Consider the following 60,948-nt stretch of genomic DNA (forward strand, 5'->3'; position numbering starts at 1 on the left):
ACAAACACACTTTCACATTTTATATTAAATATGGTTACTTGGTTACTGATTAATGATTATGATCACCGGATCGGTTTACAAAAGCTACATTTCCGGACGGGATTACATTTGTTTAATATTAGTTCGTAAACCATTATAACAGGTAGCAGATGTCGCGGCGGCGTGACGAGAAGAGTTCCATTATTGTGTAAGTTTGACGACGTGACGAGCTTCCCTCACGCGCTACCAAAAGCCTACTACTTCCTATCTATACTATCTAAAAACTCGATTTTTTACAAAGTCATTAGGAACGTGATGAACTAAGTACCTAACTTTTTCAATCTATTAAAAACTCATAATGAAACGTACAGAAATGCATCCTTGCAGGTAAATATCATTATTGATCAGTATATAAGTACTTTTTTTTCTTCTTGCATTTAACATATACTCGTAGTGTAGGTGATTGTAAATAAACAAAAAGTTGTGTATTTCGTGCCTTTGACTTCTTCATTTGCTAGGTATTCAAAACAGGTACACGTACCAAGATAACATCTTGCAGCCTTGTATAACACAAGTTGTTATCACAATATGTTAGTCGAGCCTTGTGTAGACGAGTAGGTATAAAGAAAACAATCAAGATGAAATACGAAATATTGAATAGTAGCGATGATAGGTATTGAGACGATAGAGCGTTGTATCAAACTGCCGCAACGAGCTCCCGGTCGGATTACGTCTGTCAACGCACCTGTATTCACAACAAACGGCCCTAATTAGTCACACTAAGCCATCGGGCCGCGGGCGAAAATATTTACTTGAATCGCAAGCGCTAAGTTATTGCTCTATAATCTGATAAACAGAGATCACTCGCTCGAAAATTGTATTATCGACGCTCTAAAGCGTTCACAAGTCGCCGCTTTACGAGGGCAGGCGCCAGGGGCCCTTGCATGCAAACATAAAAATTCTCTATCGGGACTAATAGGAGCGAAACAAATAAAAGGATACGTAAATAGAAGCGTTGGATAAATTCCACTGGGGCTCGAGTGCGCGTAAATCCGCGCGATTTGTATCTGTGACAGGGAGTGCGGGTTCCCTGGCACCCCGCCCTTCGCTGCCCCCATTTTAATAATTAATTTGACAGATAATATTTCTACCGCAAACACAATAAGTGGACCCGCCGCAGGTCTGGATTCTTTTCATGTCGTCTATTCTTTATACTATTATTGCGGGGATTTATTACAACCATAGCTAACTTATAAGCAAGGACAGAACAGATTAGTATGATAAAAATAATCATCATCAAGATTGAATACTACCGGCCCACTACTAGCACGAGTCTCCTCTAGGAATGAGAAAGGCTTAGGTCATAGTTCGCCACGCTGACCCGATGCGGATTGGCAGACTTCATACACTTTTGAGCACGTTATAGAGAACTCAGACATGCCGAAACCCATCACGATGTTTTCCAAAAAGTTAGAGGTTAGTACCCGACGTCGAACCTCTGACCTCCCCAATTCAAGACCTAGGTCTTACACACTAGTTTCATTGCATCACGCCAATACGTTTACACGAACGTAATCTGCAGGATAAACTCTAGAGATGCACTGATCCCAACGTGTTGTCATTCATCACAAAATTCTAACCGCTCGGCCGTGTATTAAGTATCAAGTATGCAAATGATATTAAATTAGAAACGCTTAATACCAACTGTGCCGCGCGGTTCCTGTAAAGAGGTGCAATTACACCAATCAAAATGAAATTTCGCCGCACTAATTGCGCCCGACGTGTTTTATGAGTACGATTCCTAATCCCAGGACAGGCTGACATTTGCGGGGGCAAACATCCGTTTTACCCCATCGCTGAACGAGTCTTGTGATATTGGGGTAGTGACAAATCATTTTGATAGAATGATGAGTGTTTCATTAGTTACTCACTGATGCCTGCACCTTCGTCCTCGTGGACTTGGGTTTTTAAAAATACCGTGGGATCTCTTCAATTTTCCGGGATAAAAAGTAGAGTATGCCAATTTCCGAGTCTTTAACTATAACCTTGCAAAAAACCATGCCGATCCGTTGGTCTGTTGTGGTGCGATTAAAGAAAAATCAACAAACCAATAAACCAACAAATCAACACACATCTTAAATGGGTAGTGCTCTAACAAAATTTATAAAAGGTGCTATTAAAACGAGTGGGGATAGCGTAGTGGTTAAGACGTCTGCCTTCTATTCGGGAGGTTGGGGGTTCGATTCCGGTCACGCACCTCTTAGTTTTCGTAGATATGTGCGTTGTAAGCAATTAAATGTCACTTGCTTTAACGATAAAGGAAAACATTGCGAGGAAACCTGCATGCCTCCATTGTTCTCCATCATGTTCTCAAAATTGTGTGAAATGTGTTAGCGTTGTAGGCTATAATGGCCTAAGCCCTTCTCAATATGATGGAAGACTCATACTCAGTAGTTGGCGATAGGTTACTGATGATGAATCCTTGGGTCACAGGCAAGGTAAGGTATGCAAACCTAAAAAGTACAAATTGTACTACAGTTTGTTAAGCAAATCTCCCAAACGCAATCAGGATCGTAAATCCACATAAGCAATGGGTATCAAACGTAGAGCTAAGTCGACCGCGCACCTGCGACCACATACCCCCACGGCCCACGCCACGCCAAACTAGTCGACACTGTCGAAGGGTAGTGTTACGTTTTATTTTGTTAAAATTTTGTACATCTATACTATCCATACTAATCCATATCCATACTTATATTATAAATGCGAAAGTGTGTCTGTCTTTCTGTCTGTCTATCTGTTTACTAACACGGCCCAACAGTTTAACCGATTTTGATGAAAGGTACAGAGTTAGCTTACATCCCGAGGAAGGACGATCGTCATACGTCACACTGTAGGTATGTATCAAAATCATGAATGTACCATATAATAAATCTTAGTTGTATTAGTACTTAAAAATTCTTTGGTCAAAATACGGCCGTAGACCCGTAGACCCTCTATTTATATACTGACATTTTGGATAAATCAGCCGATATGGGGCTGACCATTGATATCATAAGTTATGATTAAGGGTGGTTATGATTCATAACCACCCTTGCTCTATGGCGCTGAATAGCATATTGCCCATTTTTATTGGGCCGTACTGTAAAATTCATATCTGTTATAGCTCTGTATAGCCAACCGTATCCCACTCTCTAAAAATAGATATTTCAGAAAAGGCAAAATAGCCAGAATAAAAGACGAAAATTGCGATCCATTCGCAAAGCGAAGCAATTTAAAAACCAAAAGAGAATCGTATCATCGCGTTTTTCTTAAAGGAGTCTGCAACAAACTGCGTTAAAATGATTTAACTCCCCTTAGATAGCGCTACCGTAGGATCCTATTGAGAGCCACTGGCCCCGGGCCGCCGGCTAATAAACGCTTATCAACGCGCTCATTATCACACCCTTAACATCGCTTTAATGTCTTGCTCTTGAACAAAACATATTTAATCACATTTTTTCTCCGGCGAGAACTTTTTAAATTTCATAAATTCCTCGCGGACCGAGGGAAAGTGCCGCGCCGTCGTACGAGTGAGCGGATAACAACTTGATTATGATCGTGCACAAATTATAAAAGGGCGCTCTAACTTCACAGAGTTTTATTTTATTATTCTGTCATTTTTTTAAAGAAATTTCGTACATACATCCCAGGAACTAATCTGTCTGTGGTTCGATTAATTTATATTAAAATATTTAGTTTCCAATGAACACCAGTTGAAACTGTACAGTAACTGTACAGTCTTACAGAGTACTTTCAGTCGGATATACGTCGTATAAAATAAGGTGAGTCATTACCAGTTTCTTTACAATTTGGAATGCAGGCCTTCGTACGAGAGAGGGACATTTCAGTACACAACTCTGATCTTTTAAGCCAAACTTCACAAGCTCTCGACGCTAAATTATAATATAACACGTCGTAAATTTCACAAACTATCCGTGCTTGACGTGCGCTACTTAAAGGTCTTTTGAACATTGTGTTAATAAAGCTAAATTGCTTTTGGGTCTGCCCTTATATTTTCTATCATATTAGATAAAGAACGCAAAATCAAAATGTACTTGTACAACATAATACATCGCTATCCTACGTATAAATATGTCACAGTGTGTTTTATGTGTGGTTTGTCCTTCAATCAACCACAACGGAGCTATGGATCGACGTGATTTTTGCAGTTGAAGTTTGAAAGAGTGCAGTTTTTCTTTCTCCAAACTATACTCTCTGTTTCTAATGTTTCAATTTTCGCCTTACTAATATCTTTTGAAATAACTCTAGCTCTTTAAATGGTTTTACTGCTATAAATTATTTAAAATTTGATAAGAAAGTTTTGTATATACAATTACAATACCTAATGGAAGTGAAATAGTAAAATTATCAACTTACGAAGTCAACAAGGAAAGCTCGTCTGTAAAATCTCTCTATAACAGAATTTGTTAAAAGCAGAGCTACAAAAACGAATGCCCCAGGTGCTTACATGTGTTGATACTAGGATTTGTAAAGTATTCTTTTGAGCTCATCTCCCCCTATGTTTAAACTCAAAATTAAGAGGATGCCAGCAAACAGTATCGTTACTGCGGGGAAAAAAATAAAAGGGTGTCGGCGGCAAAGTATCTACTTGCTACCGTTACACTCGAAGCAACGGCGAAGTAACGGAATTGAATATTAAATGAAATAATTTATGCCATATTTATCATTTTGCAAATGAACAGGCTCACCTTAATGAAAACGTTTATCAAATAACTTTTTTGAACGCGAAGTCAAAAGATAAACTTGTATAAATTACAATACATTTTTTGTTATTTGGAAACGAGAGGGTTTAAATAAATTTAAGAACTGAAATACCCCTATAGGTATGCTTTTATATAGGTAAAAATATTTAAAGGAGTAGTGGGTTACCGGAACCTTTAGAAAAATGAAGTTTTCTAAGTTTTTCGCCGAAACCAACCTTTTAGCAACGAACCCACATATTAGCCTTATACACACGGATAATGAATTTTTCGCTAGTAGCTTAAACGTTAATATATTATGTTTGTCTGCTACGTAGAAACAGATTCAATCACTTATGCCTTCTGAAATACCCATCTTAGATTTCATCGCAACTAACCATGCGATGTAACCGTAGCCAAGCAATAACTTGTAACCTTGTAAAAACATATTAACAATCTGTCCGGTGTTGCAGTTTGAACGCAATTTGAAACAGGGTAGGCTCTGTACACCATAGAGAGCAAGATCCCAGGATCACCAGACGTTAATTATTTTCTGGGAAACAACATTGTGGGATAGTCATGTTAGCGTGTACTTTTAACGTACGCATATCTGCTAGCTTGTGTCTTTAGTCAATTTATAGATATCAGCTGCTAAAGGTACCTACTACATTTTTTATATGCATGTTTTACAGAATGTTGTTAATAAATAATAAATTAATATTCAATACTGCCAGACACTTCCCCTCAACGGAAATTTCCACCAGATGCTTCAAAACTCACAAAAAATATCATATATTATCTTATTTATAGTCGGAGACGACACAAAAATCAGCACGCAAAGTGTGCGATGTTTTTGCGTACCTTTAGCAACTGATATCTTTAAATTGGCTATTGGCACAAACTAGCAAATATAATACTAATAGTTCTCTATCCCACACATTGTTTCTCAGAAAATAAGTAACGTCTGGCAGTCTTGGGATCTTGGACCAATAGATGGATGATATGTGTTCACGTTACCACAGAGAAGTCGTAAATCAAGTAGGATCAAGAACGGGCTATCAGTGACGCAGACCTGCGTCAACAGCGTCCGATGACACGTCACCGCATAATGAATTGCCGTTTACATGCACCTAGTAGCTACCTATCTTACAATTATTTTTCCCCGACCCAAAAAGAGGGTTGTTATAAGTTTGACGTGTGTATCTGTGTATCTGTCTGTGGCATCATAGCTCCTAAACAAATGAACCGATTTTCATTTAGTTTTTTTTGTTTTAAAAGTGGCTTGATCGAGAGTGTTCTTAGCTATAATCCAAAAAAATCGGTTCAGCCGTTTGAAAGTTTTTTAAATGAAAACTTCACTCATATAACTTATTCTGATTCTTGTAGACTACATAATATCTATCAGTGGATAATTAATTGATTTTAACTTTGAACAAACAACGGAGCTTTTTTTGACCAATAAAATAAATAAACGCTAAATTTATAAGAGCTTGGGATATTCGTACAAAATTCGTAGAAAATGTCTACGCGGTTGCTACACGGCATTTTATACCCGACGAATCAGTGTCTAGGCGCAAACTTGATTCGATCGAACGACGGGAAAACAGCTGTCTAGACCGATTTTTGGGGAAAAAATATACCGGAACCGGAGTAGATGAAGCACGGTTAAAATTTTTATTTGAGTTCAATCTTTTATACAATAACTGACTACGATAATATTGTATAGTTTTAAGGAAATTGTAATAGGTTTTTAGACAGTTATATTCATCATTATCATTAACTGACAGGCATCCATTGTTGGACATAGGGACTTCCACACACCACGGTCTTATACTGCCTGAATCCAATGGCTCCCTGCGACTTGTTTGGACCTTGATGTCGTCTGACCACCTAATATTAATTTTTAACATCTTTTAACAGGGCTCTCTCCGTCACTCGTTTCATACAACCGTAGTTCCAATTTCATTTGAATATTGAGCAACCAAAGTCCATGAAATTTTGCAGACATATTCTAGAAACTAATATCCGTGTCTGTGGTGTTTTAGATTTTTCTAAAAATATGTAGTTTTAAAATTACACGGGCTCAAAGATTTGTATGAAAATTTTTAAGACCGCGTAACTTTGAAACCGAATATTTTACAGAAATCTGGAAAACCACAGACATAGATATTAGTTTCTAGAATATGTCTGCAAAATTTCATGGACTTTGGTTGCTTAGTATTCAAATGAAATTGGAACTACGATTGTATGAAACGAGTGACGGAGAGAGCCCTCTTAATTTTTGACATTGTTCTATTTGACTAGGTAGTTATTATATTAATTACTATATTTGCATGCCAGAAATGGTTGAAGACATTGGACTCATTGTATGCTCTTTGTGCCACCTTTTTTACCTGTACTCAGCAAATAAAGAATATGATTATGATTATGATCAACTAGCTGATGCCCGCGACTTCGTTCGCGTGGCCGTGGATGTAGGTTTTTTAAAATTCCCGTGAGAACTCTTTGATTTTCCGGGATAAAAAGTAGCCTATGTGCTAATCCAGGGTATAATCTATCTCCATTCTAAATTTCAGCCCAATCCGTCCAGTAGTTTTTGCCAGTCCGTCCAGTAGAAGGAGTAACAAACACACACACACACACACACACACACACACACACACACATACAAACTTTCTCCTTTATAATATAGTGTGATGAGGGTCTTCCAACAATGCGCTTTCTAGTGCGAGGTCGCCATTCAAGCACCTTGTGACCCAAACGTTAGTTTTTCGAACTAAGTATGTGCTTGCCCATTGCCACTTGAGCTTTACAACTCGTTGAGCTATATCGGGTTACGTTGGATCACCTCATTTCTGATTTGACCACGTAGAGAAACCCAAAACTCATAGCTCTCTCAATCCCCCGTGAGTGTCCCTGAGTTTTCTTATGAGGCCCAATAGTTAACTATCTAGTTAGCTAGTAGCTAACCCTGATACAATATGTATAGTAACGTAGTTTAATCAGCGTCTTGGACAAAGTCACAGGCATCATATAAGTAGTTCTTATATCTAGAAGAAAATTGTAATTAAATTAAGAGTTATGTCGTATTTTTTGTTTTAACATTTTATACTCTAGGTAGGAAGATCCTTGATGACGTTTTTAATAAAGGTCAAACTGAATGAAAAACATTATTTGGTCAAATATATTAGAAAATTAAATAAAACATCAGGCAGGTAAAAGTGCGGGCAGGGGGATCTTCGTTAAGGTTTAATTAAATCGTCCTCAACGGCCTCTCGCGTTTTAATTCCACCGTTATTAACGCTGTTAAAAAGTGAGCACCCGGGACATTGGCAGAAATGGAGAGGCGATTCTTTGTATAAAATTTTGTTTTACTACAGTAGGTAGGCATAATTATCATAATTAAAAGAAAAAGAAAACACAGAAAGTAGCATGTACTTACTCGTTGGAAAAGCTTGGTTGACTACTATCAACTTATTACGTATAAAAAAATTCAAAAAACCGACTTCAAAATCCACAAACACTAAAAATTAAAAAATAAATTTTGTTTAGCTACACGTATTACACGTGTATTACCTAGGTATGAAGTCGGGCGAGCCTTACTCTTGGATTTCTAATTTTCCTTCTCATTCTAAGAGAAGACCCGTGCTCAGTAACGAGCCTGCGATGGGTTGGTCAGGATGATGATGATGAATCATGTTTTTTATTTTTAGGGTTCCGTACCTCAAAAAGAAAAACGGAACCCTTACTTACCCTCACTTCGTTGTCTGTCTGCCTATCTGTCTATCCGTCTGTCGTGTCTGTCAAGAAAACCTATAGTGTATAGGGTACGTCCCGTTGACCTAGAATCATTAAATTTGGCAGGTAGGTAGTCCTTACAGCACAAGTAAAGGAAAAAATCCGAAAACCGTGAATTTGTAGTTAAAAAAAATTAAAATGTGTTCATTAAAAATAATTAGTATTTTCAATTTTCAAAGATAACTATACCAAATAGGGTTTCATATCAAAGGGCTTTACCTGTGAATTCTAAAACAGATTTTTATTTACTTTTAAGCATTATAATTTTTGCTTTATCGTGTAATATGTCGAAAAAAATACCCGAGTACGAAACCCTCGGTGCGCGAGTCAACTCGCACTTGACCGGGTTTTTTTTTTTAATTACGAATAATTAAAAAAAATTGAAGCGACTCCATGTATGTCTCTAGTGACAGCGTAGGCGAGTGGCCGCAGTGTTTCCGCAGAGGAACACTCGCGATAAGACGGCGCTCATCGTTCTCAACTCCCCTCGCCCCTCGTGAGCCGACTGCATCCCAACTGTTTGGATTTTAATATTATACTTAAGTGTTGTTTCTAAAGACGTCCCCGGTTAAGTACCTACTAATTTGTCCAAACTTGAAACGGCTCTACCATTTTGTACCTTTCCTTTAGACTTTACTTTCGGCAAATGATTTCATTACCGGTCTCAAACAGAAACTACGGGCTGTTGTTCGTAGTAATCAAAGTCTAAAAACAAAGACATTCAAAATAGGTACCCATGGAACTAGGAATAGGATGATATTATGCGGCTGGCGGGAAGTTGCTGGATGAGGAAGGCTGAGGACCGGGTGTGGTGGCGCTCTTTAGGGAAGGCCTATGTCCAGCTGTGGACATCCACAGGCTGATGATGATGATGAGGATTAGTTACCATAATGATTATGGGTAATTTTTGTACAAAAGTGAAAATCTCTAAAATGTCGATTACTGCTGGTAGAGTTACAGGGCAGAATAATTTAGACATACTTACTTGTTCTTTAGGTAGGTATATACATTTTGACTGTCAATAATAATTGACATTTTTAAATTTGATAAATATTATTACTTTATCAACAAGTGTAAATTAAAAATTTATAACACCCCCGACAAGTGAAGGTTACAGTAACTAGAAAAGACCGAAAAGACCTGATAACTTTCAAACGGCTGAACTGATTTTCTTGGACTATTCCGCGCCTATGATCTAAAGTATCTGAGTTTTCCAAAACATCATTTTCAAATAAATAATTATGTATTTAGGCAACGTCCATCTTGACAGCTTGACATTTGTCAATTGACATAATATTATGAACCTAACGGTTATCTAACCTTCTTTTCTACAAGAAAGCTAGAAAAGAGCTGATAACTCTTAAACGGCTGAACCAATTTTTTGGATTATAGCTAAGAACACTCTCGATCAAGCCACCTTTCAAACAAAAAAAAGTAAATTAAAATCGGTTCATTCGTTTAGGCGCTACGATGCCACAGACAGATACACAGATACACAGATACACAGATACACAGATACACAGACACACAGATACACAGATACACACGTCAAACTTATAACACCCCTCTTTTTGGGTCGGGGGTTACTAGGATAAAAAGAATGACGTACGCTGAAATAGTACATTATTGTAAAGGCCGACATAAAGGCAATTGCAGGTCAAGTATGACTTTGAAGGCCGAGCCTTTAGGCGAGGACTTCACTAAATAAGAGACAGGCAAATGCCATTTCCCACCGAGGCATATATAGTGATTTTCTCAAAAGAATAATATAAATAGAAAAAGAAAAAAGAGGATATAAAACACACTTTTTATATTATACATTGTATTCATATATTTGTATTCATATTAAATTATATTTACCTTTGTCGCTAAATACATATCATCTGGGGCTTTAATTAAAAATTCCTTTATGTTTTCGACAGTAAAAAATTTCGATTTCTTGCTTTTGAATCCGGCCGATTGTCGTTTAAGAAAAGTAGTTAAGTTCCCATAATTTTTCAAGTGCCGTTTTTAACATGAACTACATTTCAGCATGGAATAAATTGCTCATAATGTAGATGGCTTTTTAGTTTTAGCAATCTCATTAAAATACGCTAAAAATACTGTTTCAGAGAAAATGTTCACTTTTTTCTCTTTTTCCCAACTCATAAAATTTTCATATACTTTCATGTATTTTTCTTTTGACTTCGCTGAAAGCAGGTTTTGCATTGCCAATTTGGCTTCTTATTTTAAATTTGGTGGAGTATAATCAATCTCGATTTCACTCTCTGAACCGTTGGAACTCATTTTAATTATTATTAAATTTATATTTATTAAGTAGGTATGTAAATAACAAATCAAGACGAATTTTCAGCTTTGCCGCCAATTTTTTTTTATCATCTGTGCCGACATGCAAACGCATTTTTTATGGCTATACAGCCACGGAAACGCGATTTGTACTAAGAAAAGAGACTATGGTATGCTAAGAATGACAAAAGAGATCCGATCAAAGAGTATTTAATAACCCCAGCACGCCGTTTCATACAACGATACAACCTCGATTTGGAACATTACAAATTCAAAATGTTCCAAATTCAAAAAACGCTCCTGCAATGAATTTGATTTGCTTTGTCCGAAAATTCGATACTTCGCGTATTCTTTTTTCAAAATAATGATGATATTCCCATGCATGTTTGAAAAAAAAATATTAAAATCCAACAAAGATTTACAAAATTACAGGCATTTTAATTTTGGAGTGGGAGGGTTTTCTATCCCTTTCTCGCAAAACGAAATGTATGAAACCGCACGAAGCTACCATGGAATTAGCACGGTGTGACGTCAAAATGCTATATCGCTATCTTCGTCTAACCGAAGGAGTAACAAACATACACACACATATACACACAAACTTTTGTCTTTATAATATTAGTGTGACTTACTTAGATCAGATTCGTCAACATTGATTTTTTGAGGTTTATCCACACTTATAGACATCTGAGATGAACCTACACAGACTTCCTCAATAGGCACACCATAAGCTGCCCGATCTAGAACGACCAAAAGCATTTCAAAATTTCACATAAAAAATATTTGATAGTAAGTAACACTGTTTACTAGATAAATAGTACCATAAAGTTGAAATTTTGCCTGTCTAGCATAATGGCATATAATTTTACCGTCAATTAGGAATCTCCAATACAAATTACAATTAAACTTATCATATTATCTAAGAACTTACTGGCAGTAGTGTGTTGGATGTACAGAGAAGATTGTATTTCTTATTATTATTTTTATGGTAGAAGTTAGCCCTTGAGTGTAATATCACCTGGTGGTAAGTGATGATGCGGTCTAAGATATAAGCAGGCTAACCAGGAAGGGGTATTCAGGAAACACTTATTTATTAACCACTAGCTGATGCCCGCGAATTCATTCGCGTGGATGTAGGTGTTTTAAAATTCCCGTGTTAACTTTTTGATTTTCCGGGATAAAAAGTAGCCTATGTACTAATCCAGGGTATAATCTATCTCCATTCTAAATTTCAGCCCAATCCGTCCAGTAGTTTTTGCGTGAAGGAGTAACAAACACATACACACACACACACACACACACACACATACACATACATACAAACTTTCTCCTTTATAATATTAGTGTGATAGAGTGATTGATGCAGTCTTCTTTTAAATATCTTTAAAGGCAAATCTTTCAATTTATTAGGCAATTTATCATATATTTTAATAGACATGAAATAGAAATTTTTACTATAAGATGCAGTTCTACTGTATGGAATTATGAGTTTATTTGGATACCTTGTGTTGAAAACCTTCTGGCTTTTTTGTGTAGAAATCAGACTTATTTTTTTGAACAAATAGGCTTATCGCATAAATGTAGGTTTAGGCATGGCAATGTATTGTTGAATTAATTATAAGATTCATTGATTTTTAGAGCCTCTGAGTAATAATTTATGTAGGATGGTGATAATTATTACGTAAACCTAATTTTAAAAGGCCATGATTGCCTAATTTGTTAAGACATGGACAATATCTAGTCGGGGAGTCTGGGGTTCGATCCCGGTACGAATCTCTAACTTTTCGCTCTAACTTTTCGGAGTTAGGTGCAATTTTGCATAATAAGTATTATGATACTGAAAGCATTAGATAACTTGATTTAACGGTTAAGGAAATAATTGTGAGGAAACCTGCATATCTGAGTGTTTATAATAATGTTCTCAAAGGTGTGTGAAGTCAGCCAATCCGCACTTGGCCTAACATTTGGGTGTACTTTTAACTTTAGGGTGTAGGGTGTTTCCTACGGTTCGGAAACGTGGACACTGACAAAACAAATAACATACAAACTGCAAGTGGCACAGCTGGAGCGGGCCATGTCGAAATTTGAAAGTGTCTAGGTTGAAATGGAGATGGGCAGGGCATGTCTGTAGGACTACAGATGGCCGATGGACTCGTTTGCTGCTGGAATGGGGGCCGCGTAGCGGAAGGAGGAAGGCGTTGGAAGACAGCCCTCCCGTTGGTCAGACAACATTACTTGGAGGAGAGGAAAATTGCGTCACGCGACATAAAGCCTATGTCCAACAATGGATTAACAAACGCTAAGAAAGAAAGAACTGAAGTACTTACTCATATTTATAGCACAGCAACCAAACAGCAACAAATTTTAGCAAACTCAAAGCACCTCAAAGCAGTTTTCAAAGTGAAAGACCGCCTTTATTTTGCCGCGCTTTCGTTGTCATTTCCACAGATCATCATTTCGAATGTTCCATATCTATCTTGTCTATGACATTATATATATGGTTCCACTACACGCTGGCCAAAGCGCTCGCCAAGTGCATTCGGCCAAAATAAGTATACTTGGTACACTTTGTGCACTAAGTGTTGATCATTCGGCAAAAGTTCGGCAATAAATGATTAATGTTTTGATGAGGTCATATTGTGGAAACTGTTGTTTTTACCACTGCTTTAGCCCATGAAACGTGATACTTTTGTGGTAGAATAGGGATATTTTTCATTATTTTGCCGCCAATGGTTCATATAGTTAAAAATACCAAAGTACCGCTAGCGGCGCACTAATCGACACTATAAAATTAGCCAACGAACATTGTTTTCAGAGTTCAGCAAGTAAACCACGCACGAAAAATATTTGTGATATTAGGTTATTTATATGGCCGTGGGGTCAGCACAGATTAATAGAGGATAGCGTAGATTTTTGCCGCCTTGTGGTTTGTTATGGCATAATGTCGTTCGCGGTACTTTGGTACAATACTGGTGGTGTTAGGCTGAATTGTGATCCCAAGTAGCTTTATTGTGATTAATTCGTGTTATGTTATGAAAATAATGAGCATTAAGTGATAAGAGCTTGTTTGGTTACGTATTGGATATAAGGTTCCTTTGTTAATAAAAATTAAAGTCCATGTAAACTCTTTGGAGAAAACTCTTTCTTTGAACCAACTCGGATCTACTTAATAGTAGGTAGGCTTAGAATGTGAAAAAATTCTAAATCTATGGTCTTTACTCTATGTTTGAAAAGCTGCAGCAAACTGCTGTCAAAAAGCTGTGATTCGCAGCATGTTCGCAGCATTTCGCAGAGATTATAGCGAGATAGGATCGGCCAATCAGAGGAGATTGCGATGATTGCGATTGTCACACTGTAGCTGTCATTTTTACTCCCGCTGTTATAGTTTGACAGCTACAGTGTCAATTAGTATCCTCTATTAATCTGTGGTCAATAACCTTTGATTGGCTGGCACCAGCTAGCATGCGAGCAATCTCTCACTATTGACTAAAATGTTCTGTTGCAGAAAAAATAATGCAAATTCAGACCATTCAGACAATCTTAACAATTTTATCCAAATGATAACCACAACTTTCAATCCAAGGGAAATCTTTTTGTCGAGTCTGACGTCTGTACTTTGCTTCTGGAAAGTGGAATTTTGTACCAGCAAGTATCAGTGGATGTAGCGGTATTATGTCGATACAATATGCACTGTGTTATGCACAATATCAAAGTAATCTCTCTTGCAAGTGGACATGCAATCATCCGTGATATTTTCTACTTTAATAACCTAATTACGGACAAACACCGCTTGTACTTTGTGTGTGACGTGAACAAATGTGCAATGGGCTCGTAAATTTCTTAATTAAACAACGCAGTTTCTAAGACTCGGTATCAACAATGGCATTACCAGAAAGGGTAGCACAGATTTACTATACCTACGGCCTGTTCTGTTCGTCGTACCCCTATTTAGCTATAACATTAGCGCTTTCAGTTGTTTTACTATGCTGGTAAGTAGCTCTCATGAGACTATTTCACTTGTGATTATTTTTGTACTAAGTACGACATTTCATTAGGGTTATTATTTATAGTCGGCTCAGTGGGTTTTGGGCTAACCCTCACCTGTTATGATACTGATATCTAATGAAAAGTATTAATTTGTATTCAGTTTCATAGTACTGCTGCTCAGTTCAAATAGGGGGCAAAAATGCTGTTATAGCCATTTTTTTTTAAATGTATTAGGTTAAATGGTATTATTGCTATTTTCACTATAAAAACATAAATTACAGAATATAGTTAGAAAAACAAGAACATACTAAACTTAATTTATCATATTTAGATAGTACATAAAACATTAATTCTATGCTCAAAATACTGGCAAAAATGTTAAGCCTACATATAGCATGACTTACTTACTATGGCAATTGGATACTGATCTTGCAGCAAAACTCTAGCTTTGAACTTGTTCAACTTTACTCAATCTTATCAATAGCTATCCCTTTTTTGGTCAACCCTAGAGTACATTTTTGTCAGAAGTGACAGCATTACAAAAAAATCAACCAGATTAATTAGTTTGGTGCAAATGGGCCTTAATTTAAGGGTTATAGAATCTACACAGATAAAGATAAACAATTTTTTTTACAGCTTTCCACTGTTAAATGTGCCTCTGCCTGGAAACATACCGACTGTAGTAAACATGCATCTAAAGAATCCCCAAATAAATCCTGATTGTAATGCAAAAAACTGTCTGATACCAGGTATGGTTTTATTTCAACCACATCACCATCTCAACTCATTGCCGGCCCACTATTGAGTATGTGTCCTCACCCAGAATGAAAATAGACATAGCCGACCATACTGGCCAAGTGTAGATAATTCTCAGTTTCCTTATGATGTTTTTCTTCACTCGTAAAGCAAGTGATAACTCTGAGGTGCGGGTCTGGGATTGAAGTCTTAACTGCTACAAACTGATGCTATAAAAGTTCAATTTTTCATTTTAAAGTATGGAACCCTAAAAACATAGAATTAACTACAAAATTATATCACATTGTAATGTGTAAATATTATCAGTTTACGGCAAGAACTCATTAATTGCAAAAAGTCATCAAGAACAGTTTACAACAATCAACGATTTAGTAAGTGTATCATAGGAACTTAATTTTATAACAAAAACCTTGTTTACAGAAACACCATTTCAATTAGACTTATTGCACAATGAAACACAAAAACTTCCATATGTGTGGGTGAAAGACAAACCATTGCTTTACATTCATCAAATAATAATAAGAATTGGTAAGTTTAATTTATTTTATTTCTAGTTATTTCCTACAACTGAACTTCTCAAAATCCTTTCTTGGACTCTTATTAGGTTAGGAGTCTACAATATATTACAGAAAACCCACATCAAAACCAGAATCAATTCTTATAAATGATAATAAATCATTGATATATGAACAATAAATGATTTTTTTAATAGTAATTAGTTTTTAAGTTTGTTTCAAACACAGCTTTTTTTTTCAAGGTGTGTCTCCATGGAATAACAACCTTAAAATGTGGGATGCTTTTCGAGCACCTCTCCAAGAAGTCTTTAGATTATTGGAAACAATTCGGAATCATGAAGATACTGTAACGTAAGTTATAAACATTGTTATATAACTGCACAAGGACATGGTTTTTTTTTTTAATTATAGACTAGCACTTGGCTGCAATCAGACTCGCTAGCAAGTGATGATGCAGCCTAAGATGAAGCACGCTTGCCTAGAAGTTGCCTATTCACTCTTGACTTGAAGGTACCCATATTTTAGGTGGAAGGGAAAACTGATGCCTGAAGGGCGTTCCACATCCTGGCGGTTTGGATTAGAAAAGAGGAAGCAAATCGCTTCGTACGATTGATTGACTATAACCTCTCCTTATATTGAAATTTTATCATTGAAATGACAGTTTTTTTGGTAAAATAAAACAAAATATCAAATTTTATTACATACAATATGTAAGTATTGTATACGTAAGTGTGATATCTTAATGCTCATATTAAAAGCTAGATGATTTGTCCATGTACTGAACATTCCTCAGTAATTAAATTATTTATCTCTAAGTACCAACAAATTTGGTAGAATTTGGATATACATATGTAATAAAGTATATGCATTTATTTAAGAATGTTTGTAATGTTCGCTTTGCATTAATGAATGTTTTCCATTAAAATTGTGCACCGACAAATATACCTTATTATTTGAAACATTTTCCAAATGTTAACAAATGAATCTAAAATACCTTTGCAAATGCGAATATGCTTTTACATTATATTACGTTATATAAAAGTTATACTGCAATAGGAACCTGTTTAAAAATGTACTACAGGTTTTTCGTTTGTACCAATAACAAATATGAATTGCACTTGCAATCTTACATAATGGACTTGGAAAGTGATATTAAAGTCTGAACTTGAAATGTCTTAACCTGGAAGTGGTATTGCATTGGTATTTTAATATTAACAAAACATAACATGTTACCTATTTATTATAACCTACAATTAATATAGGGGAGTCTAATGGAAACCTTTTTCGGTGGAATCTAACTTGGTTGTTTTTTGATTGTTGGCAGAAAGAAAACCTTATTGCAACACTGTTATCAAATAGAGGGCATGAAGCGACGAGACAGCAAGGCGAGTGTGGAAAGAGTGTTGCCAGAATATAGCTGCCTCCTTCTGTCGCCAGCGAATCTCTGGCAACAGAATCTTCAATCATTTTCTTTAGATGCCAACATTGTCAATACCATTTTCAACTACCAGGTCAGTTTTTGCTCTGATAAGCCACACTTTATACAAATGTGGTGAGAGTCGGTGAGATTGTGGCTCCACATTTTCTCCATAGACATGTATTTATCATTCACAAGCGCCATGTTACTAGGAAACATCAACAAGTTACCTGCGTACCATGTTTCCACTACTGACCACATCTGTATAATAAATGATGCCTTAGGTAAAATTGAGAGAAAAACAATGTTATATACACAAGTAAATCTTACATGGACAATATTTGAGTATTTTCTTTGTATAGTATTATTATTCTAGTATAGTATTATTTGGATTTCTGTGTGTAATTGAGTATAGCTTCATTTCAGAAATATGATTCAATAATTTTATTGAATTTAATCCATACTAATATTATAAATGCGAAAGTGTGTCTGTCTGTCTGCTACGTTTTCACGGCCCAACCGCTGAACCGATTTTGATGAAATTTGGTACAGACATGGGCTACATCCCGGGGAAGGACATAGGCTACTTTTTATCCCGGAAAATCAAAGAGTTCCTGCGGGATTTAAAAAACCGAAATTCAGGCGGGCGAAGCCGCGGGCATCCTCTAGTAATTTATAATTTGCATATAATTATAACTATTTACTTACATACATGTAATATATTTTTGCAGAATCTCCAAAAAGGCAAAGTGTCTATAGCGGAAATGGCGTTCGGTATGCACCTGCGTGACACGGGAATAAAACGGTATCCATTGCGGGCTCGTCCAAGAGTCTTACAATACGCTGTCACTATATTTTACCGACATGCGGACCAAAGGTAACTATTTTTTAACCCCGACCCAAGAAGAGGGGTGTTATAAGTTTGACGTGTGTATCTGTTTATTTGTCTGTGGCATTGTAGCTCCTAAACTAATGAACCGAGTTTAGTTTAGTTTTTTTTTTTGTTTGAAAGGTGACTTGATTGAGAGTGTTCTTAGTTATAATCCAAAAAAGCGGTTCAGCCGTTTGAAAGTTATCAGCTTTTTTCTACGTACTGTAACCTTCACTTGTCGGGGGTGTTATAAATTTTAAATTTACACTTGTAAAAGTATCTTGACCATAGTTAACACTTTTAAAGTTCTTACGAGTATTTTTGTATATATTTATTCTAATTTTCATTTAATGGCCTGGTTTGATAATGAATTAATATTTTTATTCCAGATACATAAATTCACTTTCGAAAAAGTTAAGGGAGATTTACCCTCTGTATCAAGATTCACCGCAAGCGCACTCCGAAGAAGTGACACTCGTCTATTTTCCTGGTCAGTTCAATTACCATGAACTAGTACCTCTAATGATCGCCTTTGTTGGATTATTCCTCTATGTCTACTTCTCCGTGCGAAAAATAGAATTCATTAAATCCAAACTTGGACTCGCAGCATCCGCTGTGCTTACTGTAGCCGGGAGTCTATCTATGTCGATGGGGCTATGCTTTTACTTTGGATTCTCTTTAAGCTTACAAGGAAAAGAAATATTTCCTTATCTGGTGATCATCGTTGGACTAGAGAATGTCCTCGTATTGACGAAAAGCGTAACGTCCACCGATACCAGACTAGACGTCAAAATTCGACTCGCCCAAGGCCTAAGCAAAGAGGGCTGGTCGATTACCAAAAATTTGCTCACAGAGATCACTATTCTTACAGTCGGTCTCTTTACATTTGTTCCTTTTATTCAAGAGTCCTCAATATTTATGATCGTGAGTCTTATTTCTGACTTTTTCATTCAAATGACGTTTTTCGCAACAATATTAGGCATAGATGTGAGGCGAATGGAATTTTTTCCTGACCAAAACTCCAAATTACATTTGAAAGACTACTTTAACGCGAATAATGCGTTTAACTGGCAATTTAACACAGGATATATGGACGATACAAATATTTCACCTCAAAGAATGAAAAAGTCTAAATCGCATCCAAGATTGAATGGTTTGGCTCAGAATAGCCCCACAGATGTCATAGCCAAAAGAAACTCTAGTCCGGGAGGACAAGAGCAGCGAGTTCCGAAACGAATACGACTTGTTAATATGTGGGCAAGGACAAGGTTCTTTCAGAGAGCTTTCATGCTATGGAGACTTGTTTGGATATCTATGATAGTATATAACTCTGGTGTGGTGGATTACTTTATCACACCCGTGGAAAAATCAGACAGCAGTCCAGAGCATCGTTCCAATAACAACAAAACGAGTGAATGGAAGCAGTCAGTGAATATGAATTACAACAACAGTGCGCGACAACCATTAGTGTTTTCTCCCTTACTGGAAACTACAACAGATAAAACAGTTGTCGAGGCAAATGATACCATTCTCTTGAAACATTCGCCACATTACAGAACATCTTCAAGGTAAGCATGTCTATTATATTGATTTAAACACTGCTCATAATTTCATAAAAATATGGTGTGGTCGATCCTAAAGCTTTTTTATATTCAGAAACATAATAAAGTATTGCCTAAATTATCTATTACACTAGCTGATGCCCGCGATTTCGTCCGCGTGGATATAGGTTTTTTTTAAATCCCGTGGGAACTCATTGATTTTTCGGGATAAAAAGTAGCCTATGTCTTAATCCAAGGTATAATCTATCTCCATGCCAAATGTCATCCAAATCCGTTCGGCCGTTTTTGCGTGATTGAGTAACAAACATCCACACTTTCACATTTATAAAATTAGTAGGAATAATAATAATAATAAATTCTTTATTTGAATAATGTGTGTTAAAAAGATGGTTAAATTATTATAATAGTAGGATTAGGTTAGTAGGATTAACGTCTTATCTTATTGAAATCAGTTGTATGTTATCTATACATACGAAACTAGCTGATTCATCAATTCCCTGACTGAATTATCTATCTTCTTAGTATATTTGTGTAATAGTAGCTTAGCAACTTGATGAATATGTAACCTATTAACTGCTCACAAATGTACCATATAAACCGGCATTTCTAGTATGTATTAGTCTTTATCTTAATTATGTCATGTTTTTCATATCTGTTATGTATGTACGTCAGTCTGATTCATTGCTTTTCAACCGAGACTCACTAGAAAGTTTTTTCAACTTTTTTTCTTCTACTATTGCCAATTAAAAAGTGGCTGTTTATTGGTTCATTTTTCCACCTCAACAACAGCACAAATGTAAGATCCTGTGCCCTTGCATCCTAGAAACAGTCATAGGCTACTCGTATTTTTTAGTCGTCAGGCAGTTCAAATATCTTGGCCACATCGTCACTGACGATCGTAAGGACGATCTTAACATGGAGCGAGAAAGGCGGGCATTGTCGGTTCGGTGCAACATGCTCGCGCGCAGATTTTCTAAATGCCGTAAAGAAGTAAAGGGCACCCTCTTCAGGGCTTACTGCCAGTGTTTTTATACCTGTCAGTTATGGTACCGGTACAAGAAGGCGTCCTTTAGCACGATAAGGGTGCAATATAATGAAGCATACCGCAGCCTTATGAAGTTTCCAAGATACTGCACCGCATCGAGCATGTTCGCCGAGGCGGGAATGCCCGATTTCTTTGCTGTTATCAGGACGCGGATATCTTCCTTCTGGGAAAGATTGCGTGGCTCTGATAACAGCATCCTCCAGGTGGTAGGCCAGGACCTACGCAGTCCAATAATAGCACATTGGAGGTTGATGCATCGAGATGCAAACGGAAAATAACTCAGAATTGCACACCCTTAGTGTGCTATTTTGAATTTTAATTTAAAAACATTATGTTATATTATTTTATTTCTGTATATTTTTTTGGGTTTTTACCCTAATAAAGAAACTTATTATTATTATTAGTCTAGATAAACTGAGGGTTTCTAAGATTTTCAAAAATCTTGCTACAAAAGCTAGTTTTTCGCTAAATGTATCTAAATTGATACATAATGAGCCAGGGAAGCATAAATATAATCGATAATAGCATTTTTATGCATTAAAATGTTATTCACGCCAGCGCAATCACGTACATAGGATAAATAGCATAATTAAATACCAATTGTATTCTAAGCACCGTCCTAGTGCTTAGCTGATTATATCTATAAAAAAAATTAATCAGTCTATAAATATATGCGCTTGCGTAATTCTTTGTTCAACTTAATTGAACCGTGTCTACAATCAGGTTACATCCGGACCATGGCAAATATATTTTTATCACTCACTGATAATAAATAATTACTTTATCTAGGGTAACGGTTTAAAAGGGTTCAAAAATAGTAATACAAATATTGATAATAACAATTGTCGTCTGATTTTGAGATAAATAACAATTTTTTTGGCTCATGTGTATCGGTGGTTACAACAGTATACTATGGGTTGTAGTACTGTTATGGATATCTCAAATAAATGGTTTATTATTATGAGAATTTATCGAAGGCAAAAACTTTAATAGAATAGTAGATGAAAATTACATGTATCCTATTAATCAATTTTTAACCCCCGACCGAAAAAGAGGAGTGTTATAAGTTTGATGTGTGTATCTGTGTATCTTATGGCTCCTAAACTAATGAACCGATTTTAATTTAGTTTTTTTTTTTGATTGAAAGGTGGCTTGATCGAGAGTGTTCTTAGCTATGATCCAAGAAAATCGGTTCAGCTGTTTGAAAGTTATCAGCTCTTTTCTAGTTACTGTAACCTTCACTTGTTGGGGGTGTTATAAATTTTTAATTTACACTTGTTTGAATTGCAGACTGCCGCCGTACCATTGGTCTTCGATTCTCTCGCAATACAACGAGTCAGTAGCAGGACGTTACGTGGTGGTGCTCCCTCCGGTATTAGTGAGCCATCGCATAGGTCCGGAGTTAGCGACGGGGTTACGTCACCCGGATGAAAGAGATCCACCTCCTTTGCGCTGGCAAGCCCTGGCAGCGGCCCTGGATCCAATTGATATTTTACCCGGTTAGATACTTCTCTTTTTATAATAATGGAATATTTACTAAAAAATCGGCCAAGTGCGAGTCAGACTCGCGCACCGAGGGTTCCGTATTCGGGAATTTTTTCTGACATTTTGCACGATAAATCAAAAACTATTATGCATAGAAATAAATAAAAATCTGTTTTAAAATATACAGGTAAAGCTCTTTCATATGAGATACCCCACTTGGTATAGTTATCTTATTTTAAAAATTAAAACACATTAATTTTTTTTTCTGTGATGTAACTACAAATTCACAGTTTTCAGATTACTTGTGCTGTAAGACCTACCTACCTGTCGAATTTCATGATTCTAGGTCAACGGGAAGGTTATCTATAGGTTTTCTTGACAGGCACGACGGACGGACAGACAGACAGACAACAAAGTGATCCTATAAGGGTTCCGTTTTTCCTTTTCAGGTACGGAACCCTAAAAACGAGTTTTTACAAGATTTTGACAGAATCCTGGCTACTAAACTAAAGAAGCCTGTATCTAAACTCCACTAACTAAAAAAATATTTTGATCAAAAAAAACTGTATTGATTTAGATAAAAGAAGAGTAAAATACAATTTTCTTGTTCGCCAGTTCCTCAATTAATATCAGACTGACCCACAGCATAATATGGAGAGAAATAAGTGGAATCGAATGTTGTATGAAATATTCGATTTAATTTAGTATATAAAATTTACTCTACCTTTGAAAAAAGTAGGTAGTCGATTTATTGATAAGGTAATGTTATATTAAACTGGAAATAAATCGATTTTAGAGTGCAATTCTTATCATTATCCGGAAAATCAGTAGACTTAATTACTAACATTTCATAATATTATAAGATGATGCCCGTGAATTCTTCTGGGTGGATTTAGGTTTTTGAAAATCCTGTGAAACTTAATCTCCAGGTTAAAAGTAGCCTAGCTCAGTCTTATTAGTGCGTTATTAGCTATCTCTGTATCAAATTTCATATTTAAGGATTCAAGGATTCAAGATTTTATCATATAAACATAAATCATATAGACAAAAATCAGTTAAGAGCAAGGTGATTTAAGAATCCCGTGGAAACTTTGATTTTCCGGCACCAAAAGTAGCATTATGTCCTTCGCCTGGATGCAAAACTATGTCTGTACCAAATTACATCACAATCGGTTTAAAGATGAACCGTAGAAAGCAAGCAGATAGATGAGCAGACACACTTTCGTATTTATTGTATTAGTATGGATAACAATTTGCTTCCAGAATTCGACTTGATTGACACTAAAACACAGGCGCACCAATGGGGCAAAGGGCCAGAGCTTCCAATATATCCCACTACTCCCATGGAAATATTGCTTCTCGCCATCCTTTGCACCATCAGCATAGCTGTCATCGGCTACATGATGGTGGTGCTTTATAGGTGAGTTTTGTTTCTACTTTCCAGCGTTCGCATCGCTGCCTGTAGTTGCTAGTCGCATTTGAATAGTGCAAAAGAATCGATGTATAAGATATATATAAAGTCGCATGGTATCGATTCAGCATCTATGCAAGCGTGCGACGTTATCGTTTAAAGTCGGCAAAAGTGCATGAAGAAAGAGGACACGCCGCTGCTTTCTAATCATATTAGATTCTGCTTCACAGCTGTATCGATGCTGTATATAAAATAATCGTGATTACTTGGGTGAAGGTACAAGGCTCCTTTTATTTAGAAATGGGGGCTAAACGAAAAAAAGGCGCATTATACAAGTTGAAATCAGAAATATCGAAATTAATGTATACTAATAATTTCTGTCTAACACAGGTGCATTTGCTCAAAACACTACGCGGAATGGCGTGCCTCGTGGAACGAAGATAGTGAATACAAGAAAATTATAGCAAACCAACCAGCTGTTCAGGTAAACTGGTTTCTTTCATATTTGTGACATGTTCTTAATAACCTAAGCGAATATACAGCCAAACGCGACTAAGACGTTGTGTCATATTATCTAGAGAAGCTTTTACAAAGCTGTCATGAAAGAAATGGCGTTGCCTATCTCCATTCCAAATTTCAGCCAAATCCGTCCAGTAGTTTTTGCGTGATTGAGTAACAGACATCCAAACATGCACAATTACACACTTTCACATTTATAATATTATTATGATTAGGATTTTACTATATAATCAACTTTTACTATAGGAGCAATCCTCAAAATTAGTGAAAAGAACAATCAACTGCTTCATACATAAAATATTATCAATTTATCATTCAACAAGAAGGTTTTGTCCTAAATACCTGTCAGTGTATCTTTATTCTATTTTTGCTTGTTTTTCAGTTGGTTATGGAAGCCGTACCCTTAGTAGTGGCAGGTCACAGTCAAGAAGTGGAATGCCTGGTGACCGATGGCGAGAAAGTCGTCAGTTCATGCCTTCAAGGTAACATCAAAGTATGGGACTCGCTCAATGGAGAAATCATCACGAACATTGACCGAAGCGCGTAAGTATGCTAATTTAACCCTTAGGAATTTAAGGTGGAAGCGACGGGCCTGCCCGCGAAATTCAGATTTAATTTTCAGAAATCATTTATTCATAAACTATAATACAAGTGTAAATTAAAAAATAACACTCCCGACAAGTGAAGGTTACAGTAACTAGAAAAGAGCTGATAACTTTCAAACCGCTGAACCGATTTTCTTGGATTATAGCTAAGAACACTCGATCAAGCCAAGCCACCTTTCAAACAAAAAAAAACTAAATTAAAATCGATTCATTCGTTTAGGTGCTACGATGCCACAGACAGATACACAGATACATACGTCAAACTTATAACACCCCTCTTTTTGGGTTGGGGGTTAAAAATAGGTACTTTGATTGTACACATTTTGTTTGTCCGATTTTTTAGATTTGAAAGATGAAAAAGTTGTGATAATTAATTACGTAAACTTAAAACTAAAGCTACGAGGGTTCCAAACGCGCTTAAGTCTGAGAAGAGCCCTCTTTCTACTGAAACTGAAAGTTCTGTTTAGATTTTTTGGTTGGTGGTTGCAATGGAGTTTTCGCTGACCCAGTGTCTAACTACTTTTCCAGGTACTTCAAATTACAAATGGAATTGTATGAAAAAGTCGCCCCCAGGAGAAGTTCCATTAGTGAACAACAAATTACAATTGAATGTGAGTTCTATTATATCCTAAACTTCAGTAATTAACGCTCAGTATGTCAGAATATTATTAACGAGTATTTATTTTATATTCCAGCGTGTAATTGCCCAGATTTAGCAGCTCAACCAATATACGATGTAAGTTATTATGGCATTAATACATTTTTAATTAAGGTCAATTTCTTTTAAACTAAACTTAAGGTTTTTATTTTAAGACATCAATTAATTTGTCAAAATCCTTATACAGAATGTTCCGAGACTTCGAAGAGGACTAAGTAGCCATCTTCGAAATCTGCAATTTCAATCTAACAACAGAGATTCATCATATCTTTCTCCAGTAGAAAACACCAAATATCAGTTTGCAAAGGCCTACAGGTAAAGTACTACAGTTTTTGATTCTTTAATCTTTGCAGGTTAGTTACATGTTTTATCACACAATTAAGAGATTATGAGCTAAGCAGTCTATGTATGTTTGTTGGTTCATTGATTCCTTCATAAAAGGTCTCATTAGATTTGGTAAATGTGGTGATGTTGGCTTGTAGAAAACATCAAGGAATCCATTATGGTGGATATTATGACATACAAAAATAAAATTATGATAGATTGGATATCAAATCAGAATTCACTCATTTGTGTGATACTGCCAGTGACCATGTTAATTAAAAAATATATTTTGTTACAGAGACCTCTATTACACCGACCAAAGTGACATGTACGAAGTGAACGAAAGAACAAATACAGACTTAATTAATTTAAATGTAGGCAAACAAGATTTAAATCTAAGTATTGTAAAGGACAATAAGAGTGATATAAGTACAATAGCAGTGAACAGTTGTGACAATTCTCTAGGTAGCTTGAGAAATAGAGGTGGCAGTAGAATAAGTGTTAGAACTAACTGTGATATGGAGAGTGCGGCAAATTCCAACTGGCGAGCGAGAGCTATGAGTGAATCTCCGGTGTGGTGTATGGACTTTTGTAACAACCTCATCGTTTTGGGTTGTTCCGATGGCAGGTTGGAGTTTTGGGAGGCAAGCACTGGAAAATTAATAGTAAGTTCTATATATTAATTATAATGTTATGTTAATTGTAATCATTTTTAGTTACCATTTTTGACAGTTGTAAAGAATAGTAATTATGAAAAAGAAAGAGTATTGGCAAATAAAAGCGAGCCCGAGTATTGGCAACTTTGATATTGTAAAGACTTTAAACAATTAAATATCACTTGAGGATAGGTAAGGAAAATTGTATGCTTGAGAGTTCTCCAAAATATGTTCTCAAAGATCTATAAAGACTGTCAATCTGCAGGAGATTCATATTTAGTAGTGGATGATGATGAAAACAAAATACTCATCACTGTCAATTATGAGTATTCTTATCAAGTTTCTCTTTTGTGTTCAGTGTGTCTGGTGGTTCGCCGAGAGGCATTCGAGCGGTAAGGGCGTGACACACGTGCGCGCTCTGTCGGGTGCGCGTAAAGTGTGTGCTGCGTCCCTTTCTGGCCACCTCACTCTACTACGGCTGGATGCATACAATGCAAGATCTGGCGCGCACGTTGACTGGCGGTTTAGCACAGCACATCGACGAAGTAATTATACTTTATATTCTCACACTAGCATTTGCTGCAATTTCGTCTGCGTGTATTTGTGTAATTTTAAAGATTCTTTGTTCAAGAAAAATATTTACTCCATATTTCATATCTCTAAGTTCAATAATTTAGGCTTTGTGTTATCATCATGTGAGTCAGTTATTTACAGTAGTGATACTATTTAGCCGCAGACTGAATCAATTAAAGTAAACAAAGTCTTGATTTGACAATTAGATATTAGATTTTGAACTTGAACAGCTACAACTAGGAACTTGATCGAACTTCATATCACAAACTTAAATAGGTTTAAGAAATGTGGTACTTGTTTGTAAATTTCAATGTTTCTTTGACAGCACACAAGCGGACTGGTTCTGCGGAGTCATTAGGAAGCTCACACGGCATGGACGAACACAGAGGACGAATGAGCTTCTCATACGACGCGGACAGCGACAGCGATGAGGTAGTATGCGTTCCTACCGCGCATTGCAGACCGCATCAGCAACCAATCACAGAGATGCACTGTGACGGCGGCCGCATTCTTACTGGAGGACAAGATCACGTAGTAAAGGTGTTCTCTAGTGCGGAATTGACACCGCTGTTTACTCTCCACGGCCATTGCGGGCCCATCACTAGTTGTTTCATCGATCACGCTACACCTACGATAGCGGGTAGCGGGTCACAGGATGGTTTACTTTGCGTCTGGGATCTGCATACAGGTGCCTGTGTATACAGCATGCAAGCGCATGACGGCGCGGTAACATCACTAGCCTACACCGCTTCTTACGTGGTATCGGCAGGTTCTGACGAACGTTTGTGCATCTGGGACCGCTTCCAAGGCCACATGCTCAACTCAATACACATCGGTCTCAACTACATGAGTCGAATGCTACCTTTAACACATACTCTCCTAGTAATAGGAGACAGAAGCGGTTTAACTACGTACGATTTAAGCAGCGGTGACGTCATCCGACGAGTACTTTTCGGTCAAAGCGACGGTTGTATATTCGTGCGGCAAATATTACCATTAAAAGACGCTATAGTGTGCGACTATGCAAACCAACTTCGCATAGTGCGGTTCCCGCTTGTATCGAAGTTCGATATGAAGAATGAATAACATCATATTTCTATGGGCTTCTAAGGATATAACTATTCAGTAATTACAGATCTTTTAAAGCGACGCTATGCAAAATTAAATAATTAGAAAATTCTGTAGTGCCAATTCGTTTCTAAATTCACAGCTTTAAAAGTAGTGCTGTCTTATCCTGATGGAACATTATGGAACATATCGCTACTTTAGCACATATTCAAAAGATGTTCGAACGAGTTAGCACCAACTTTTTACAAAAAGCATTTCCGCTTTCTACAAAACGCTTTTCAAATTAATATCACGTAGGATATCACAATATCAATATTAAGTTAAATATATGCACTCACTCCCTTTTAATTGAATTATTTCTTATTACCTATTTAATTTATTTCTTGTCCAATTATTTGATAAAAAATTCAATTAGTTTTCTATGTTTTTAGCTACTTAGTTACTAGTACTAGGTTAGTAATTTATCAGTAATTAAAATACCCTATGACAATTTCTACCTCCATTATTACAAATGTTGAGAATATTATTTTCAATGATAAAATATTATATAATTATGTTTATAATATTATTTAGAACTTCCTTATGTCCGCGTCTTCGTCCGCGTTGACTACACAAATTTCAACCCCCTAATTTACCCTCCTTAAGGGTTGAATTTTCAAAAATCTTTTCTTAGTGAATGTCTAAGTTATAAAAGTTATCTGCATGCACAATTTCAGCCAGATCCGTCCAGTAGTTTGAGCTGTGCGTTGATAGATCAGTCAGCCATTTTCCTTTTTAACCCCCGACCCAAAAAGAGGGGTGTTATAAGTTTGACGTGTGTATCTGTGTATCTGTGTATCTGTCTGTGGCATCGTAGCGCCTAAACGAATGAACCGATTTTAATTTAGTTTTTTTTGTTTGAAAGGTGGCTTGATCGAGAGTGTTCTTAGCTATAATATAAAAAAATTGGTTCAGCCGTTTAAGAGATATCAGCTCTTTTCTAGTTTTCTTGTAGAAAAGAAGGTTAGATAACCGTTAGGTTCATAATATTATGTCAATAGACAAATGTCAAGGTGTCAAGATGGACGTTCGCTAAATACATAATTATTTATTTGAAAATGATGTTTTGGAAAACTCAAATACTTTGGATCGTCGGGGGTGTTATAAATTTTTAATTTACACTTGTATATATTGATGATGAACTATATAATCATGAGGACATTATTTTGAATGATGATTTATAAAGTCATGTTGAGAATATTATTTTGATTACATTATTTACAAAAAACGTCGCGCATCATACAGCTGATTGTTATATTCATAACAAGCCTAGTATTAAATATATTTCATTATATCTATGCCTAGTTATAAAGCCCTAAGATACACCTCCAAGGTGCCATGAGCTATAAAACTCTCACTTAAGCCCTGTATCCACTTAAGCCGAGTGAAGCGAAGACGTGTTCAAAAGACCAATCAGGTTATTCACAGATGATGTGAAAAGTTATCATGTCATCTATCAATAATCTGATTGGTTGCGATTTAACATCTCTATATTAATTTCGCAGATTAATGTAACTCATGTGTCACGTTTTACTACTTGAAAACTTGGTGGAAAAACCTCTAATCAAATTGTTATAAAATGTCGACGTAAAGGTTCAGTTTGCTAACCCACAGCCCATGAGGCATTGCTTCCAATAGAAATTAATATTGATCATTAAAAATCATATTTTAAGGGCTATGGAAAAGGTAAGGGAAAAAGTGAAATAAGCAAACTCTGACTCATAATTTATTTACACACGCTTCTGGGAAAAACTACCTAAACGTTATTTATTAGAAAAGGTTGATCCGTTTTTTTACAGCTCACTGAGATTATAGTATACCTCCAAAGTCCGGGCTCCCGTCCCTTTATAGAACAATAGCCAAAACTTTTATATAATATGTTTACTATAAAAGATCTATCGAGTCAGGTATAAGGCAAAATGGTACATTTTCGGTTATACCTGTATTTGACCCTTCAATTTGAATAAGGCACAACTCGACCGGTTTTTTTTGTTCACATTACACAGAGATGACTATTATAAAATCAACACGTCGCCTAATATTGTCTCTGCTAAACTCGTCTCTGCTTTGCTTCAGTAGACAGGGACCCTAATATAGTACTCCTATTGCATTAGACTTAGTTATATAATCAGTCATTGTTATAGTGGCTTATTTACAGTGAATGTATGTAAGACTAATGGAGCCTTTAAATTTTTTTTAGTAAGATCTTGTCTAGTCCGAATGAAATGCCTACTCATGGGCGGCTCTCTAATTTCAATTTATCAAATAGAAACGTTAGACTTCTTGAGTGTCTTATCAAAATTTCTATCAAAAAGATTTACAATATTAGTAATGTACTTACAGAATATACGAGTATATATTTCCACAATTTAGAAATATACACAATATGTATAGAATTATGTAAATATATTAAATACGAGTAGGTAACATTTTTATAAAACTCTTTGGTACCTAGATTTGTGAAACTTGTGTAGACTATAGTTACTATAATTTATTGAAGTAGAACTAAGTAATATTTTTAAATGGATTGTACTGTGAAAGCTAAGTAATCATTGGTTTACCTGAAATTCACATATTTATTTAATTTATTATTCTTCTTCTTTCTCACCTTAATAAATTATTCCATAGATATGCTGTGTTCATAGTTCATATTACATGGCATATGAAACGCGTACTCGCTGATGAATTGTGAGACAAAAGATACCAAACGCATGAGAGTAAAAGAGAAAGAGCTGTACATATGACGTGATCCAAATGCTGAAGTTTTGTCTTCATTTTAGCATATATTTTTATAATCATCTCTCAATTTTCGTCCATCGTTAGGCCTTCTATATCATTTTCAATCTCGGATATTTATATTAATAAAATAATGTTGTAAAATGCACTCTAATCAGACAGTGACCCTGTATAAAACTAACAAATAATAACTAATGATGATTGAATGAATATAGTCTTGAAAAATGAAAGTAAGTCTATAAGTAAATGATGATAGATAGTTTTGAGAATACATTATGAACTAATCGCCTGTTCTACTAACACATTAGCAATGAATAATGCTAGTGCAAATATAATTGTTCCATCCAAGGCAAGCTTCCCCTAAACCTTTTAATTATTATTAGGGGTTCGTACCTATAATGGATAATTACATACCAGTGGGTAACGTGGGTAATCTTACGGGCTAAAATGGCGCATCATCCAGGCATGTCAGGTATAATTTAGGTATTAGGTACCTGCAATTTGTACCTGAGTTGAGGTTCATAACGGTATGTTATCTAACGGTTAATTCAAAACTACCGATTATTGTCGATTCTTTGAGGAAATCGAATTTTCGTAGCGAGACACGAACAGCTAAATTTTTTAAAGTGCTACTATATTATATACAACAACAATTTGATTGTTATAGTATATAATATCATGGGGTTACTGGTACAGCCAGACTGTACAACCTGATATATATATATATATATATCAGGTTATATATATATATATATATATCAGGTATATATATCAGGTATTTACCGATCCACGAAGTCCTCTAATTCATAAAAAATAACAATGCAAACATAATGCATACGAATATGTTTTATATAATTATCCTGTGTTATATTTACTATACAATACTATGTATTTATAAATTTTACGTCTTATGGTCCTTTCTGAGTGTCCTTAACAATATACAAAAAAACAGTAAGTCGTGATAAGTATAATCACTTATATTTTACTATCCTATACACATTCCTTTTGTCAATGTTAACTCTTAATTTTCATTATAAAATATGTTAGTGTGTGCCTTTGGACCAGCAAAATTAATTTAGTATTTAAATATATATTTAATAAAAATAAATATCTTTGGTCCATAGTAATTCAACACATTATTTATATATTTTATTACAACTCCTCTATTGTTTTTCCTTCTAACTTTTACTAATTAACTTTAGTTTTAGCTTTAAAAAACTATCATCACAAGATAGTATACTTTTTTGTATGTAATCTATTTAGGTATTACTTAGATTATAAGGTATAACTTAAATAATATAATATTGTAATAATCTAAGAAAAAATGTATGAGGCAAAACAATTCTCCAATGGAAGTAGGCTATTTTGTCTTTATTTAACTTGTTTTATATTCAAATGGATCTTTAGAAATATTTATTTTTGTTGTGTTGTATTCAAATACATAATAATTGTATAATTCTACAATTATAACCTTAGGAGTTGTTGAGATTTAATATATAGGTAACACAATATTTATTTTGATACTTCATGTAAAATACTTAAGGTTGTATTTACGAAGAATAGTTATAATTTGTAGATACTTATGTGTCATTAAGGCTGATGCACACTCTGCAAGATTTTAATTGTTTACTATAACTGTGCTACTTAGGTTGTCCACAATTAAATTAATCCTATCCTCAAGTCAGCAGGGAACATCGCTAGAAGGATAGTGAAGCACTATATTTAGACCTATCAATTTAGTTTATAGACTTTACAATCTAAGTAGCACCAATTTGTTATTAAACACAACCCTTCGTGTAATGTGTATCAGCTTCAACCTTTATAATATTCAATATTAGCTTACAGATTCTGTATTATAAAATGTTGTGATGAACCTACCATTAAACGTGCCTCCGCCCTCTTAATATAGCTGTTTAAAAAACTAACTTTAATTTGTCGACAGGACTTTTCTTGTTTTGTTATATTCTGGAACTATGAAGTGATATGTGCCTTGTATAAAAAACTTTTAAACAACTCGCCTTTTGATTCTGATCATACATATTGTGTCAACCACCCTTTAAACCCTCTAGGAACCCTTTAAACCCTTTTTTTAAGCTAGGAACAAATTTACCAAATTGGATCGGCGGACAAGAACCCGCACCGGATAAAAATTCCGTGCAGACTTTCGTCCTTGCAGAATTCGCTAGATTTTTTACTAGCTTAAACTTACTTAAGATTTTTTTTATTTGGCGAGTAAAACAAATTAATTTCATTTTTTAGAATATAAAATGAACTTGTGTAGTTTTTATAATCAATTATTCATTATTTATTGATTTATTGTTACGGCCTGCGCAGACAAGGGAGTACTATCCGCGGAACACAAAATTCCCTCGCATTTCTTACCACGGTGTTACGCAGTAGGTACGTTTATGTTATATGCGATGCAGTTTTTAGTGATCCATTTTTGTCCTCCGCGAACAATCTCTCGTCTGCGTAGGCCATAAGAATGATTGCGAAAATGTGAACAGCTATCAAGACAGCCTTTTTTCTATTTCTGTAAATACCTACTTGTAATATGTGGAAGTTATGAATAAATGTTTTGTTGAAACTGTGCCTTTTTTACTTTCTGCAAAGTTTACCTCTTCATTAAGGATTTGCTTCAGTTTTTTTGGGACCTTCTGCTGTGTCTTCCTTCATTAAAGGGTCATTTTGTTGTTTACACGCGTGTCAGGACCTTTTTTGAAACACCTTGAGGTATTAGACTTGAAATATGAAGTAGATAGGTAGGTTCAAGCCATTAACAGCACTATATGCTGTTAACAGATACAGCAAAAATGTGTCTGCTTATTTAGTTAGCAATTGGTAAATATAGTATTTGAGCAGGCAAACATGATACGTTGCAAATCCATGACCTATTCATTGTTTTTTATTATTCTTTTTCGCTGTGATGTCAACATCACTATCTAGTAGTATAAAACAAAGTCGCTTCCCGCTGTCTGTCCGTATGTATGCTTAGATCTTTAAAACTACGCAACAGATTTTGATGTGGTTTTCTTTAATAAATAGAGTGATTCAACAGGAAGGTTTATACTTTATAGTAATGTTTAACACATTTTTTTGCGCTTACAATGCAAATGCTGGCTGAGCCCTCGAGATAGATCAAAATAATTTACTGCAGTTATTGTACACCTTAAAAAAGGTCTACAAAAAAGTCCGCGATGGTATATGTCTATCTCAGGGTAACCCACAATAAGTATCTAAATTTTAACCTTTACTTTTTACGAGAAATAATTAGGTAGTATCTAGTAGTTTAGGTGCTACGGTGGAACCCACAGAATCTGGATACAAACATACATACACACACATACATAGGTACATCATAGACTGCTAAAATCATAACCCTTCCTTTTGGCTTTGCCGCAGTCGGGTCAAAAATAATTTTCAGGAAAATTTTCATTAGAAATATGTTTTTTGCTAAGGATTTCGGCAGTACTTGCATGAAAAGTTTAGGTGTGTAAAGAAAAAGTGCAGAAATATTTAAAACTAGAGGGTGCCCGCGACTTCGTCCGCGTGGATTTGGGTTTTAGATTCCTTGGGAACTGATTGATTTTCCGGCATAAAAAGTTGCCTATATCAATTACAGAGACGCAAGCTACCTCTGTACCATACTCATACAAATCGGTAAAGCGGATGGGTTTTTAGGAAGCCCGTGGGAACTCTTTTGTTTTCCGGGATAAAAAGTAGCCCATGTCGGCCCCGGGGTATAAGCTAACCCTGTAGCAAACGTCAGAATCGGTTAAACTCTTAGGCCGTGAAAAGGTAGCAGACAGACAGACACACTTTCGCATTTATAATAATATTATTGTGGATAACTGTAGTTCCGATTTTGCCCACGCGCCAAAAGATTCTTGTCGCACTTTTATAATAGTGATCTGTGGTCGCACTGTAAAACGTAGTGATTAGATAGGTACTCTTTGGCTTTGTATGGTGGTGATGCATGTGTGTGGCTGCCATTTTGATGTTTATTTTGTATTTTTGTAATTTTGAGATACTTAATGTATACGAATAATTTCGTGAAAGATATTAAAAAATTACTGCAAAAATCTCAATGTGTATTTTATCTCAGGACATGGTGATAATCCGAAAACTAATACAAGTTAGATATGTTTGAACCACAGTGAAGATTATGTTTTTCAAATCCTTTGATGACATCAAAGTATTTAATTTCACAATAAACAATTTAGTTTTACGCACGCATAATAATTATCGGTAAGTTTATTATAATTTTTTTATGCCAGCTTCGAAATGAAATCAGATAATGCACTATATTTTAGTCTCAAAAGAGCATGGTTGTAGTGAAATAGACCTAAAATGGCGACTTGTTCTTGCACAGCTGATATTAATTCAGATAACCAATAAACTTGGCCAGAAATGTAGGTATTTTTACATAAATTTTAATATTAAACTTGGAAGAACACTACAGTATTATTCAGTATAAGTATGTGTTGGCAACATTTAAAAAAAAGTTTATAATTCTCAGTAGGTAACTAATTAAGTACTATTTACAAATTTGAATAGCAAGGAATTTTCTTGTATTTTATATTGCTTATAATAAAGTCAGGCATGATACATTCTATTGTTTTCAAATCTTATCACTGGTATATGAACAATGTATTGTATTTATATTAAGTATAGCTAAAAACATTGTGAACCTTTATTACTTAATGAGTCTGGTCTGCTCCTTAGCTCTCTCCTAACAAACCCAATGAAAATACACTTCAAATACTATTTGATATCTCATAGTCAAAGTAGAAAACTAATTTACAGACATTGATGTGGACTTACTTAGTAATTAACCATGTTCTTTTTTTTCTGTATAAGACAGCACATCTTCACAACTGGTGAATGAATTGCCCTGTGTGCCCTTGAATGAGTAAAACATTGTATTTGAATGTTAAGAATTAAAACAATTAAATGCTAGGCTAATAGAGAAATAAAATTAATAGTTGAGTCACTCACACCCTCTACTTACGCAATATTTATTCTCCCTTGAGCACTGAATGCAATAAATAATAATAATTAATCAGTCAGAATTATTTACTCTTGATGTGATCAAAAATTTACTGTTATGAAATTATAGTAAAAATTACTTGTTTTCTGTTACAGTTTCTATAGAATAGAATAATATAACATTTTTATTCAAAAAACTTTTACAAGTGCTTTTGTATCCTCATAATAATTTACCAATCTATTAATCTATTTTATTGATGTGTTCTGTTCATTTCTTTAATTGTACATGTTTAATTCTATTGTAAAAAGTACAATCTTGCAAAAATGTGGAAAAGTAAGTGCAATGCATCTGAATTCTGAAAAGAAAGAACACCATGAACATAATATTTTAAGTTATTGTTAACTCCCTTCTTAGACAGTCAGACAAAACTATCTCTATTTAACCCCCGACCCAAAGAGAGGGGTGTTATAAGTTTGAAGTGTATCTGTGTATCTGTCCGTGGCATCGTAGCTCCTAAACTAATGAACCGATTTTAATTTAGTTTTTTTGTTTGAAAAGTGGCTTGATCGAGAGTGTTCTTAGCTATATCCAAGAAAATCGGTTCAGCTGTTTGAAAGTTATCAGCTCTTTTCTAGTTACAGTAACCTTCACTCGGTGGGGGGTGTTATAAATTTTTAATTTACACTTGTTTGTTGATAGTTCAACATACTACAGTTGTTACAAGTTCAAGCTTCCATTTTAGATTTGTTTCTATATCAACACTAAGTTATATTTTAATTTTTAGCATATATATATTACAGTAATATTAAGGGCTGATTTTTCAATCAATTTAATAAATTTAAATTTTTGTTGTATTACAGTCCATGAGCAGTAAAGCTGGTTTGTCTGGCTATCAGCCACTACAATCAGGACAACCTGCCCCAAATGAAAACGGTGATGTGGCAAACGCAGAAAATGGGGATAAACAAAAAGATTACTGTAGGGATTTTATATGGGGAGCATGTACGAAAGGCTCTCAGTGCAAGTTCCGTCATGAGTTAGAATTTGAGGTTATGAAAAAGACTTTAAAGTTCTGCCACGACTATCAAAATTCGACTGGATGTTCACGGGAACACTGTACATATCTGCATGCAAGCAAGGAGGAGCAGAATTTGTTCAACGCGACAGGGCAACTGCCGCAGGTTTTAGCGCAGAGGCACGCCAATATGTCTGCAGGGGCTGCCGAAACTATACCCCAAATAGCGTTATATATACAAGAGAGTCTAGCGGGGGCTCATCCACCGCCGCCGCCACCTTTGCCGCCGGCTTCTGTTTCTGTACCCGGGAACGTTGCTCCGCCGCCCTCCTACGCCTCCGCCGTGTACCAGCCTCCCGCCGTGTACCAGCCTCCCGCCGTATACCAGCCTCCCGCCGTGTCTGTCGCGCCGGTAGCTGCGCGGCCGGCACCTGTGATGGCTGTCCAGCAGCTGCCTCCACCGCCGCCCCCGCCTACAGTACCATCTACTTCTGTTAGACAACGGGCACCTGTATTTACAGGTAATTTTTACTTATTTACATAACACTAGCTGATTACATTTTTCAAAATCCCGCGGGAACTCTTTGATTTTTCGGGATAAAAAGTAGCCTTTGTGTTAATCCAGGGTATAATCTAGCTCCATTCCAAATTTCATCCAAATCCGTTCAGCCGTTTTTGCGTGATTGGAGTAACAAACATCCAAACATCCACACTTTCACATTTATAATATTAGTAGGATTAGGATTTACATAACATAAGGCATGAGACAGCGAAGACATAGTTATTGAGCTTTTATTTTGTAATGAATTTTTCTTTGATTCAATTTATAATTTTTTTTAAAGTACATATTATTATTTTATAAATTAATATACTTACTGGCGTAAAATTAATAAAAACATTATAATTTATTATGTCCACATTTTGGCCAAGGCTTTATACATATAATTTAATATAATATTTGTCTTAAATAATGTTACTCAAAGAACATTGTTTATTTTTACAAAAAATATGAAAAGAAAATCATTCTTTTTCAGCCGCACCTCCAACCGCCCAAATGTTTGCGACGGCACAGGCACCTGCACCCGCACCTGCACCCGCCCAAGCATTTACGATGGCACAGGGACCTCCACCAGTAGTACCCATGTAAGTAAATTAAACACTTTGTACTGATATTTCTATAAAGCTATTGATTGAAGAAGAAAATTGCTGTAACAGCCAAGCAAACAAGAGAAAACCTGCATGCCTGAGAGTTCTCCATAAGGTTCTCCAAGGTATGTGAAGCCTGCAAATCCATTTTTGACCAGCGTGGTGAAACCCTTCATGAAATCATTCTGAAAAGTGACCCATGGACAGTATTGGGCCGGCGATAGGTTGATGATGATGGCTGCCATTATTATTTCAGGTATGACGCTAGTAAGCCACCTCCGCCATTAATGCCGACACATTTTCAGCTGAAAAGTGAGCCAAAGAAAAGGCAAGCTTCAAATGAAGATGCAAATGGTAAGGTTATCTTATTTTAATGCAGCATGCCAAGCCAAACTTCAATGTGATCACTACAATAAGTGCAATCATTTACGCGGCATCCTACGTTAGTCTGCGTCCTGAATGACAGCGCACCGCGCATACGGAAAAAACGGTGCATTAAACAAATGTTCGACACGCGGGCGCGCACTTCCCCGCGTGCACTAAGCATAATAGCTCGTTCACACAGGCTGCGTAAGCGATACGTAAGCGTAGACGTAGCGCCTACCATTGCGTTGTAATGTATGAAACATGGCACACCGCTTGTGTGGAAAGCAAAGCGTGGACGTATGCGTAACCCGGTGTGTTAGGGGTTTACGCGCGTCACTACGCACGTGTAACGTGTACGTGCTTGGTGTGAATCGGCCTTAAGTACGACGTGTAAATCCGCACCGAAATCCGCTGCGGTGCGGTCACTCAGGACGCACACTGAGCGATCTTGACGCGAACGTTAAGTGGCGCGGCAAAAAACAAACAGTCGATACCTTTTGAAGCTCATTGAATTCCACGTTCACTTTGAATCGCCCATGCAAGACGTCGCCTAAGATTGACTGACATTTTTCACTGTTGGCGAAGATAAACAGTTTTTGCAAGAATACCTACTAGAAATATGCCAATGAAGACTACCTGCGATGATAGCAATGTAACTACATACTACAGATAAATGCTCAGCGATATAAAAAGAAGAAGTTTTAAGAGCATCGTAGCATAAGCGATTTTAGAACATAGATTTCTTATTATTTCAATAATCACTAGTGCGTAGAATAAAATATTATAAAACATTTACATTAGTGGCGTATTCCTGTTTTTATTTAAATTGATGACTTCGATTTTCCGTGTGTTTCTAACCGAAGAGTGTTACACTATCAATAATTTTTTAGAACAGTTTAAATAACATGCAGATACATGAGTCAATATTGATACTATACCAAGGTATTAAGGACTAATAAATATTTCGATACCGTATCAAAGAGTATATTGATAGTACTGACCATAAATATATTATTACTCTTTATGATCAATGCCGTCAATATCTCCTCGATAATAGATCGAAATTTTGGGTATTGCATGATAATATTATTGCTAGTGTAAAATCCCCAATTGCAGTTTGGTTTTGCGTTTATAATCAAGTGACTGCTGCAGTTTAAGATTGAACATGCTACATTACGGTACGGTACATTACGTACGCTAGGAGATCCATCAGGCATAGAACCTGAAAACATTATTATTCTATTGACTTAACCTTTTTGTATATTAAAAGTTGGTTTCCAAGAAGATTTACGAGCTTTTATATTTATTATGTAGTCTCACGAGACAAAGACCGTCCTTAAGATTGCGCAGGGACATAATTTCATGAGAAAATTTATCGATCTTTATTAGACGACTGCCAAGAAAAAGGAAAAATGGAATGTAATGTTTTCAGGGTTTATGTATGTGTGTGAGTTTTTTATTACACCATAACTTCTAAATGCCTGAACAGATTTGGATAGGTATCGTTGGAATCCTCAGTGACACTGGCTATAAATTAAAAAAAAAATCAATATGGCTGCTGTATTCACGGCAGCATATATTTTTAATGTGAAACATTTTACTTTTAGTTTGATTTTGGCAGGACAGTCGTCTTTTTTTTTATACACGACTTATATTTAAATGTAATATTTTATGTTATTAATGTGTAATAAACACACTCGTCTATGGCTTTGCGATCATCTATTTTGTTCTCAGCTCGACCGACCAAAGTTAGGAAAGCCGAGGAGGTCAAAAACGCAGACGCCCTCTGTGAACAGTGCGTACAAAGGAACCAAAGGTTTGAATCCACTACGATATATTTTCACAGTTTATATCGCTTTTATGGTAACTTGTATGTATCTATATAATGTACCCAGTGAATTATTGTCTGTATTTTTGTGCAATGCATATCACTGGTTATCGCAGGTATTGTAATTAAATATTTTAAATGCGATTTATAAAGTAGTTTTCTTAATACATATTTTCAATTTACTATATTATTATTTATTATAGCATGAGGAGTATTTTTATAAAGTGGAAATTCAGACGTCACTGCGATTTTTATAAATCCTTAAATCCCGTGCAGTGACGATAATATAATAACATGACATATAATCAATAGATTTAGATGTAAATTTCTTTTCACTTTAAACTTACGGCTGAAATATAATTAATCAATCTATCGGTAATCTCTCTTTAAGTTACTAACGGGCGAAGTTAATATAATCAACAATCGTACCTGGAATTTGTTGATAAGTTACTTAGTATCGTTGTTATATGTCAAAAATTGTAGTCTTTTTTGACAAATTTCAGATAGGCTGATTATATTAATTTTGGTCCGTTAGTTATGAAATTATTAATAGCGCTCTGTTTTTACCCTTGGAATACGGAACCCTAAAAAGACCATACAATTTTTGAAAAATAATGTTGCTAAGTAACCTATTGACAGATTACAGAGATGGATTGATTACTATTTCGGCCGTGAGTCAAAAGATATTCAAATTCAATCAATATCAATATGTTCAGAGTAACCTATTAAATTATGGTTAAAGATTTATATCTACTTTGCAAACTTTATCAGATATAAAATATAGACATAATATAGTAGACAAAAAATTATTGTGAGCTGTTTGGTAAAATAAATAAATGTTGATAGATTTCTGATAATAATTATTTACATATTATTATTATTAAATTCAAAGTTAAAAATTAATGATTAAATGAAAATATGTACATTTTTATCACCATACATTTTTCACTCGAATAACAATTAATTGCAAAATTATTTGTAAAGAATAATGTAATATTTTTTGGCAAATTGAGATTTTACAAAAAATATTATTTTAATATAAGATCACAGTTGGGTTGCGAAATTGAATTATTTTATGTAAAACTGAAACCGCTCGCGAATGTGAATGAGTGAATGAGTTGTGGCTTCTTCAAGTTGAACAACGAACATTATATATTTTAAAAACTGATTATGACATGAGCAACATAAGACTACAGATACTAGGAGTACCCACAACACAGGGCAGGATGTAGACAGATGTATGATTTGTATGGTCACACCTAAGCAATCCTTTGAAATATAGGTAATGGGTAGAGTTCTTATAAATAAAGGCGTTCGTAGCCCTCGCTTATCTATTATGCGAACAACCTTTTAAGTTAATTGTACTTCCGTCTGTCTGAGAAGGCACTTTGCATAGTGAGTACTAAGCCTAATCTAATAATTCAAAAAGTTACTATTTACTTTGACCTTAAAATCATACAGTCTGAACCATTAACTGAGTGACTAATGAATAGACTGTTAGAGAGTAACATGATTGATATTTCAAATATTTTTAATCAAATAAAATTCATTAGATGTTCTTTATTTTAGGATTGAGGCGATTAGGAAACAATTGGATGCAATTTATACAGAAGAAGAGTATGAGACTATGATGTATAAAAAGAAGTTTGATGAGTACCAGAATCTGAAAGAAATATTGAAATCATTGATCAGCACAGATCTATTCCATAAATTCGTTGAAGAAAATGTGGAGGTACAAGAGTTATCGCTGGTATTTGTGTTTAAGCTTTTGAAGTCCTCTGGCGCCTTCCTGTTTAAGTTAAATTATGGTTACTGTTAGACTTTGACCACCACTAAAAACCGGCCAAGTGCGAGTCAGACTCACGCACCGAGGGTTCCGTACTCAGGTATTTTTCCGATATTTTACACGATAAATCAAAAATTATTATGTATAACTATTAATAAAAATCTGTTTTTAACCCCCGACCCAAAAAGAGGGGTGTTATAAGTTTGACGTGTGTATCTGTGTATCTGTGTGTCTGTGTATCTGTGTATCTGTGTATCTGTCTGTGGCATCGTAGCGCCTAAACGAATGAACCGATTTTAATTTAGTTTTTTTTGTTTGAAAGGTGGCTTGATCGAGAGTGTTCTTAGCTATAATCCAAAAAAATTGGTGCAGCCGTTTAAGAGTTATCAGCTCTTTTCTAGTTTTCTTGTAGAAAAGAAGGTTACATAACCGTTAGGTTCATAATATTATGTCAATTGACAAATGTCAAGTTGTCAAGATGGACGTTGCCTTGATACCATCGATGCTTGATACATAATTATTTATTTGAAAATGATGTTTTGGAAAACTCTGATACTTTGGATCGTAGGCGCGGAATAGTCCAAGAAAATCGGTTCAGCCGTTTGAAAGTTATCAGGTATTTTCGGTCTTTTCTAGTCACTGTAACCTTCACTTGTCGGGGGTGTTATAAATTTTTAATTTACACTTGTAGAATGTACAGGTAAAGCATTTTCATATGATACCCCACTTGGTATAGTTTCTTACTATGAAAATTTAAACACATTTTTTGGTGATGTAACCACAAATTCACAGTTTTCGTATTTTTTCCTTTACTTGTGTTAAAAGACCTACCTACCTGCCAAATTTCATGATTCTAGGTCAATGGGAAGTAGCCTATAGGTTTTCTTGACAGAGGGACAGACAACAAAGTTATCCTATAAGGGTTCCGTTTTTCCTTTTTAGGTACGGAACCCTAAAAAGCAAAAGGGAAGCTGCACAAGTACCTCCATGATTAATATAATATTTAAAGATAATTTTTGAACAAAAGTTAACAAATCCTAACTTGTGCAAGCCATTTTGCTTTTATAGATGTTCAAAGTGTAACTATAACCGTAACATAATTTGAACCACCTGCTATGCAATTGGACCTAAACCAGATAAAGCACTGTGGTGCAAGTGGGCTTAAATTCTATTTTCCTCATCATTTAAAAGCAAGGAACAGACAAAGCGCGATGTAAACGTGTCCAACGCGGCTCCTAAGTTGTTTTACAAACAACTGTATGAAGATGTTCGTCTGCTGAGCCCTTGCCTATCAACGTTGCGCTCTGTAGTCAACATCTCACGTATTTTTACTAATCACACTATTATAAAGGCGAAAGTTTGTATGTGTGTGTGTGTGTGTGTGTGTGCGTGTGTGTGTGTGTGTGTGTGTGTGTGTTTGTTACTCTTCACGCAAAAACTACTGGACGGATTTGGCTGAAATTCGGAATGGATATGGATAATATCCTGGATTAGCACATAGGCTACTTTTTATCCCGGAAAACCAAAGAGTTCCCACGGGATTTTGAAAAAATTAAATCCACGCGGACGAAGTCGCGGCCGTCAGCTAGTCATACAATAAGCAGGCGTTGAAAGTGATGTGTCCTGCGGTGCAGCTACGTCGCGCTTTGTATGGGTCCGAGCCATTAATCAAATGCCAAGTATGTATTAAAATATTTTGACTTGGACTTTCAAACTGTCCAATAGTGATAAAACTTCCAGGAGTCAACTTTGGCAAGTTAGTACACTGTGTAAGCACTCACAGCAATTCAATTTAAGCCTCAATAGCTCAACGGTTATAGGAGCGGACTGAAATCCGAAAGGTCGGTGGTTCAAACCCCACCCGTTGCACTATTGTCGTACCCACTCCTAGCACAAGCTTAACGCTTAGTTGGAGGGGAAAGGGGAATGTTAGTCATGATTAAAAATGGCTAATATATTGTACAAGTTTTCCTATTTACACAAGTTTTATTGTTAGTGGACACTGCTTACAACTAGTTTTGTAGGGTTCCGTATCCAAAGGGTAAAAACGTAAACCTATTAATGTCACTCTGCTGTCTGTTCGCGTGTCACAAGTTCTCTAGCTTGTAAACGAAATGAGTACAACCCCAAAATTTTGGTATTTGGTGTAAAACATTGACCCAAAACCAAATATTGAATTAGAAATTCAATTATTTTCCAGGAGGCTCCCATACTCATGTATGGGAGCCCCCTGAAACGGACCTGAAAAATTTTTTTTTCTTACAATAGCATATGGGGTACCGTTGTTCAGACCTCATTGAGTAGAGTACGAATATATTTTTATTTTTTTCCAAAGTCCGTCAAAGTTATCAGTTTTAGACCACTTTTATTTAAAATCTTAACTCGTGAGGAATATGAAATTTTGGTATAATATGTATCATATACTGTATTTAAACAACAAATACTAAAAACGACAATTTATAAAATCGTTTTTAAGCTCTGACCAAAACAAATGAACATTTTTAGGGTTTTCTTTCACGGCTTTTAGTGCGAAGTTCTAGTTCAGAAAAGAAATATTTCATACAAAATATGATGTTCACAATTATGTACGGAACCCTAAAAGAGCGAGGCCTGACTCGCACATTTCCGGTTTTTACATATATTAAGGAGAATTTAAAATTTTACGCAAATAATTAATCTTTCTTGCAGGGAATACCTCAAAATCAATTCCATAACATGTTCAGCCAAGCTCCGTTTTCCACAGTATGTATTTTTGACTGTCTCTGTTTTGAGAACAATATTTGTTTTTAATTTACTTTAATTATGACTGTATTTGTAGGGAGTTTCAACAATTCCTAATCATTTCCTGTTACAACTGATAGACTATGTGATGACAGATGCAAGGAACGTTGATTTGGTAAGCAAAATAGTGAACTTTCACCTTTTTGTTTGAATTTTTTAGTTTTTTTGAATTGATGGTTGCAAATGCATAGCTTACAATTTCCAAGATTATAAGACCATGGTTGAACATAAAATACCTATTGAGAAGAATATGCCCAGAAGATCCAATCTCCTGTTCTGCAAATAGTTTGGATGTGGCTCATGTGATTTTTACAGTGAATGATAATTATATATATAATAACCCTGTGAACAATAAATAATTAATTATTATTAAAAGAAACATTTCACTGTTACTAAAAAATTTAACTGCCACTTTTGTATGCATGATTTGATCCAATAAAAACTAAGAGTTTTAAATGTTACACTTAAACTTATAACTATCTAATTACTGTACAATCATCATCAGCTACTTATCTTAAGTGTAAATTGTATGAATGATCTCATAGGATAAAGTTAATTCAATGTTTCATTTATCAAATCAATTCTATTCTATTATTATTTGTTTCAGGCTCCATCTCCTTCCTTGCGCATAGATGAATCACTTATTCAAGCATTGTCTGCATTGCCTAGAAAGGCGAATCCTGTCAAAATAATATATCATAATAATAATAATAGTACCAATAATAATGCACCTCCTGAGGTTTTGCAGACGTTTATGGACATCTTGCGGCAATGTAAGTAATAAATATAAAAAAAAATATCGATAGGCAAAACCTGGCTTTAATATTGCATACTAAATATTTGCAAATAATTTAATAGATGGTAGCTGATCTAGCCTTTAAACTTCATTTTGAATATTAAAATTTTTATGTAGAAACTCTTGTCACCTGTTAATTGATGTTATATTAAAATATTTTTAGTTAACCAACAATCCGACAAATCGCCACCTTCAGAACCAAACCGTGACCTAAACAAGAGTCCAAACACAAGCAATAATACAACAAATGGCTCCTACCAATACACAACTAGGCAACAAGATATACCTGTGACAGTGAACTCTAGTAGATATCCGCCACCACCTGGAGCTGGTATGCATGGGGTCGCAATGTCACAGTTGTATGCGCCCCAGGTAGCGCCCGCGCCGCAGCCTTACCAGCCTTATCAGCCAATGCCGCCGGCAGGGCTTTACTACCCACCACCATACGCTGGACCTCCCGCAGGTACGTAATTTTATTTCTGAATGTTTCTCAACAGCAGTAGAAGTTAGTATAACGCTCTTTCTGTTGCGTACATACAAATGATAGAGGCCAATATCTCAGTGGGCGCTAACCATTTTGGGTCACCAACCGATCACAAACGAAACTATGTTTTCTAATTGAATTTTGAATGTTTTTTGAAACTATGGTTAGATTGAACGCCTAAATAATTTTTTGCCTCTAACATTTACGATTTATTAAACACTATTTATTTATCAGGTATGCAAATGGCTCCAGAACCCCAGGCGACGAGAGCGCATGTCCCCGTAACAATAGCGCCCGCGCCCCCGCCGCCTGCACCCCTTGCACCCGCCGCGCCGCCCGCGGTACCGCCCATGTACCAACCTAGTCACTACGCGATAGGACGCTACCCGCCGCCTTACTACCCACGACATCAGTAGCACAACGGTAAGATTCTTCTGATCTTCTATAAATAACTAGCGGATACCCAGCGTGCAGTTTGGGGAATTTAAGCAGCGCGGAGAATTTAATAAATGTTACAACTAGCCATGGAGCCTCAAGCCAAGATGGCGGGCCCAATTCCGGCAAGAAGATCAACATCGGGGTAGCGCGAATACCGCGCGCCCGGGTAAGGAGGCTACGCCTCAAGGCCCGTACCCTCCGCTTGGTCTTAAGCTAACCGAAGAAGACTTTGTCGTCGTCGTCGATAGAACGCTACCCGCCGCCCTACTACCCGCGACATCAGTAGCACAACGGTAAGCTTCTTCTGATCTTCTTTAAATAACTAGCGGATACTCAGCGTGTGCTACTACAAGCTACGCTAAAAAGAATGTTTTTTTTTTGCCTAAAGCCTTAAATCTTCGCATTTCGAAACCGGTTTGAAACACATCCATCCATCCATCAGCCTGTATGCGTCCACTGATAGACATAGGCCTTTCCAAGAGCGCGCCACCAAACACGGTCCTCCGCCTTCCTCATCCACCCGCTCCCCGCCACCTTCTTCAGGTCATTGGTCCAGTGGGCAGGAGGTCGTCCCACACTTAGTAGAAACACATAAGTTGGATGATTTCAAAGTCTATAACGGACATAGGTAGAAAAATTTCATCTTCTATTAGTAAGAATAGTACACACTAAAGAGAGATACTAACATTATAATGATGTGCCTGTCTGTTAGCTTTTCATGGCCCATCCATTAAACCGATTTTGACGTTTGGTACAGAGATAGCTTGCATCCTGGGGATGGACGAGTCCCACAGGATTTTTAAAACACCTAACTCCACATGGTCATATACGACGCCATCATCTATTTAATAAGAGTTCCCTTTGGTTTTTAAAAACCCAAATCCACGCGGATTGACATACACCTCAAAATGTTATGAGGTCACAGGGGCGACGGGAAGGGATAGGATTTATCCACCACCAGAAAAAACTTTAATTACCTATCATTTTATTTTTATTGTTGCCGCAAACCGGCAAAGTGGAGAGAGGATGAGAGGCAGTGTCTTTTTAATAACATAATATCATAACTAAGATTTATTTACTTTGGCATAACGGGAGAGGCGCACACTGTTTTTGAGTCTCCTTTGTATTGTTTTCACTTTACCAATTTCAACTGAATGTCGATATATAGGTACTTAACTTAAACTCATTAAGCGGCTCCACCCCATCCACTTCACTCAACTAATAAATAAGACTCCAATCCGAAGGTGCAATGGCGATTCATGGCAGGTCATAGACTAAGGATTACATTCACAAGCCTGGCTGAAATTTTTTTTTAACCCCCGACCCAAAAAGAGGGGTGTTATAAGTTTGACGTGTGTATCTGTGTATCTGTCTGTGGCATCGTAGCTCCTAAACGAATGAACCGATTTTAATTTAGTTTTTTTTGTTTGAAAGGCGGCTTGATGGAGAGTGTTCTTGGCTATGATCGAAGAAAATCGGTTCAGCCGTTTGAAAGTTATCAGCTATTTTCTAGTATTGTTATAGAGGTTTTTGTGTCGAGGGTTTTATAAATTTTGAGTTATTTATATTTATTGTACAGTGTGCAATCATAACCTCGAGATCAAATTCTATAGTGTTTACGTCAGCTTACGACAATAATTATTTTGTACACTGGATTATATAAAATTATTTCTTTTATTGTTAAATATCTGTTTTCTTTTGTTACAGCTGAAGCACCTCTGCTCATCGTATTTTAACCATGGTTTTAAAAAAGAGACATTGAATTAATTTCAAATAGACTACTAATAATTATATTGCTGTAATGACATGGTTTTTTTTACGGAAATCTGTTTATATTTTATCTGACTATCGAAAAACTTTTGACATACTAATGTAAAAAGGTATTAAATAAAATAACTACATATTATTTTAAATCAATTTTAAATTTAATAAATAAGACAATATGACCTTATTGTAAGTGAAAAGTGAATATAATTTTAAGGACTTGCCTTAGACGCCCCACTGCGATACCTCGTGGTCGCTGCTTAGCTCACCACCTCGATTTCATCTCCATGTAAAGCAAATATATCCAAATACACACACGCACATATATGACACATAATTTATACACCATAGTAGTTAAAGTAAGTAAACCAAGACGCCTTGACATGTGTGTGTGTCTATTTCTATCATTGAATTAACCGTAAAGAATGGCTATTCTGAACAAAAATTATGTTCTATGAAACTGTCAAACTTAATATGAAACAGGCCATCAAGTTATAACCAAAAGCGAGTTGCAGCCGGTACGCATTTTTGTTTAGAATGGCCAATCCAGTGCGAAATCCAGTGGCCAAGCCAATCCAGAACATGAAGATCATTGATTTGCGTACATTTATTTTACATGGAGGTGACATCGAAGTAGTGATCTAACCCGCGACGCGAGGTATCGCAGTGAGGCATCCTTGGCATGTCTTTACTTTTTTTTATGAAGAATTGAAGTATTGTACATAAAGATTTAGTATGTAGTATCATCGTGACTGATATTCATTATAAATATAACTGTATGACGACTAAATTCAGATTTTTGACGAAGTATGTCTGATTAGTTTCAAACTCATCCAGGGTCGTTTTCAATGGGCCTCTGCTCTGCCCTGGACGGATTTGAAACTAGTCGGGTACACAAAGACTTGTGTTTAGCTGACATACATTTATAATTATAATGTAGTATCTTAGCTATTAAGCACTATTAATTTTAAGGTTATACAGTTTTAAGTTGATATTCATAAATGTTAATGCCTGTGTTCCTTTTACACTTAACGTCGGTAATCTAAGATCTACAGAGCGCACTTTGACTTTGCTCCGACTTATGATACTGTTAAAACGAGACAACGCTATATCGTTTACATAATCTGTCTCGTTTTTAGCTTAAGTATGAACAAAGTCAAAGTACGGTCTATAGATCTCAGCCGGAGAATACAAATGGTACCACACCACCGACATCAGCGTACCAGTAATTCAGGCTTTTATATTAGTCCATAAGTTTAAGGTCTATGTTTTCTTAATCGGTGCTACTGTTGAATGAAATATGCGCCAAGTAAAAATAATTTCTATATACAGGCTAAAGCGACAGTTTACAAAATCGTATCATCAATCAAATTTTATTTACAGTTATCCAACATCTAGTCACAGAAAGCGTGAGGCGCGAGGCTCGAGGGCGTACTATCCGAATGACATACATGTAACATAGATTATCTTATACTATAGCTTTGTATCGAAATGTGATGAAATAATTTAATCCATTAATTTTTATATGAAACTAGAGCTCGCGGTCTCGTGCCTCAAAGTATTCGTTTATTTGCTGTCGCTTTCTAGTTATATCTATCACACATCTGCAGAATCATGTCCTACACAATCAATAGTTAAATATACAAAAAAGATAGGTTGAATTGTTTGTCTGGGGTCAACACAAAAATAAACTTTAAAATGTAATTTTATAACTAAATTTCAGTTTCCTTCTAAAAAAGATTTTTCTACTCGTCGAATGATGTAAATAACGAATTTAGTACCTGGAACTGTTATATTATACATAGATAACTTGCATTTAGTAAAAGTTAGAGCAGGGATAAATTAAGCCAGTGACTCGCGAAAGGATTGTCTATACTCCATCCACGAAAAGAAGTTAGTATAGGGCTCTCTCACTCACTTTCTTAATCTAAACCTGAATTTAGGAACAATAGTTGGGTCTTTTAAAAGGGCCATGATACCATCCATGATAATTCTATAAAAGGCTAAGGAATAATGTTAGGACTGTACTTTAAATTTTAGAAAATCTGTTTTTGTACAATGAGCCTTTAGCTTAGTATGTCATCGCTGTGCATGCAGATTCCACTATCATAAAAATCATAAATTTTCAGGAGAAACTATGAAACAGATTTTTTTTTAATTAACTTTTAGTTCAAAATTAAATAGCTACAAAAGTTATCTCTTGAACTAAAACGGAGTTTTGCATGTACGTCATAAAACTGAACAAAATGACATCAAAAACGTAAAATCTAAAAAATCACTTAGAGGATTTTGCATGCGTAGCGACGATATAGGTATGAGTATAGTGCGCCCAAAACAAGTAAGTCCACAGTTACAAGTTGCAACATAGCGGCTTACGCAGGTCATAGAGTAGGATTAATTAAGCCTGGCCGAGATCTATTGTTCTACAATGTGCAGTCATATGTTTCATATTCAGATTGAACTACTTGTTTAGGCGCACTTTATTAAGTAGACTGACATAAAATAAATTCAGAATAGGTATAGAAAAGCAATGTGACCTTGTTGACCACGCAGACTATTAGTGAGCATCAGTACTCGTTATTGTAGTAACAATCGTATTAAAAATTGGCGACATGTTCTTCTGGTATTAAAAAGCAGCCGACCCCATTTCTATTACCTTATTTTGAATTCTGTGACATACGCGCCTTACAATTTTCCAAGCTAGTAAGAATTATGGACGGCTTGACCTTTTTTTGAGTTTAGTAGTCAATAATTTATGGTCTTATTAGATTCAGCCTAGAAAACAATTAAAGACCTTTTTCTGAAAACAATTAAAGACCTTGAGCTTAGGCATTCCCAAAGACCCTAGGTAAGGGACAAATCTAGGAAAACCGCATGTGAAATTCTGTGTAGAGTATTCGGTATAAAATTAGGTTCGCACGCGATTTGTCCTTGACCTTAAAGTTATCTAATTTTTACTATATAATATGAAGAAATATTAATTAATTTTTTAAATGAATAATAATGCATTGTAAATGTCATTTTCACATTGATTAATTTTGTAACTTTACATTGTTTATGAAAACTTCAAAATAGTTGAAAATTAATTTTTAAATATTAAATACCGATTAAATTATTATTGTAATATTTTTAAATTGAAAATATTGTAGATTTATTGACTAGTTTTTGTCACTATTTATTTCGGGGCAATTTTCAATATTCAAATTTTTCAGACAAACAAAAATAAAATATTCTTTAAAATTTATAATTGTTTTAGTATACCAACCTCCTACATTCAATTCAAAAAACATTCAATAGTTCAAGCTATTTATTTAATTTGTCCATCCATATGTATCTACAACTCATATGTATAAAAATGCGAAAGTGTGTCTGTCTGTCTGTCTATCTTCACGGTACAACAGTTTAACCGATTTTGATAAAATTTTGGTTAGGTACAGACTTAGCTTAATCGCAGGGAAGAACATAGACTAGTTTTTAGCCTGGAAATCAGGGTTCCCACGGGATTCTTAAAGGCCCATCTGTTTAACCGTTTATATTAATTAAATTTGGTACAGAGGTAGCTCGCATCTCGGAAACAGACAGGCAACTTTTTATCTTGGAAAATCAAAGAGCTCCCACGGGATTATCGTCGTGGGCATCTAACAAAACATACTCATCGAAACAATATGTTAAGATCATAAAATTACTGTGTCCTAAACTAGAACCTAGCCAGTACTTCCAATGGTACTTCCTAATTCCATGGTTCAGTCAGAGCTATTCAGTATTTCAGATACATAGATGAATGAGTATATATAGCGATACAATTTGGATTTTGGCGTTCTAAAACCCTCTTCTAATATACCAATGTTACCCGTCTCTACCGTAAACACCAGAGACAATAAACTGACTTCATCAGTTGTAAACAGATGAATGAATGGAATTACTGCTGTCATAGACAAGTAACACCAGAGACAATGAACTGATTGTAAGGCTTGTATCCATTGAACAGATGAATGAATTGAACGAATTAAGTTATAGACAAGTAAGGCCGGTATATTTTTCGTCCGGTCCAGCTACCTGAAGGCACTCGATACACGTCCGATATTTATGTAAAGATTCATGACTATAAATAATACAAAACCCTACGTAAAATTACAATCTGGATTTTTGGCATTCTAAAACCCTCTTCTAATATACCAATGTTACCCGTCCCTACCATAAACACCAGAGACAATAAACTGACTTCATCAGTTGTAAACAGATGAATGAATGGAATTACTGCTGTCATAGATAAGTAACACCAGAGACAATGAACTGATTGTAAGGATTGTATCCATTGAACAGATGAATGAATTGAACGAATGAAGTTATAGACAAGTAAGGCCGGTATGTTTTTCGTCCGGTCCAGCTACCTGAAGGCACTCGATACACGTCCGATATTTATGTAAAGATTCATGACTATAATTAATACAAAACCCTACGTAAAATTACAATCTGGATTTTTGGCATTCTAAAACCCTCTTCTAATATACCAATGTTACCCGTCCCTACCGTTTACACCAGAGACAATAAATTGGCTGTATCAGTTGTAAACAGATGAATGAACGGAACGAATAATGGCATCTGTGAACTACCAACATTAAAAATATTTTCCGCTGCAAATTCTATTTCCGTTCATTTGTTTCTGGTGTTTTCTACCATTTTTGTACACTCGCCTCACTGATCGTCTGCAGGAGTCATATTTTGTGCTCACAGCTCTCGATAAAGTCTTTGTGCTACGTTTCAAGCAAATCCAAGTTCTCGAGGTTACTTTGGTAAGTGAAATTAGAATTTTGGCCCTTAAACAATTTAGTTGAATTCGTAAAATGTTATAAATATTATATGTAACGTTTCTTATCGGTTTACATGTGCAGGTGAATTATTTACTTAATCCATGACTCCTTTATATATTTTTGTGTTTTATTGTGTTTTAATGCGTAGTAAATGCGTGAGGAAGACGCTGTGCGGGTTCTAGGTCTTTCGTTTCCCAGATATTTTCGACATAATGGTCAAAGAGCGGTATTTCAGGGAGAATACATTTTTCTCGCAAATTCTTAGATCAGCTGTTATGAAAAGCACCACTAGAAGCGCAAGTGTTGTTTAAATTAGGAACCACAAAGAATAAGTGGTTTTCTCATCAAAGATGAGGGTCATAGCATCCCAAAAACCACATGGCAGCCACATTGCCACATGCACAATATTTTCTTCAGCTAGGTATTTTTAACGGTCAATGTGCAAGTTTTTAAGATTTTTTGGAGCTTTTCATTTGAAAACTATAAGTACAATAACTGTAATGTTTCAATAGGTGCTTTTTGGATCCTTTAGTTATCCCAAAAGGACATTATCAGCCATATTTCCAAATCAAAATATTTTTTTCAAATACCTTCCTTTACGGCGAATACGTGAAATATTGCGACTTTTTCTCAGTTGATTCATTCAACTGAGAAAAACTTTTGCAACTTTTGGAAGCTTTTTATTTGAAAACACGGATACAATAACTATAATGTTTTAATAGGTGTTTTTGGAACTTTTAGTTATTTCAAAAGCACATGGCAGCCACATTTCCAAATCAAAATATTTTTTTCTAATACCTTCATTTACGGCGAATACGTGAAATATTGCGACTTTTGGTAGTATTTTATTTGAAAACTAACTATAATCTTTTAATAGGTCCTTTTTGAATCTTTTAGCTATCTCAAAATCACATAGCAGCCACATTTCCAAATATTTTTTTTTTCAAATACCTTCATTTACAAACAATATTGAGGTTAGTAAGTGTGGTGCTTATTCATTTGTACAGAATCTTTAAACTAAACTAAATTGACCATTTCAAAATAATGCTTGTTTTAGACAGTATTGTATAAAGAATATGATTAGATATTAGGTGTAGACCGACAATTCAATTTGTAACTTGTTAAGTTACCTAGCGATATTGTTAATTGCCAAAAATCAGATATAAAAATATTGCTAAGTAATTTATCAATCTATTGATTACAAGCTTTTTCCTACGACTTAGTCGGTGAGATATAATTTATAGTCTATAGCATTTGGGAATAATGTAGCAATCTATAAGTGAAATTTCTAAATCTGTTTATAGTTCTATAGGGTTATCCCCTTCATCCAAACTTATAAACATCTTTATAATATTAGCGTATCCAACGTAAGGCTGTAGATAAATAAATATATTGATTATATATTCTTTTTTTCAGGCAAGATGGTTGGTGTGTTTCTAGCCCTGCTGGGTTGGATTGAGCTAAGCCCAGCTCCTTACTTTGCTTACCTAATAGGAACGACGGAACCAGCTTTGAGGCTGCTTATCTCAATTCTACTGGGGTATCCACTGGGATTTGTGTATAATAATTACATTAAAAAAGAATACCTACAATACCAAAACCTATTTTTCATCGCCACAGGCTTGGATATTGCTATTTATAACTTCGGATGGTCTCTTTACCACAATTTTATTCCAGGGATAGTTATTTATTTGTCTACAAAGTTATTGGGCCCCACAAAATACAATGTGATTTTCACGTTTGTCTTTAATATGACGTATTTATTAGCTGGCTATGTAATGACGGAATCAGAAGAATACGACATAACATGGACTATGCCCCAATGCGTCCTCACACTTAAACTTATAGCTCTGGCCTTTGATTTATGGGACGGACAGACAGTAGAAGAAGAGCCGCTCAAATTTGATGGTTATCAGCAAATGCCTCTAAAATCGTCACCAACCTTTGAACAGTTGATGGGATTTATATATTTTCCGGCCTGTTTTCTTGTGGGACCAATTTTTTCCTACAGAAGGTACCTGGACTTCGTCGAAGATAAATTCCCTGTAGCTAGAGAACATGAATTTATAAAAACGGAAGCACTTAAACGACTTGTGCTCGGCTTGGGCTACCTGTGCGCATTTCAAGTTGGAAGTAAGTATGTTTTACTTTCAACAACTTTTTTTTTTCTCTTTAACATAAGCTCTATCTATCTCTATGCTGGGAATGTGAAATTGTTATGCAATTTTGACCCAGGTCATCAACTGGATGGGTGATTGAATTTTTTCTTTTACTCACAGTAATTTTGTTGTTAAAATCTTTCAATCCAAGAGTTGAAATAGTTATCAAGTTTGAGTTGTTATGAGTGAGCCGTTGAGGAAGAACTTAGGAATCCACAGTATTATTATTCCAAGAAAATCCCTACCTTTATGTCTCAAAAGAAAGTAGCACAACCTTCCGCATTAAGGATACGAGACTGAGAGATTACTTAATTTACTTTAAATTTTTGAGTCCTATTTCCTCATCTTTTCCTTAACATAAGAAATTTCCTATCACTGTTTTCAAAAACTAATTCTCTTTAAATTCTTTTTCAGCATATGTATTCAGTATGAAGTACATGCTATCTGATGCCTTTTGGGACACGTCGATAATTTACCGTCACGTCTACTGCGGTCTATGGGCTCATTTTGCTTTGTATAAATACATCTCATGTTGGCTGCTCACTGAAGGTAATCCTACTAATATTATAAATGTGAAAGTGTGGATGTTTGGATGTTTGTTACTCAATCACGCAAAAACGGCTGAACGGATTTGGATGAAATCTTGACTAGAGATAGATTATACCCTGGATTAACACATTGGTTACTTTTTATCCCGGAAAATCAAAGAGTTCCCGCGGGATTTTGAAAAATGTAAATTCATGCGGGCATCAGCTAGTTAAATTATATATTTGTTTTTTTTTTGTAACCATAATCAGGATTTTCACAATTCAAAAGCATAAGTTAGATTTCAATTTTTTCACACTGTAATTAGTGAGTCTTATTTGTTAACTAGCCTTTGTTTGTGACTGCAACTGTGAGAATTAAGGTTTTACACTCCTGTGTTGAAAATATTAAGGTTATATATGGAAACACGGAAGCTGATAAGCCATTACACACCTTAGCGGTATGTATCAGATACATTGATAAAAACGTTTCATGCGAGTTGATTGGATGTCGACCACAAGGACGTGCCAACCTTCATGGTTTCTTGCTGTTCTGTTGTAGAATGGTGTGGTGAAGTTCCTAAACAGTTGAACACCTTATATTGTGTGTTTCTCTGGTCTTATTGAACCAGTCAATTTTTATTAATATAAGGCGTTTGCATTGACGGACGCTAATAAAGTTTCTCCCTTTATCATACTCATAGATCCCCAGTGAAAAAATTGTTCATCATCTAGTTTATATTACTTACTAGCTGATGCCCGCGACTTCGTTCGCGTGGATGTAGGAAAACGTGGAAACTCTTTGACTTTCCGGGATAAAAAGTAGCCTATGTGCTAATCCAGGGTATAATCTATCTCCATTCTAAATTTCAGCCCAATCTGTCCAGTAGTTTTTGCGTGAAGGAGTAACAAACATACACACACACACACACGCACACATATACACACACATACAGACTTTCTCCTTTATAATATTAGTGTGATACATTTTACATTTGTTGCAGCCTCATGCATTCGCTTCGGTCTCTCCTACAACGGCGTTATGATGACAGTGAGCGGTGCAGTGTCGAAGTGGGATGGCTGTAGCAATATAAAGCTAATGAGGTTCGAATGCGCGACAAAATTCCAACACTACATCGATAGCTTCAACTGCAATACGAATAACTTCGCAGCTAAATACGTATATAAAAGGCTCAAATTTTTAGGTAACCGTAATTTAAGCCAAGTTTTCACTTTGTTATTTTTAGCTCTCTGGCACGGTACTAGATCAGGTTACTACGTTACATTCTTGAACGAATTTCTCATCATCTACATGGAAAAGGATGTAGAAGCTATTCTTTCCAAAACTGAAATTTATCACACTATCTGGAAATCGAAAGCTAAGTATCTTTTATATGTACTTCTCAAGGCGTACACAATAGTATTCATGGGTTGGAGCTTAGCTCCTTTCGATTTGAAAGTTTACACCAAGTGGATTCCACTTTACTCCAGTCTCTATTATTCGGGCTTTCTAATATTTTTGCCATGGGGTTTTGCATATAAACCACTAGTTGTGAAGCTAATTAAAAAGTATACACAATCTCAATGAGGTTAGTATTGACATGGTTAAATGCGGCAGTTAGGTCATGATTAGGTTGTTAAACTGGGTTTTAATTCATGAATCCATCCTTAGCTACCTAAACATAGTTTTGCAATAACCACCTGAGCTGTCACATATTCACCAAGACCGCTTAAGCTTAATTCAGTTGTACACAATTTCTACAGTGAAAATGACAGATCTATCGACCGAAATTAATCAATCAATGCTATCTATCTGGATGATCAGTGAGATGGTAGGTACAATATCGCTATTATAAAGTCACGGGGTTATGCAAATATTTTTTAAGTTATCTTAGTTGTATATAATGAATAGTCTAGTGCATGAATTTGACTGTAAGCCAATAGCTGATTTAAATTACTTTGGGTTGTTCTAAATGTATCTTGCCTTATTGCTCTCCAAAAATATTTTGATAGTATAAAATAAACTTAATGAAATTTTGTTATATTTAAAAATGAAAATGGTACTTTACTTAATTGCTACTATAGGTTTAGCACATAACTGAGGAGAGTACATACAGTTGTCACAAGTTGATGAATCACTCCACTGTAGATCGTTTCAAGGAATAGTTCCTATGGCGTTATGTTGGCTCCCCTGTCTGGTCTAAGTCATTGGCACCATATGGCATGAGAAAACCAGACTTTGTTTATTTTCATTTAATTTTCCTGAATGAATGAAATGAAAATAAACAAAATCTGCGTCTTCTCATGCCAATTATGGTGCCAATGAATTAGACAAACAGAGGAGCCAACATAACGCCATAGGACCTATTCGTTGAAACGATCTATACCGCAGGAACCTATTCAGTTATGCGTTATACCTGTAATAAACGTCATGAACTAATATTGTCACTATTAGGGCCAGCACAGATAATTTTGTCTAAGCTATTGACGGGCTGGTCCCGAAACTAGCGGAGTTTACTTAAAGCCAGAGGGCGAAATAACAAAGTTATTTAAAGTTATGTCAAGTTTAATTATTATAATTAATGGACAAATGAAAATAGAGTATATAGAATTATTATTATTAATGGTTTAGTCTAGACAGCAGTAATTTATTTAACTTGTGTAAATAGCTCTAGTTGTCTGAATTGAAATTGAATTAAAATTTACCCATACTTAAGTTTATTGCAAAGTTTATTGGTAAATGACCATGTTGATATAAAATGATGTGTTTGTGTGGAAGTGCCTCACGGTTGTTCGGCCGAGGCAACTTGTCGCCAGATAAACCTGAAGCATGTCCATTTCTACGGATTATCTGGCTCGTGATAATGCCATGCACGCCTATAAGTCTGGTGAATATTTATCAAAATTAATTATTATTATTGGATAAATTAAAATAGATTGTATAGGATTATTTTTATTATGTCATAATGGTTTAGAATAGACAGCCAGTAATTTATTTAACTTGTGTAAATAGTTATAGTTGTCTAAAATGAGATTGAGTGAAAATCTAAATTTACCCACGCTTAGGTTTATTATGAAGTCTATTGATAAATGAGCTATAAAACTTTGCGGTTCTTTGAATATTTATTATTTTAGATAAGTACTCACCAACTATTGTTTACCTTATGTCTAGTAAATCTTAATTTGGGTTGCAAATAATATAATGTCGTTAACACACAAATAGATGTACTAGATTCTTTTGATTTACTATACTTATAGCGAACACTCGGGACTGCTCCCGTGGGCATTTCGGAAAACCTTTCCTTTTTCCTCGTGTAGATTATTGAGGGAATCTGTGCAATATTGCTTTCTAGGTCCAAAGGTTGAGTTTAATCAGTCTATGAGTAAGCGTAATTTATTTTTTATTTTTAGATATCTTTACTTATATTGTAAGGAGGTAAAATTTGTTAGTTTGGGAAAACATTACCCTCCTGAAAAAGTGTAAAATGTCTGGTAAAATTTTTTTTAAATTGATTGATAACTTTTAGTGCATCCATACATTTACTATTGTACCATGTCAATCATAATAAGATATAACTTGAATGTTAGTTATATTTTATATTAGAAGCAATAATAGTTATCCAGTAATTTATATTTGTTTCTATTATTTATTTATGTCATCTTGTTTACCAGGCGGACACTCATATATTACCAATTAAATTAGATTTATCATAGTATTACCGCAACAGTATTAGGCACTTTCATGCAAATTAGTAGGTTAATAATTAATTGTCCATTGTTTTAAAGTTTGGTAACAAGTTAGCCAGAATGTAGTACATCTATTGTGTCAATTACATTAAAATAAATGAACAATGATTGATTACGATTACTTACTAAAATATTGTATTATGCCTCCAGTACATACCTTAAGGCTTGAATACACACAACGCGCTGCGGAAACGTGTCCAATACGGCTCCTAGAATTTGTCGTGCAAGGCACGTACCTATCTGGCAGGAATTAATGCACATCTATCTTTCGAAAAGCATTTTGGCTGCTTCATTGAGCTCTGTCACTCACCGTAACGTGGCGTCCATCTCAATGACAGAGATAACGATTTACGAAACCGTTCTCTTGCTAAAATTTGATGTGCAATATTTCCTGGTACTGGGCTTACTGTACTGTATGAAGAGAATCACATTTCCGAGCGCGCTTTGCTCCATGCAGCTGCAGTCGAGTGCGTCAGCTTAGGTGCGTGTGATAGTTCGTGCACGCGTATGCGCGCGTTCTTTGTTACGTCCTTCCGTGCGGTTTCCGTCGCGCTTTCTGTGTGTCCATGCGTTAAAAGTACCGGTTTCTCACATGCATAATACTCAGTCACGTCATGATTTTTAATATGTAACAATAATATTTACTAACTGTAAGTAAGGTAAACAAAAAATAATGATGATATAGTTATAATGTGTAGTGATGTGTGAAGTAAAGATAACAAAAATGAGTAAAAGAGAACTGTGATGGGCAATAAAATGCGTTTATCCAAGGCTAGAGTAAGATTGTGATTATGATTTCAGAAAATACTGATTGAAAATAATAATTAATTAATAAGTTAAAATGTTGAATGTTTAAATAAATCGATTTATAATGAAACTCTCATGTAGTTTATTTTATACCTACTAATAATGTACCTGGTATCTTGACATCCTTTAGACTCCTACTAAGAAATGAGTCGGTATGTCTATTACAGGCATAGCTGAGTAGCTTCCTGCGGTAGTGCGAAGCGGTGTGAGATGACGCGAGAGCTCAGTGACTCGTCAACAACTATGTATGCGTGTTGTGTGTGGTCTGTGGTTGTTTATGACAACTGTTATCCCTCCCACACCGCTCCACTACCGCAGTCAGCTATGAGCTAATATTTTTAGTCAATAGGTTACGGCTACTAATAAACCGACTCAATCAGCCTTGAGTCGGTTGCGTACATGTGACACGTGCGTAAACCCCTAACACACCGGGTTACGCATACGTCCACGCTTTAGGCAGGCGGTGTGCCACGT

General features: G+C 35.6%; 3 protein-coding genes across 3 annotated transcripts; all 3 read left to right on the top strand.

Moving 5' to 3' along the window:
* Window positions 1-13,639: 13,639 nt before the first annotated feature.
* On the top strand, window positions 13,640-28,592 carry LOC123880002 (sterol regulatory element-binding protein cleavage-activating protein). Its single transcript, XM_045927852.1, has 18 exons — window positions 13,640-13,805; window positions 14,311-14,794; window positions 15,429-15,541; window positions 15,969-16,076; window positions 16,306-16,414; window positions 17,388-17,574; window positions 18,212-18,357; window positions 18,741-19,919; window positions 22,249-22,457; window positions 23,707-23,863; window positions 24,245-24,338; window positions 24,756-24,916; window positions 25,507-25,589; window positions 25,674-25,714; window positions 25,824-25,951; window positions 26,259-26,625; window positions 26,975-27,161; window positions 27,515-28,592. The coding sequence occupies exons 2-18, from the start codon at window positions 14,685-14,687 to the stop codon at window positions 28,273-28,275; spliced, it is 4,140 nt and encodes a 1,379-aa protein (XP_045783808.1). The 5' UTR covers window positions 13,640-13,805; window positions 14,311-14,684; the 3' UTR covers window positions 28,276-28,592.
* A 6,410-nt stretch (window positions 28,593-35,002) lies between these two features.
* Window positions 35,003-48,407, top strand: LOC123880003 (protein enabled homolog). Its single transcript, XM_045927854.1, has 12 exons — window positions 35,003-35,280; window positions 36,883-37,558; window positions 38,072-38,180; window positions 38,440-38,537; window positions 40,284-40,365; window positions 41,947-42,109; window positions 44,852-44,905; window positions 44,982-45,059; window positions 45,552-45,717; window positions 45,904-46,203; window positions 46,459-46,647; window positions 48,370-48,407. Exons 2-11 carry the CDS (start codon window positions 36,886-36,888, stop codon window positions 46,638-46,640), a joined length of 1,905 nt encoding a protein of 634 aa, XP_045783810.1. The 5' UTR covers window positions 35,003-35,280; window positions 36,883-36,885; the 3' UTR covers window positions 46,641-46,647; window positions 48,370-48,407.
* Window positions 48,408-53,087: 4,680 nt separating this feature from the next.
* Window positions 53,088-60,544, top strand: LOC123880216 (lysophospholipid acyltransferase 5). Its single transcript, XM_045928210.1, has 4 exons — window positions 53,088-53,219; window positions 54,654-55,370; window positions 55,811-55,945; window positions 56,925-60,544. Exons 2-4 carry the CDS (start codon window positions 54,659-54,661, stop codon window positions 57,506-57,508), a joined length of 1,431 nt encoding a protein of 476 aa, XP_045784166.1. The 5' UTR covers window positions 53,088-53,219; window positions 54,654-54,658; the 3' UTR covers window positions 57,509-60,544.
* Window positions 60,545-60,948: the final 404 nt, after the last annotated feature.

This window comes from Maniola jurtina, chromosome Z, assembly GCF_905333055.1.
Source record: "Maniola jurtina chromosome Z, ilManJurt1.1, whole genome shotgun sequence".
Classification (NCBI taxonomy): Eukaryota; Metazoa; Arthropoda; class Insecta; order Lepidoptera; family Nymphalidae; genus Maniola; species Maniola jurtina.

What these genes read in the sequence shown, in the direction of transcription:
- LOC123880002 (XM_045927852.1), top strand. Translation starts at nt 14,685, where the DNA reads ATGGCATTACCAGAAAGGGTAGCACAGATTTACTATACCTACGGCCTG. An exon ending in TCCAATTGATATTTTACCCG is followed by an intron (nt 22,458 to 23,706) that starts GTTAGATACTTC and finishes ATTTGCTTCCAG; the next exon opens with AATTCGACTTGATTGACACT. An exon ending in CAAGCACTGGAAAATTAATA is followed by an intron (nt 26,626 to 26,974) that starts GTAAGTTCTATA and finishes TTTTGTGTTCAG; the next exon opens with TGTGTCTGGTGGTTCGCCGA.
- LOC123880003 (XM_045927854.1), top strand. Translation starts at nt 36,886, where the DNA reads ATGAGCAGTAAAGCTGGTTTGTCTGGCTATCAGCCACTACAATCAGGA. An exon ending in TGCGTACAAAGGAACCAAAG is followed by an intron (nt 40,366 to 41,946) that starts GTTTGAATCCAC and finishes TCTTTATTTTAG; the next exon opens with GATTGAGGCGATTAGGAAAC. An exon ending in TCGTTGAAGAAAATGTGGAG is followed by an intron (nt 42,110 to 44,851) that starts GTACAAGAGTTA and finishes TCTTTCTTGCAG; the next exon opens with GGAATACCTCAAAATCAATT.
- LOC123880216 (XM_045928210.1), top strand. Translation starts at nt 54,659, where the DNA reads ATGGTTGGTGTGTTTCTAGCCCTGCTGGGTTGGATTGAGCTAAGCCCA. An exon ending in GTGCGCATTTCAAGTTGGAA is followed by an intron (nt 55,371 to 55,810) that starts GTAAGTATGTTT and finishes ATTCTTTTTCAG; the next exon opens with CATATGTATTCAGTATGAAG. An exon ending in ATGTTGGCTGCTCACTGAAG is followed by an intron (nt 55,946 to 56,924) that starts GTAATCCTACTA and finishes CATTTGTTGCAG; the next exon opens with CCTCATGCATTCGCTTCGGT.